Genomic DNA, 72,089 nt, shown 5'->3' with positions numbered 1-72,089 from the left:
CTGTGTGCGATCCAAAGCAGGGCGAGACATTCCCTCACTCAGGAAGTGCATGGGGTCAGGGAGTTCCCTTTCCTAGTCAAAGAAAGGGGTGACAGATGGCAACTGGAAAATAGGCTCACTCCCACCCTAATACTGCACTTTTCCAATGGGCTTAAAAAATGGCACACCAGGAGATTATATCCCACACCTGGCTTGGAGAGTCCTACACCCATGGAGTCTCACTGATTGCTAGCACAGCAGTCTGAGATCAAACTGCAAGGAGGCAGCGAGGCTGGGAGAGGGGCGCCCACTATTGCCCAGGCTTGCTTAGGTAAACAAAGCAGCCAGGAAGCTTGAACTAGGTGGAGCCCACAACAGCTCAAGGAGGCCTGCCTGCCTCTGCAGGCTCCACCTCTGAGGGCAGGGCACAGACAAACAAAAAGACAGCAGTAACTCCTGCAGACTTAAATGTCCCTGTCTGACAGCTTTGAAGAGAGCAGTGGTTCTCCCAGCATGCAGCTGGAGGTCTGAGAATGGGCAGACTGCCTCCTCAAGTAGGTCTCTGAACCCTGAGCAGCCTAACTGGGAGGCACCCCCCAGTAAGGGCAGACTGACACCTCACACGGCCGGGTACTCCTCTGAGACAAAATGTTCCGAGGAATGATCAGGCAGCAGCATTTGTGGTTCACCAATATCTGCAGTTCTACAGCCACCACTGTTCTGCAGCCACCTCTGCTGATACCCAGGCAAACAGAGTCTGGAGTGGACCTCTAGCAAACTCCAACAGACCTGCAGCTGAGGGTCCTGTCTGTTAGAAGGAAAATGAACAAACAGAAAGGACATCCACACCAAAAACCCATCTGTATGTCACCATGATCAAAGACCAAAAGTAGATAAAACCACAAAGATGGGGAAAAAGCAGAGCAGAAAAACTGGAAACTAAAAAGCAGAGCACCTCTCTTCCTCCAAAGGAACATAGCTCCTGACCAGCAATGGAACAAAGCTGGACAGAGAATGACTTTGACGAGTTGAGAGAAGAAGGCTTCAGACGATCAAACTACTAGAGCTACAGGAGGAAATTCAAACCAAAGGCAAAGAAGTTAAAAACTGTGAAAAAAAAAAAAAATAGACGAATGGATAACTAGAATACCCAAAGCAGGGAAGTCCTTAAAGGAGCTGATGAAGCTGAAAGCCAAGGCTCACAAATTATCTGAAGAATGCAGAAGCCTCAGCAGCCAATGCAATCAACTGGAAGAAAGGGTATCAGTGATGGAAGATGAAATGAATGAAGTGAAGCAAGAAGGGAAGTTTAGAGATAAAAGAATAAAAAGAAATGAACAAAACCTCCAAGAAATATGGGACTATGTGAAAAGACCAAAACTACATCTGATTGGTGTACTTGAAAGTGACAGGGAGAATGGAACTAAGTTGGAAAGCACTCTGCAGAATATTTTCCAGGAGAACTTCCCCAATCTAGCAAGGCAGGTCAACATTCAGAGTCATGAAATACAGAGAACGCCACAAAGATACTCCTCAAGAAGAGCAATTCCAACACACATAATTGTCAGATTCACCAAAGTTGAAATAAAGAAAAAATGTTAAGGGCAGCCAGAGAGAAAGGTCGGGTTACCCACAAAGGGAAGCCGATCAGACTAACAGCGGATCTCTCAGCAGAAACTCTACAAGCCAGAAGAGATTGGGAGCCAATATTCAACGTTCTTAAAAGAATTCTCAACTCAGAATTTCATATCCAGTCAAACTAAGTTTCATAAGTGAAGGAGAAATGAAATACTTTTCAGAAAAGCAAATGCTGAGAGATTTTGTCACCACCAGGCCTGCCCTAAAAGAGCTCCTGAAGGAAGCACTGAACATGGAAAAGAAAAACAGTTACCAGCCACTGCAAAATCATGCCAAATTGTAAAGACCGTCGAGGCTAGGAAGAAACTGCATCAACTAATGAGCAAAATAAGCAGCTAACACCATAAGGACAGGATCGAGTTCACACATAACAATATCAACTTTAAATGTAAATGGACTAAAAGCTCCAATTAAAAGACACAGACTGGCAAATTGGATAAAGACTCAAGACCCATCAGTGTGCTGTATTTAGGAAACCCATCTCACGTGCACAGACACACATAGACTCAAAATAAAGGGATGGAGGAAGATCTACCAAGTGAATGGAAAACAAAAAAAGGCAGGGGTTGCAATCCTAGTCTCTGATAAAACAGACATTAAACCAACAAAGATCAAAAGAGACAAAGAAGGCCATTACATATGGTAAAAGGATCAACTCAACAAGAAGAGCTAACTGTCCTAAATATATATGCACCCAATAGAGGAGCACCCAGATTCATAAAGCAAGCCCTTAGGGACCTATAAAGAGACTTAGACTCCCACACAATAACAATGGGAGAATTTAACACCCCACTGTCAACATTAGACAGATCAACGAGACAGAAAGTTAACAAGGATACCCAGGAATTGAACTCAGCTCTGCACCAAGTGGACCTAATAGACACCTACAGAACTCTCCACCCCAAATCAATAGAATGTACATTTTTTTCAGCACCACACCACACCTATTCCAAAATTGACCACATAGTTGGAAGTAAAGCACTCCTCAGCAAATGTAAAAGAACAGAAATTATCAAAAACTGTCTCTCAGACCACAGTGCAATCAAACTAGATCTCAGGATTAAGAAACTCACTTAAAACTGCTCAAGTACATGGAAACTGAACAATTTGCTCCTGAATGACTACTGGGTACATAATGAAATGAAGGCAGAAATAGAGATGTTCTTTGAAACCAGTGATGACAAAGACACAACATACCAGATTCTCTGGGACACATTCAAAGCAGTGTGTAGAGGGAAATTTATAGCAGTAAATGCCCACAAGAGAAAGAAGGAAAGATAAAAAAAGACATCCTAACATCACAATTAAAAGAACTAGAAAAGCAAGAGCAAACATATTCAAAAGTTAGCAGAAGGCAAGAGATAACTGAAATCTGAGCAGAACTTAAGGAAATAAAGACAGAAAAAAACCTTCAAAAAAATCAATGAATTCAGGAGCTGGTTTTTTGAAAAGATCAACAAAATCAACAAACTGCTAGCGAGACTAATAAAGAAAAAAAGAGGAAAGAATCAAATAGATGCAATAAAAAATGATAGAGGGAATATCACCATTGATCCCATAGAAATACAAACTACCATCAGAGAATACTACAAACACCTCTACACAGATAAACTAGAAAATCTAGAAGAAATGGGTAAATTCCTAGACACACACACCCTCTCAAGACTAAATCAGGAATAAGTTGAATCTCTGAATAGACCAATAACAGGATCTGAAATTGTGGCAATAATCAGTAGCTTACCTACCAAAAAAAGTCCAGGACCAGATGGATTCACAGCCAAATCCTACTGGAGGTACAAGGAGGAGCTGCTACCATTCCTTCTGAAACTACTCCAATCAACAGAAAAAGAGGGAATCCTCCCTAACTCATTTTATGAGACCAGCATCATCCTGATACCAAAGCCTGGCAGAGACACAACAAAAAACAGCATTTTAGACCAATCTCCTTGATGAACATTGATGCAAAAATACTCAATAAAATATTAGCAAGCCCAATCCAGCAGCACATCAAAAAGCTTGTACACCATGATCAAGTGGGCTCCAACCCTGGGATGCAAGGCTGATTCAACATATGCAAATCAATAAATGTAACCCAGCATATAAACAGAATCAAAGACAAAAACCACATGATTATCTCAATAGATTGAGAAAAGGCCTTTGACAAAATTCAACAACCTTCATGCTAAAAACTCTCAATAAATTAGGTATTGATGGGACGTATCTCAAAATAATAAGAGCTATCTATGACAAACCCACAGCCAATATCATACTGAATGGGCAAAAACTGGAAACATTCCCTTTGAAAACTTGCACAAGGCAGGGATGCCCTCTCTCACCACTCCTATTCAACATAGTGTTGGAAGTTCTGGCCAGGGCAATCAGGCAGGAGAAGGAAATAAAGGGCATTCAATTAGGAAAAGAGGAAGTCAAATTGTCTCTGTTTGCTGATGACATGATTGTATATCTAGAAAACCCCATCATCTCAGCTCCAAATCTCCTTAAGCTGATAGGCAACTTCAGGAAAGTCTTAGGGTACAAAACGAATGTGCAAAAGTCACAAGCATTCTTATACACCAATAACAGACAGAGAGACAAATAATGAGTGAATTCCCATTCACAATAGCTTCAAAGGCAATAAAATACCTAGGAATCCAACTTATGAGGGATGTGAAGGACTTCTTCAAGGAAAACTACAAACCACTGCTCAATGAAATAAAAGAGAATATGAACAAATGGAAGAACATTCCATGCTCATGGGTAGGAAGAATCAATATAGTGAAAATTGCCATACTGCCCAAGGTAATTTATAGATTTAATGCAATCCCCATCAAGCTACCAATGACTTTCTTCACAGAATTGGAAAAACACTACTTTAAAGTTCATATGGAATCAAAAAAGAGCCTGCATTGCCCAGTCAATCCTAAGCCAAAAGAACAAAGCTGCAGGCATCATACTACCTCACTTCAAACTACACTACAAGGCTACAGTAACCAAAACAGCATGATACTGGTACCAAAACAGAGATATAGACCAATGGAACAGAACAGAGCCCTCAGAAATAATGCCGCATAACTACAACCATCTGATCTTTGACAAACCTGACAGAAACAACCAATGGGGAAGGGATTCCCTGTTTAATAAATGGTGCTGGGAAAACTGGCTAGCCATATGTAGAAAGCTGAAACTGGATCCCTCCCCTACAACTTATGCAAAAATTAATTCAAGATGGATTAAAGACTTACATGTTAGATCTAAAACCATAAAAAGCCTAGATGATAACCTAAGCAATACCATTCAGGACATAGGCATGGGCAAGGACTACATGTCTAAAACACCAAAAGCAATGGCAACAAAAGCCAGAATTTACAAATGGGATCTAATTAAACTAAAGAGCTTCTGAACAGCAAAAGAAACTACCATCAGAGTGAACAGGAAACCTAGAAAATCGGAGAAAATTTTCACAAGCTACTCATCTGACAAAGGGCTAATATCCAGAATCTACAGTGAACTCAAGCAAATTTACAAGAAAGAAACAAACAACCCCATCAACAAGTGGGCAAAGGACATGAACAGACACTTCTCAAAAGAAGACATTTATGCAGCCAAAAAACACATGAAAAAATGCTCATCATCACTGGCCATCAGAGAAACGCAAATCAAAACCACAACGTGATACCATCTCACACCAGTTAGAATGGCGATCTTTAAAAGTTCAGGAAACAACAGGTGCTGGAGAGGATGTGGAGAAATAGGAACACTTTTACACTGTTGTTGGGACTGGAAACTAGTTCAACCATTGTGGAAGTCAGTGCGGCAATTCTTCAGGGATCTAGAACTAGAAATACCGTTTGACCCAGCCATCCCTTTACTGTGTATATACCCCAGGAATTATAAATCATGCTGCTATAAGACATATGCACACGTATGTTTATTGTGGCACTATTCACAATAGCAAAGACTTGGAACCAACCCAAATGTGCAACAACACTAGAATGGATTAAGAAAATGTGGCACATATACACCATGGAATACTATGCAGCCATAAAAAATGATGAGTTCATGTCCTTTGAAGGGACATGGATGAAACTGGAAACCATCATTCTCAGCAAACTATCGCAAGGACAAAAAACCAAATACCTCATGTTCTCACTCATAGGTCAGAATTGAACAATGAGAACACATGGACACAGGAAGGTGAACATCACTCACCAGGGCCTGTTGTGGGATGGGGGAGGGGGAAGGGATAGCATTAGAAGATACAGCTAATGTTAAATGACTAGTGCAGCACACCAACATGGCACATATGTACATATGTCACAAACCTGCAGGTTGTGCATATGTACCCTAAAACTTAAAGTATAATAATAATAAAAAAAAGAAGAAGGGTACATATAAAAGGCTGTGGAGCCTCCGGCCAGGGAGAAGTGCCCCCTGACTGACAATCCCAGTGAGGCTTCATGGGGCAGAGAAAGAAAGACATCACATTTTGCAAAGATAGTTTGCTAGGGCTCAGAGACACAAGAGGTATGGGTCAGAAAGTGAGCCTTGAGGGTCTTGAATAATGGCCAGGAACCCACGTTTTATCATACAACCCTGCAAGTATGTCAGGAGCTACTCCATGAAATTTTTTTTTAAATAAATGTATTGGATATGTTAGAAGAAATGTTTTGCTTGCATGTTGGAGATACCATCAATGTCTGACACTATTAATGTCTCAGTCACTGGTCCACCACTGCTCTATTACAAAATATTATCCTTTCATCAAACATAGTTCAAATTAAGTTTACAGTGAAAGATTGTTAAAATACAATGCCCTAAAAAGAAGGTGGGGTTTCCTTCTAGTTATAGGAAGTAGGCTTCTGGGTGTCAAGACATCTTGTTCTCTAAAGCTGCAAACTCAAACACACACCTATGATTTATGCAGACAGAGAGAAATCATGGGACTTAACACCTGTTCAAAAGAGCATCCTTTTCTGAGTAATCACAACTTCTACTCTCCATCAAAACCCCTCAAAATTTCTTTTCTATATGAACTTTTTTTTCCTTTTGAGAAACTCTTGCTCTGTTGCCCAGGCTGGAGTGCAGTGGAGTGACCTCCACATTTGAACCTACTGATTCCACAGCATTCCTAACTCAAATCTGTTTCCCTACTGAAATCTATGGGATTCATCAAATGACAGATTGGATAAAGAAAATGTGGTGGCTGGGCACGGTGGCTGGGCACAGTGGCTCACGCCTGTAATCCCAACACTTTGGGAGGCTGAGGCAGGTGGATAGGGAGGTCAGGAGATGGAGATCATCCTGGCCAACACTGTGAAACCCCATCTCTACTAAAAAAAAATGGAAAAAAAAATAGCCTGGCATGGTGGTGGGTGCCTGTAGTCCCAGCTACTCAAGAGGCTGAGGCAGGAGACTGGCGTGAACCTGAGAGGCAGTGCTTGTAATGAGCCAAGATCAGGCCACTGCACTCCAGCCTGTGTGACAGAGGGATACTATGTCTCAAAAAAAAAAAAAAAAAAAAAAGAAAATGTGGTATATATACACCATGGAATACTATGCAGCCATAAAAAGAATGACATAATGTCTTTTGTAACTTGGATGGAGCTGGAGGATATTATCCTTAGCAAACTATTGCATGAACAGAAAACCAAATACCACATGTTCTCACTTATAATGGGAGCTAAATGATGAGAACTTATGAACATGTAAAAGGAAACAACAGAGACTGGGATCTGTTTGAGTGGGGAGGGTGGGAGGAGGGAAAGGAGCAGAAAAGATCACTGTTGGGGACTAGGCTTAATACCTGGGTGATTAAATAATTTGTACATCAAATCCCCATAACACGAGTTTACCTATGTAACAAACCAACCTTCACATGAATCCCCAAACCTAAAATAAAAGTTAAACATAAATAAAATTAAATATACCAGACTTCCTGTTAAAAGAAAATCTATGGGCTAATTTGATAGAATAGCTAGGATTAAATCATCCTTCTATTAAATTCAACATGTTATTCCTTTTAATAGGAGCATTACATGTCTGCTGCAGTCTACGTTTAAAAACAATTATTTAATATTACAGGGGTGACTGAGTAATAACAGGACAGTTTCATTTTTATTAAGGAAATGAATTTGCAGTATGATTATTCTGTTTAGATTTGGGTATTGGTAAATTTTGTCTTTGCCAAAGTGTTCTAGCATAAAGGGAAATTGGGAAATAGGAGTAGGGTCAAATATGTATTTTGGATATAATTCTGGTCAAAGTTTAGAAATCTTGACAGTAAATCCTTTATAGAGTAGTTCCCAAAATATTTCCCTCTGAGACCTTTTTAAAATAAATTTTCTTCTATTGTCCACATGCTTTGAATGATTGTATCAACCTAATAAAATCAATTTTCTAAGGAATAATTTATCTTCCCATTTAATAATTAAGAAATCATTGTCTCCATTAGGGCTTCCAGTTAATTTGACTGTGTTCCATACCATACAATTATGATTTTCATAGACAGCAAGATAAATAAGTAAACCACAGAACAACTCAGAGCCTGTGACCCTTTGTAGCTGTTAAATGTAAAATTTTCCATCAGGGCTGTAGACATTTGAAAATGTTCACATTGCTTCTTTAGGATCTCAGGAGTAGAAACCATCACTTTAAACTCACAGAGGATTTAAGATTTTGATGCAATTCTGAACTCTTTCTAGGAAACTTGCATTATGCCTCAAGTATGTTCTCACACCCTGGATAGGTACTGGATGTATCTGGATCAACCTGGTGGGTGAGTCTTGAGAGGATATTTCATTTTGCACTTGTATCTGTGTCAAGGCAGTGGAACAGAAAGGAGTTCAAGTCAAACATCCTGTGAATTACAGTTGTCTTAGTGAAGGAACAAGTTTTCCCATACCTAGCTTCATTTGTTTAAATCACAGTTATAAGCCTTTGAGACTCTCTTTGCATACAGAAGTGGAAACAAATTCATGGAATTTCCTTCTCAACCTTCACAGCAGATGCTTCTCACCTGATCCACCTCTCAATATCAATGTTGGAGATCTCTGGGGCTCTGTCCTGGGGCCCCTGTCCTCCCTTATCTTTGCACTTGCCCTATCTGATGTCATCTAAATCCAGGACCTCATATGACATCCAACTGCAGGTCATCCCACATACTGAGCTGGGAACTTGCTGGGAAGGCCCATATTGCCATGTCCAGCTGCCCACTTGCCACAGAGCATGGAAGCTCAGTAAATATGTCATCTCAAACAGATACAAGCTAGACACCAGATGCAAGCTAGCCAAAGCTCACACATCCCCAGATTTGCATGATCTTACTGAATGCTTTACCCAATGACTGAACCTCAGTGCTGTGATGTTTGCTGGTTGATTGTCTTATTTTGCCTTTCTTTAAATCCTGTGTATCCCATACTTTGGAATCACATTTATTTCCTAAGTTTATCTGACATTTACTTTCTAAGTTTATCTGACATTTGGTCCTCTTTTGCCAGCTGTATCAATTTTCCATCTTGTCCAGGCCACTGTGGTCTGCCCTATGGACTTCTCCAATGTGCTTCTTGGTGGTCTCCCTAATTCTTTGTTCTCACACTCCATTCTCTACCCAGACACTGGAGTGAGCTTTATTTTATTTTATTTTATTATTATTATAATTTAAGTTTTAGGGTACATATGCACAATGTGCAGATTAGTTACATATGTATACAAGTGCAATGCTGGTGTGCTGCACCCATTAACTTGTAATTTAGCATTAGGTATATCTCCTAATGCTATCCAACCCCCCTCCCCCTACCCCACAACAGTCTCCAGAGTGTGATATTCCCCTTCCTGTGTCCATGTGTTCTCATTGTTCAATTCCCACCTATGAGTGAGAACATGCCATGTTTAGTTTTTTGTCCTTGTGATAGTTTACTGAGAATGATGATTTCCAATTTCATTCATGTCCCTACAAAGGACATGAACTCATCATTTTTTATGGCTGTATACTATTCCATGGTGTATATGTGCCACATTTTCTTAATCAAGTCTATCATTGTTGGACATTTGGGTTGATTCCAAGTCTTTGCTATTGTGAATAGTGCTGCAATACACATACCTGTGCATGTGTCTTTACAGCAGCATGATTTATAGTCCTTTGAGTATATAACCAGTAATGGGATAGCTGGGTCAAATGGTATTTCTAGTTCTAGATCCCTGAGGAATTGCCACACTGACTTCCACAAGGTTTGAACTAGTTTACAGTCCCACCAACAGTGTAAAAGTGTTTGTCTTTCTCCACATCCTCTCCAGCAACTGTTGTTTCCTGACTTTTTAATGATTGCCATTCTAAATTGTGTGAGATGGTATCTCATTGTGCTTTTGATTTGCATTTCTCTGATGGCCAGTGATGGTGAGCATTTTTTCATGTGTTTTTTTGCTGCATAAATGTCTTCTTTTGAGAAGTGTCTGTTCATGTCCTTTGCCCACTTTTTGATGGGGTTGTTTGTTTTTTTCTTGTAAATTTGTTGGAGTTCATTGTACATTCTGGATATTAGCCCTTTGTCAGATGAGTAGGTTGTGAAAATTTTCTCCCATTTTGTAGGTTGTCTGTTCACTCTGATGGTAGTCTCTTTTGCTGTGCAGAAGCTCTTTAGTTTAATTAGATCCCATTTGTCAATTTTGGCTTTTCTTGCCATTGCTTTTGGTGTTTTAGATATGAAATCCTTGCCCATGCCTATGTCCTGAATGGTAATGCCTAGGTTTTCTTCTAGGGTTTTTATGGTTTTTGGTCTAATGTTTAAGTCTTTAATCCATCTTGAATTATTTTTTGTATAAGGTGTAAGGAAGGGATCCAGTTTCAGCTTTCTACATATGGCTAGCCAGTTTTCCCAGCACCATTTATTAAATAGGGAATCCTTTCCCCATTGCTTGTTTTTCTCAGCTTTGTCAAAGATCAGATGGTTGTAGATATGCAGCGTTATTTCTGAGGGCTCTGTTCTGTTCCATTGATCTATATCTCTGTTTTAGTAACAGTACCATGATGTTTTTGTTACTGTAGCTTTGTAGTATAGTTTGAAGTCAGGTAGTGTGATGCCTCCAGCTTTTTTTTTTTTGGTGATGCAGGCTCTTTTTTGGTTACATATGAACTTTAAAGTGTTTTTTTCCAATTCTGTGAAGAAAGTCATTGGTAGCTTGATGGGGATTGCATTGAATCTATAAATTACCTTGGGCAGTATGGCCATTTTCATGATATTGATTCTTCCTACCCGTGAGCATGGAATGTTCTTCCATTTGTTTGTATCCTCCTTTATTTCATTGAGCAGTGGTTTGCAGTTCTTGAAGAGGTCCTTCAGGTCTCTTGTAAGTTGGATTCCTAGGTATTTTATTCTCTTTGAAGCAATTGTGAATGGGAGTTCACTCATGATTTGACTCTCTGTTTTTCTGTTATTGGTGTATAAGAATTCTTGTGATTTTTGTACATTGGTTTTGTATCCTGAGACTTTGCTGAAGTTGCTTATCAGCTTAAGGAGATTTTGGGCTGAGACAATGGGGTTTTCTAGATATACAGTCATGTCATCTGCAAACAGGGACAATTTGACTTCCTCTTTTCCTAATTGAATACCCTTTATTTCCTTCTTCTGCCTAATTGCCCTGGCCAGAACTTCCAACACTATGTTGAATAGGAGTGGTGAGAGAGCGCATCCCTGTCTTGTGACAGTTTTCAAAGGGAATGCTTCCAGTTTTTGCCCATTCAGTATGACATTGGCTGTGGGTTTGTCATAGATATCTCTTATTATTTTGAGATACGTCTCATCAATACCTAATTTATTCAGAGTTTTTAGCATGAAGCGTTGTTGAATTTTGTCAAAGGCCTTTTCTGCATCTATTGAGATAATCATGTCGTTTTTGTCTTTGGTTCTGTTTATATGCTGGATTATATTTATTGATTTGCATATATTGAACCAGCCTTGCATTCCAGGGATGAAGCCCATTTGATCATGGTGTATAAGCTTTTTGATGTGCTGCTGGATTTGGTTTGCCAGTATTTTATTGACGATTTTTCCATCAATATTCATCAAGGACCTTGGTCTAAAATTCTCTTTTTTTGTTGTGTCTCTGCCAGGCTTTGGTATCTGGATGATGCTGGTCTCATAAAATGAGTTAGGGAGGATTCCCTCTTTTTCTATTGATTGGAATAGTTTCAGAAGGAATGGTACCAGTTACTCCTTGTACCTCTGGTACAATTCAGCTGTGAGTCCATCTAGTCCTGGACTCTGTTTGGTTAGTAAGGTATTGATTATTGCCACAATTTTAGATCCTGTTATTGGTCTATTCAGAGATTCAACTTCTTCCTCGTTTAGTCTTGGGAGGGTGTATGTGTTGAGGAATTTATCCATTTCTTCTAGATTTTCTAGTTTATGTGCATAGAGGTGTCTGTAGTATTCTCTGTGGTAGTTTGTATTTCTGTGGGATTGGTGGTGATATCCCCTTTATCATTTTTTATTGCGTCTATTTGATTCCTCTCTCTTTTCTTCTTTATTAATGTTGCTAGCGGTCTATCAATTTTGTTGATCCTTTCAAAAAACCAGCTTCTGGGTTCATTAATCTTTTGAAGGGTTTTTTGTGTCTCTATTTCCTTCAGTTCTGCTATGATTTCAGTTATTTCTTGCCTTCTGCTAGCTTTTAAATGTGTTTGCTCTTGCTTCTCTGATTCTTTTAATTGTGATGTTAGGGTGTCAATATTGGATATTTCCTGCTTTCTCTTGTGGGCATTTAGTGCTACAAATTTTGCTCTACACACTGCTTTGAATGTGTCCCAGATATTCTGGTATGTTGTGTCTTTGTTCTCGTTGGTTTCAGAGAACATCTTTATTTCTGCCTTCATTTCATTATATACCCAGTAGTTATTCTGGAGCAGGTTGTTCAGTTTCCATGTAGTTGAGTGGTTTTGAGTGACTTTCTTAATCCTGAGTTCTACTTTGATTGCACTGTGGTCTGAGAGACAGTTTGTTATAATTTCTGTTCTTTTATATTTGCTGAGGAGAGCTTTACTTCCAACTATGTGGTCAATTTTGGAATAGGTGTGGTGTGGTGCTGAAAAAAATGTATATTCTGTTCATTTGGGGTGGAGAGTTCTGTAGATGTCTATTAGGTCCACTTGGTGCAGAGCTGAGTTCAATTCCTGGGTATCCTTGTTAACTTTCTGTGTCATTGATCTGTCTAATGTTAACAGTGGGGTGTTAACATCTCCGATTAATATTGTGTCGGAGTCTAATTCTCTTTGTAGGTCCCTAAGGACTTGCTTTATGAATCTGGGTGCTCCTGTATTGGGTGCATATATATTTAGGATAATTAGCTCTTCTTGTTGAATTGATCCCTTTACCATTATGTAACGGCCTTCTTTGTCTCTTTTGATCTTTGTTGGTTTAAAGTCTGTTTTATCAGAGACTAGGATTGCAACCCCTGCCTTTTTTTGTTTTCCATTTGCTTGGTAGATCTTGCTGCATCCTTTCATTTTGAGCCTATGTGTATCTCTGCACGTGAGACGGGTTTCCTGAATACAGCACACTGATGGGTCTTGAGTCTTTATCCAATTTGCCAGTCTGTGTCTTTTAATTGGAGCTTTTAGTCCATTTACATTTAAAGTTATTATTGTTATGTGTGAATTCGATCCTGTCCTTATGATGTTAGCTGGTTATTTTGCTCATTAGTTGATGCAGTTTCTTCCTAGCCTCGATGATCTTTACAATTTGGCATGATTTTGCAGTGACTGGTACCAGTTTTTCTTTTCCATGTTTAGTGCTTCCTTCAGCAGCTCTTTTAGGGCAGGCCTGGTGGTGACAAAATCTCTCAGCATTTGCTTTTTGTAAAGTATTTTATTTCTCCTTCACTTATGAAACTTAGTTTTGCTGGATATGAAATTCTACGTTGAAAATTCTTTTCTTTAAGAATGTTGAATATTGGCCCCCAATCTCTTCTGGCTTGTAGAGTTTCTGCTGAGAGATCAGCTGTTAGTCTGATGGGCTTCCCTTTGTGGGTAACCTGACCTATCTCTCTGGCTGCCCTTAACATTTTTTCTTCATTTCAACTTTAGTGAATCTGACAATTATGTGTCTTGGAATTGCTCTTCCGGAGGAGTATCTCTGTGGCTTTCTCTGTATTTCATGAATCTGAATGTTGCTCTGCCCTGTTAGATTGGGGAAGTTCTCCTGGATATCCTGCAAAGTGTTTTCCGACTGGGTTCCATTCTCCCTGTCACTTTCACATACACCAATCAGACATAGATTTGGTCTTTTCACATAGTCCCATATTTCTTGGAGGTTTTGTTCATTTCTTTTTATTCTTTTATCTCTAAACTTCCCTTCTCACTTTATTTCATTCCTTTCATCTTCCATCACTGATACCCTTTCTTCCAGTTGATCGCATCAGCTGCTGAGGCTTCTGCATTTTTCACATAGTTTGCAAGACTTGTCTTTCAGTTCCATCAGCTCCTTTAAGCACTTCTCTGTATTGGTTATTCTAGGTATATATTCATCTAAATTTTTTTCAAAGTGTTCAACTTCTTTGTCTTTGGTTTGAATTTCCTCCTGTAGCTTGGAGTAGTTTGATTGTCTGAAGTCTTCTTCTCTCAACTCATGAAACTCATTCTCTGTCCAGCTTTGTTCTGTTGCTGGAACTTTGTTCCTTTGGAGGAGGAGGGGCACTCTGTTTTTTAGAGTTTCCAGTTTTTCTGCTCTTTTTCCCCATCTTTGTGGTTTTATCTACTTTTGGTCTCTGATGATGGTGATGTACAGATGGGTTTTTGGTGTGGATGTCCTTTCTGTTTGTTCATTTTCTTTCTAACAGACAGGACCCTCAGCTGCAGGTCTGTTGGAGTTTGCTAGAGGTCCACTCCAGACCCTGTTTGCCTGGGTATCAGCAGCGGTGGCTGTGGGACAGTGGATTTTCATGAACTGCTAATGCTTCTGTCTGATCATTCCTCTTTAAGTTTTGTCTCAGAGGAGTACTTGGCTGTGTGAGGTGTCAGTCTGCCCCTACTGGGTGGTGCCTCCCAGTTAGGCTGCACAGGTGTCAGGTGTCAGGGACCCACTTGAAGATGCAGTCTGCCCATTCTGAGATCTCCAGCTGCGTGCTGGGATAAACACTGCTCTCTTCAAAGCTGTGAGACAGGGACATTTAAGTCTTCATGAGTTACTGCTGTCTTTTTGTTTGTCTGTGCCCTGCCCCCAGAGGTGGAGCCTGAAGAAGCAGGCAGGCCTCCTTGAGCTGCTGTGGGCTCCACACAGTTAGAGCTTCTCGGCTGCTTTGTTTATCTAAGCAAGCCTGGACAATGGTGGACACCCCACCCCCAGCCTCGCTGACAACTTGCAGTTTGATTTCAGACTGCTGTGCTAGCAATCAGTGAGACTCCCTGGGTGTAGGAACCTCTGAGCCAGGTGCAGGATATAATCTCCTTGTGCACCATTTTTTAAGCCCATTGGAAAAGCACAGTATTAGGGTTGGAGTGACCTGATTTTCTAGGTGCCATCTGTCACCCCTTTCTTTGACTAGGAAATGCAACTCCTTGACCCCTTGAGCTTGTCAAGTGAGGCAATGCCTCACCCTGCTTCAGCTGGCGCATGGTGTGCTGCACCCACTGTCCTGCACCCACTGTCTGGCACTCCCTAGTGAGATGAACCGGGTACCTCAGATGGAAATGCAGAAATCACCCATCTTCTGCATCGCTCATGCTGGGAGCTGTAGATGGGAATTCTTACTACTCTGCCATCTTGGCTGCCCCCTCCTGGAGTGAGCTTTCTTAAACATATTGTAGCCTGTTGAATTTCTAAGGACTGACATAACTGTTAGTACCACAAACTGGGTGGCTTAAAAGCAGCAGGAAGTTGTTTTCTCTCAGTTCAGGAGGCCAGCAGTCTGAAAGTAAGTTGCTGGAAGTGCTGGGCTCCCTATGAAATCTCTAGGGGAGAATGCTTTGTTGTTTTGCCATTAATTCCTAACCTTCCTTGACTTGCAGATATATCACTCCAACCTCTGCCTCTGTTTTCACATGGCTTTCTTCCTTTCTTCAAACACTCTAATATCTACCAAACATGGTGGCTCAGACCTGTAATCCCAGCACTTTGAGAGGCTGAGGTGGATGGATCACTTGAGCTCAGGAGTTGGAGATTAACCTGGGCAACATAGTAAGTCCTTGTATCTACAAAAAATATGTAAAAATTAGCTGGCTGTCGTGTTGCACACCTGTAGTCCCAGCTACTGGAGAGGCTGAGGTAGGAAGACCACCTAATCCCAGGAGTTCAATTTACAGTGAGCTATGATCACTCCACTGCACTCCAGGCTGGTCAGCAGAGTGAGAATCCTCTTTCTACAGGAAAAAATAATAATAATAATAATACATTTACCAGATGTGGTGATACACATCGGTAGTTCTAGCTAGTTGGGAGGCTTAGGCAGGAGAATTGCAGTTCTGCAGTGAGCTATGATTTCATCACTGCACTGAAAAATATAGCAAGATCCTGTCCCCAACAAACAAGAAAGAGACAGACAAAAAGAAAAAAAAAAAACTCACTGCAATTTCTTCCCATACACTGAAAATATAATGTGAAGTCTGCTACCCCAACTGTACAGTTTTCTCCTCCTCTCTTCATGTTTTTTATCTGGGCCCCCCAACTCATTAATCTTGTTCTCACCTTAGAGTCTTTGTGTTGACAGTTTCTTCTGTTGATAACTCATCTCTCGTCTCATCTCTGGATGGATTTTCTCTTTCACTCATATGTTGTCTTTGTAAGGTCTCCCTGGACCACCAAATCAAAAGTCCTTGGCCTCTCCCACCACTCTATTCTAATTGCTTGCATATCTGATATCTTACTTGTTTATTATTTTATTTGCTCATAGTTCTTCTCCTGTGGAAGTTGAGATCTGGGCTGCCTCATTCATCACTGTGTCCTAGTGCCTTGAATAACAATGGAGTAAGCATTCAATAAGAACCTGCTGAATGGATAGGGTTATGGTTTGACTGTGTCCCCACCAAAATCTCACCTTGAATTATATATCCCATAATCCCCACATGTTGTGGGAGGGATCTGATGGGACATAATTGAATCCTGGGGGCAGGTCTTTCCAGCGTTGTTCTCGTGACAGGAAATAAGTCTCATGAGAGCTATTGGTTTTATAAAAGGCTGTTCCCCTGCATGTGCTGTCTTTCTTGCTGCCATGTAACATGTGTGTTTGCTCCCCCTTCAAGTTCCACCATGATCATTAGCCCCTCTGCTATGTGGAACTGTGAACCATTAAAACACTTTTTCTTTATAAATTACCCATTCTTGGGTATTTATCCACAACAGTATGAAAATGGACTGATATAAACAGTGAACCCTTCTCAGATTTCTCTTTCTCTGTCTCCTTCTCTCCTTGAGTATTTCCTCCCTTTTTCCTAAAATACTATCCATTAGATGGGATCAGAATAACTTCCTTAAGATTTTCTTTTTGCTGAGATTAGAGTTGTTTGCCTTTGCCTTATTGTAAAATATTTCCTGTATTCTCAGAACAGAACAGTTAAAATTCTATGTCTGGCCTCATTTCCATCTCTCTCCCAAATCAAGGTCACTCTGAAGAAGGCTTTTCCGCCTTCTCTTTTTCTCTGCCTATAGACAAGTAATAAATGTCAGTGGAATGGAGAGATGAACTCTATAGATGGTTTTTGCAGAAGTGTGGCATGGGGGATCACATTTTCCAGAATGTTCAAGAATACAGACTTTTTTTCCATGTGCAGAGAAATGCTTTTAAAATTCCCTGATGGCTGCGTGGAAGAAACTGCTCTTCGTGCATGTTTTTACCTTAAAGGAAAATTCCAAACACATGGCTTGGGTCCATGTTGCTTATGAGTTGCTTCTTACAGTCACCGCTTTTGGCATCTCTTTCCCTCATGCAATAATGCAGCTTTCAGAGAGCAATTTATATTTTCATTGTGAAAAAAAATAGTAGTGACTGGCTCTAGTAGATTGTTACAACGTAGCTATGTTCAAATGATGTTGGCAAATATTGTCATTGGCTTCCCAAGAGTAGGCAAAGCTGCTGCTTCATGATAGTGTCAGTATTTAGTCCTCCAGCAGGTATCCACAGCCTCTTCACCTTTGAAAGAAGATCACATCAGTCTTATTTATCTGTGCATGCATTCAGATGAATTTGACAGACATGAAATTATATATTGATTCTATAGAACATGCCAGGCATAGGCCTAGCTGCCGGGTTATATAGGCAAAGAAAACAGGGTCTGTAACTGCTACTAACTTATATTCTACTAGAAACTAGTAGCTTAAATTCTACTAGAAGAGAGAATTCTAAATTCTAAATTCTCTAAATTCTACTAGTTTTTCAGATAGAGATATAAGAGACCACTTCAGTATAATGTACCAGTAAGGGAACTGTTAAAGAATGGTAGAGGCAATTAGCCCAACTTGGGAATTTGGAGAATCTTCCAGTTGGAGCTGACATTTTGCAAGCTGATGTTTAGCCATGTTGTCTAGGAGAGGACAGGTGGGATGTACACACCGTAGACAGGCATGAAATACTTATAGAGAGCAAAAAAGCAGCTCAGGATTTTTAGGGATGAACATGTAGCTTGGTGCAGTGGCTCACACATGTAATTCCAGCACTTTGAGATGCCAAGGCAGGAGGATCGCTGGAGCCCAGGAGTTTGAAACCAGCCTGTGCAACATAGTGAGATCCCATCTTTAAAAAATGAAAAAGTTTGGTAGGTGTGATGGGATGTGCTTGTAGCTCCAGATACTCCAGAGTCTGAGATGGGAGAATCAGTGGAGCCTGGGAGGTGGAAGCTGCGGTGAGACTTGATTGCACCACTGCACTACAGTCTGGGTGAGAGAGTGAGATCCTGTCTCAAAAAAAAAGTGTAAGCAGGGACTGACAGTGTAACATAATGGAGACTTGGTATAATATCCAGGCATTGAACTATGCTTTGCGGATTATCTGAGCTGACAGTAGGGACCAGACAGATGAGTTAACATTAGTGAACACCCTGAAAATGGAAGTGTGATTTGTAATGATTGGGACTGTCCACTTTAGCAGAGAAGCCAAATGCTAGATGACCACTGTCTCCAGGCATTGCCATAGGAAGAGTGATTTGATTGCATTGGCTTCAGTTGACAAAGCATGCCACACAGTTAAATGTGGCAAAATTTGGACCTATTGTTGAAAAAGCCACATGGTCAGGCAGGAGGTTGTGATCTGGTGAAGGGAGGCTTGAATTTCTCACTTTTGAGATGGGCAAGATTGAAGTTTTGTGGTTAAGCACAGTCAGCAAGAGAGAAAGGTTGGGATTCTGGGACAGAAAAGTGGTGGAAAAAGGAGAAGGACATGGCCATGATGGGTAAATTGGGCTCTGCGGGGGCAGGGAGTGAGCATAGCTCATGCTTATGGACCACTTTCTGTGATGACATGGAGGGGGAGTTTCTCTTCTGTAGTCAAAGGACAAGCTGCTTAGTATACGACTGGTGGAGAAAACTTTGGAATGCAATATATTAGGCAAATGAAACATTTAGCAAAGTAGAGAGACCAGAAGAGGTTAGAAATAGGTATTTATAATCACATTCATGCTGTAGGCTTTTTTCCCCACGGCAACACTCTTCCTTGATTAATTCACTTTTTTCATTTATTCTACAAAATACATTGAGTACAATCTATTTGGAAGGGATTACATGGTTACTTCAGTTGATTTAATTGTGTATTGGACCATTCTGAAATACTATTGATTCTGTTGGAATGAGACATGCATAGACATTGTCATATGTCCCATGAACTTGACCTTGAAAAATGCTGTGGAAATTGAGAACAGGAGAATATTACCTGCGGTGGTTACCATAAAAGGCTTGATGAAATTGGATAGTCATGTTACCCAGGCTTTTAAGGAGTTTTGTAAATGATTTTGGTGTGGCAGCTGTATTAGTGAAGGTTCTGTAAAGGGACAGAACTAATAGGATAGATGCATACATGAAGGGGAGTTTATTATGGATTATTGACTCCCACGATCACAAGGTGAGATCCCAAAGTAGGCCATCTGCAAGCTGAGGAGCCAGGAAGCCAGTTCAAGTCCCAAAACCTTAAAAGCAGGGAAGCCGACAGTGCAGCCTTCAGTCTGTGGCCAAAGGCTGGAGAGCTCCTGGCAAGCCACTGGTGCAAATCCAAGAGTCCAAAAGCTGAAGAACTTAGAGTCTGATGTTCAAGGACAGGAAGCATCCAGCATGGGAGAAAGATGGAGACCAGAAGACCCAGGTTCTCTCATGCTTCCATGTTTCTCTGCTTGCCTGTTTTCTAGCCATAATAGCAGCTGATTAGATGGTGCCCACCCAGATGGAAGGTGGGTCTGCCTATCCCAGTCCACTGACTCAAATGTTAACCTCCTTCGGGAACACCCTCACAGACACACCCAGAGACAATATTTTGCATTCTTCAATCCAATCACCTTGACATAATATTAACCATCACAAGGGCACTAAATATTAACTGTCACCTGTGGCCACAGTGGGCCACATGGTTAGCTTCATATTCCAAGCTAAAATATATTTTTTACTTTTTCATTCTTGCAGATAATATTAAGCAGGAGTTCAATTAACTGACAAGAAAAATGTTAGTAGATGTTGCTGTCACATTTCCCCTGCAGTATTGAAGGATTTAATATTATAGAGTAAGGTCCAAGATGGTGCCCTTACCTCACCACCAAAATCAAAATTTACTAAATTAGAACAGTACTGATGGTGTGATAGCATGTGACCCTAAAGCAAATTGGCCCCTGAGTTTCTAAATAAAGTTTTATTGAAACTTAGACCTGCTCATTTGTGGATATCTTGTTCCTGTCTGCTTCTTGGCTACAAACAACAGAGTTGAGTAGTTGAGAAAGCCACCTAGAGAGCCTAAAAATATTTACTATCTGACTCTTTCAAGAAAAAGTTTGCCAACTCCTGACTCAGATTCCTTAGCAATTGGACGCATTGTGTAAGCAGTCATTCTTAATCGTTTGAGCTGTGTCAATTAATTTTAAGGTTATCCTTCAATTCTTTAAGAACTGATACTAACAGGTCATTGTTCCTTATTTTTGCCTTCATAATAGGTGAGTAATATGTGGTACGACCTAAAAAATCTCATTACGTTACTCATCTGCAATTCATAGGTTTTAGTCTTTGGCATGAATAAATCAAGGAGAGTGTAAAATGTAGCATCTTGGGTGAAAACACATTTCGCATTAAATATCACATGCTTCAATGTGGTTTGCCTCAATTCAGAGAATCAGTGTTATTCCAGGGGATGAGATTCAAGGAGAAAAAAATGAAAAACAGAATATTACATGAACCTCTGCCTAGATCAAGCATAATAATGACTAGCATATGCTCTTGCCATTAAGAGTGATTTGACCTGCTGTGTGATAGCATTCAGAAGGACAAAAATAGAAGGCTTGTTTGCAAACAGCTGTTTCTATCAAGTCTTGGAGTACATTGTAAGAGAATCCTCTCTATGCTTGCCTGGAGAGATTGAGTAACTCAGCCATCATCCTTCTATGATGGGAACACAACCACAACATGCCATCAAGATATTTAAAGTGTGAATTGGACAATTACTGTACGAAATTTTAAACTTAGACCAGACCAAGACTTTTTCTCGCTCATAAATTTTCAGAAAAAATAATTCATACTCCTTCACCTGTTTTTCTTTTTCTTTCCCCCATATTCCATTCTCCCACTTTCCTGAGTTTATTTCTACTTTGAAACCCAAATCAAAATCTATTGGCACAGGGGCAGGTTTTCCCAGGTAAAAGACAATTTCTGTTGGCACTCAATCAGTTACCTGTGGATGTATCATTTTGGGTTTTCTTTTTTTGTGTGTGTGTGACAAGGTCTCACTTTTTCACTATATATAGATATAGATATATAGATATAGGGGGAACATCTCTCCTTATGTATTGCCCCCAAGTGGGCAATTTGTGTATATCAAACCATTAATGAAACTGCTCCTTTTTTGTTACATAGGAATCACTTGTTTTGTTGTTAAATTTAAAATGAAAATGGTGTGAGTTTGATCAAGTAGGATAAGCAGGTGAAAATTCTACGAGTTTGATGGGTCAGAGGAAAAGAAGACTATAATTCACACATTATGATTCTTCCCAAAGCTCTGCTTTCAACTGCCTGAATGAACGATGGCAAAATAATGAAACTTCTTATTTGTTGGCTGTGATCTCTGTGAAGCAGGAATCACAGTGTCTGTCACAGATGATATTGAAAAGATAAAATAGGGGAAGAGTTTTAGCTTTCACAGGAGGCCATTACAGTATCTAGAATGCACGATGTGAACTTCCATGATAATCTTCTCTAAGTGTCTGTGCATATGGAACATATGAATGTCTGCAAAAGGCAGAGCCTGCCAAGGAGAGGAATCCAGTCTACAGTCTTCAGCTGTAAGAAACAATCTTTTAACTATTCACAATAGCAAAGACATGGAGTTAACCAAAATACCCATTGACAGTGGACTGGATAAAAAAAATGTGATACATACACACCAAGCAGTCATACAAAAGAATGAGATCCTCTCCTTTGCAGCAACATGGATGGAGCTGGAGGCCATTATATTAAAATAATTAATGCAAGAACCAAAAACCAAATACTGCATGCTGTCACTTATAAGGTGAAGCTAAATTTTAAGTACACATGGACACAAGGAAGGAAACAACAGACCTTGGGGCCTACTTGAGAGTGGAGGGTGGGAGGAGGGAGAGGATTGAAGAACTACATATCAGGTACTACGCTGATTACCTGTGTGATGAAATAATCTGTACACCAAACTCCCAAGGCATGCAGATTACCTATATAACAAACATGCACATGTACCCCTGAACCTAAAATAAATAAAAACAAATACATAAACAAATACATACATAGATAAATAATGTAACATCTGAAAAACACACTAGGGCAGAATGCAATAAAAGGAGGCATTTCTGTAAAGGTTAAAAAAAGAGGAGAGAGAGAGATGAGCTTTTAACAATGGAGATTTGCTTCAGGATCCCTGAAACCTCTGTCTCTAGTAATTTGCCTCCTAAATTGAAGTGGCATTTACTTCCACTGTGACTCACACATGACACCCCTGTGAGGAATGAGTGTTTTTCCATTGGCTCCATTCTCACTTATTTCACACCAATTGTTGAAAACAGTCTCTTTCTTAGAGTAGCTGAACTTCCATTCTCTTTGTCCCCAGCCTAACTTCCTGATGGCTACTTCTATGCCACTTAGCCCTATGCTCTGTTTGTTATAAAAGGTGAGGAAGCAGTGTTTATTCCCCAGCCATGGGTCACCTGCCCAGCTGGAGCGACTTCAGCCCTGGCCTGACTGAGCCCTATACTGGAGCACTTGGTCTCCTTCCCTCAACGGGAGGTGTTGGTCATATAAGGGCCACAGGAAAACTGCCTATCTTGCAGGTAGTAGGCTCAGTTCTTGCAATAATCATTCCACATAATACTCACATGGAAACACTGTGAGAATGTCAGACACAGAAAGCTGAAGCTATTTTCTCAAGGGAACAGGGCTGATGTGCCTGTTTCCTATGTCTGTTGTAATAGTTCACCATAAATTTAGGGGCTCAAAAAATGATTTTTTTAAAAAATTTTAGATTCAGAGAGCACGTGTGCAGTTGTGTTACATGAGTATATTAAGTAATGCTGAGGTCTAGAGTTCTAATGATCCTGTCATCCAAGTAGTGAACATAGCACCTGATAGTTTTTCACTCCTTGACCTCCTCCCACTCTCCCTCGAGTAGTTCCCAGTGTCTATTGTTGTCATCCTTATGTTTATGAGTACTGAATGTTTAGCTCCCACTTATAAGAAAGAACATGCAGTGTTTGATTTTCTGCTCCTCTTTGGGGGCTATTTTGAAATATGTCAATGAAATATATTTTGGAGTAAAGTACTTCAATTTCTATCAGGACTTGCTATCTGTCACATTGGTGTCTTACTGCTACAAAGAGTCTGTTTAGACCCAGAGATCCCTAAGAATCTCTGGATCACACTTTGAGACTAGCCAGTGCTATGCTAAGAGTAGAGATTCCAGACCCCCAATTGTAGAATATACATATATATATATATATATATATATATATATTTTTTTTTTTTTTTTTTTTTTGGATGGGCATCTCATTCTGTCACCTAGGCTGGAATGCAATGGTGCAATCTCGGCTCACTGAAACCTCCAATGCCCAAGCTCAGGCAATCCTCCCACCCCAACCTCTTGATTAGTTGGGACCATATGCATGGGTCACCACACCCAGCTAATTTTTTTTAGGAGGTTTTCTTGTCTTTCTTTTTTCTTTTTTTTTTTTTTGATTATACTTTAAGTTCTGGGACACATGTGCAGAACATGCAGGTTTGTTATATAGGTACACAAAAGCCATGGTGGTTTGTTGCACCCATCAACAAATCATCAGGACATAGGCATGGCCAAAGACTTCATGACTAAAACACCAAAGCAATGGCAACAAACACTAATTTTTTGTGTTTTGGGTAGAGACTGAGTTTCTGAGACCAAGCATTTCTCCTGACTCAGCCTCCCAAAGTGCTGGGATTATAGGCATGAACCACCACACCCAGAGAGTTCATATTCTTGTATTCACTGCAGGATAAGTGTTGAACTCCCTGGGCCTTCACTCCTTCTCTGGAAAATGAATTCAATAATAGCACTGACTTTACAGGATTGATAGGATGATTAAAAACCTACTTGTCTGTAACGTGCAGTACAAAAAAGTCATGGATATTTGCCATTTTTCATTTTGCCTGACATATTGAGACAGTAGTTACTTATGCATTAGTATAGTTCTTTCCTCTTCTACATTTAATACTCATCCAAGGTAATAAAATCATAAAATTTGAGAGCAAAAGTGGAATTTTAAGATCTTCTACTCTAGTCAAATTATTCTTTTTTTCCACTCTAATTATGGAAAACATGGCAGCAATAACTCACAGAAAGTTTTTTCTTATATAAAGACAAAAATCCCATTCTCTATTTCACCTTCTCATTGGCTGTAGTTCTTACCTTTGAAATGAAGCTTTATACTTCCTGAAGTAGCTAAAATAGAGTGTTCAGGCAAACTTGTTCATTTCATTTCTTTCTCATGACCCTCAATATTGAAACCATAGACACTCTTCAGTTTCATAATATCTTGGAATGGTTTTCCACCCAGTGGGGGGAAAGCAAGGTAAGGAAAAATTTCAGAGGCAAGAAAAAAAAAAAAGAAAATATTGTTATAACGGAAAATCCCATCAAAGCTTTTCAGTAAAAGCATCTGGACAGTACCCTCACATCTGTATCCATCTTTAAATGTGATACACAGATGTCTGCCCTTTAGAAAATAGCCTTAACTCTTTCTTTCTTAGAGATGTGCTAATAAGCTTTGTCACCTTCCTGATAGTGTGTCCGGAATTGGTGGGTTCTTGGTCTCACTGACTTCAAGAATGAAGACGCGGACCCTCGCAGTGAGTGTTAACAGCTCTTAAGGTGGCGCATCTGCAGTTTGTTCCTTCTGATGTTCGGATATGTTCAGAGTTTCTTCCTTCTGATGGGTTCGTAGTCTCGCTGGCTCAGGAGTGAAGCTGCAGACCTTCACGGTGAGTGTTACAGCTCTTAAGGCAGTGCGTCTGGAGTTGTTCCTTCCTCCCAGTGGGCGCATGATCTTGCTGGGTTCAGGAGTGAAGGCTGCAGATCTTCACGGTGAGTGTTACAGCTCATAAAAGCAGCATGGACCCAAAGAGTGAGCAGTAGTAAGATTTATTGCTAAGAGTGAAAGAACAAAGCTTCCACAGTGTGGAAGGGGACCAGAGCGGGTTGCCACTGCTGGCTCCGGCAGTCTGCTTTTATTCTCTTATCTGGCCCCACCCACATCCTGCTGATTGGTAGAGCTGAGTGGCCTGATTTGACAGGGCGCTGATTGGTGTGTTTACAATCCCTGAGCTAGATACAAAGGTTCTCTATGTCCCCATCAGATTAGTTACATACAGAGTTTCCACACACAGGTTCTCCAAGGCCCCACCAGAGCAGCTAGATACAGAGTGTCGATTGGTGCACTCACTAACCTTGAGCTAAACACTGGGTGCTGATTGGTGTGTTTACAAACCCTGAGCTAGATACACAGTGCCGACTGGTGTATTTAGAATCCCTGAGCTAGACATAAAGGTTCTCCAAGGCCCCACCAGAGCAGCTAGCTACAGAGTGTCGATTGGTGCAGTCACAAACCTTGAGCTAAACACAGGGTGCTGATTGGTGTGTTTACAAACCTTGAGCTAGATACACAGTGCCAATTGGTGTGTTTACAATCCCTGAGCTAGATATAAAGACTCTCCACATCCTCACCAGACTCAGGAGCCCAGCTGGCTTCACCTAGTGGATCCCGCACCAGAGCTGCAGGTGGAGCTGCCTGCCAGTCCCCCGCCGTGCGCTCGCACTCCTCAGCCCTTGGGTGGTCAATGGGACTGGGCACCATGGAGCAGGGGGCAGTGCTCGTCGGGGAGGCTCGGGTGCATAGGAACCCACGGAGGTTGGGGAAGGCTCAGGCATGGTGGGCTGCAGTCCCGAGGCCTGCCCTGTGGGAAGGCAGCTAAGGCCCCGCGAGAAATTGAGCACAGAGCTGGTGGGCTGGTACTGCTGGGGGACCCAGTACACCCTCTGCAGCCACTGGCCGGGGTGCTAAATCCCTCACTGCCTGGGGCCGGCAGGGCTGGCTGGCTGCTCCGAGTGTGGGGTCCGCCAAGCTCACACCCACCCAGAACTCCAGCTGGCCCGCAAGCACCGCACACAACCCCGGTTCCCGCTCGCGCCTCTCCCTCCACACCTCCCTGCAAGCTGAGGGAGTGGGCTCAGGCCTTGGCCAGCCCAGAAAGGGGCTCCCACAGTGCAGCGGTGGGCTGAAGGCCTCTCCAGTGCCGCCAAAATGGTAGCCCAGGCAGAGAAGGTGCCGAAAGCGAGTGAGGGCTGTGAGGACTGCCAGCACGGTGTCACTTCTCAATAGAACAATATTAAATTTGCATTTCTCAGAAGAGACTCATGCAGAGGGTTGGATCCAACCTGTTTGATGAGCACTTAACAAAGTGCCTTCACTTCTTTATTCATTTTGTTTGAAGAAGAGAATTTCTGTTTAGCAGACCCCTATTCTTCAAGAACTGTCCTGTAATTCTCAAGAAGGATTTTGGAAGAAGTGGGAGTCCTTCCTGGCCAATCAAAATATGGTGGGAGATCAGAAGCCCTTGGATCCAGGGTTTCTACTTAAGTGAAAAGAAAGGTAGTCTGGAGGAACAAAGGAAAGATTTATTTTATTTTTGGTTTGCAGCATCTTAACACTGCAGTGAGAATAGTTCTCTAATTCAACCCCACGGTGTGCTTATGTAAGACTTCTCTCTAGTAGTGAAATGTTTATTCAGACGCACGTTAGTGATTCATTTTCATTCACTGGCATGACTTATCAGAAGAACTTTCAGTGCCATCTCCCTGGGCATATTCAGAAAAATTATTTCCCCCAGGTCTCGGAATAAGCTGATATTGGAAATAAATGGCAGCCTTTTGTGTTATAAAAGGCAGGCAACACGGGCTTATGAAAAAGAAGAATCAAATACCTAAATGTATTAATTCATTAACATGAAAATTCTTTCTGTGGGTCTCATCTTTGCAAGCAGATACAATATTGTCATAGTATGAGTATGACCATGCCCCTTCCTAACAAGGTATTAACATCATTAATAAAGAATGGTAACAAGCCATAGTTGGTTATACCTTTTGTAAAATATCAACATTTTAACAATAGACCCTTCAGATGGGACAGAGTGCTGGCAACCTCAATAATCAAATTTTAGAAGTGAAATATTTAGATCTTATGGTCCATAATTAAAATAAAAATTGACATCAGTTTTTTAAGTTACAAAAATAAATTAATGTTTTTAATGCTCAACATACGTTTGTCTAACAGAGACAAGGAACGGACTTAGCTGACTTCTCCCAGTAACTTTTGCTGATTTATAGCTGAGCCGCTAGAGAAGACCTTTTCAATAGAGTAATACAGATGAAAAAGTCAGTGAGCTATTTGATCTGGTTCACATCAGTTTTGCAGAATTAAAGGTAACTGTCTTCATGGGAACAACCCCAAGTTTGTGTGTGCAACCACTTATAACTGATCTTACTTTCTGTTCAACAATGGGCAGAAGGTTTTATGTTTACAAATGGAAACATATTTTTTCTAAACTGTGAAAATAACTTTCTTATACTTAAGATTCCCTATAGTTTATTACATATGTATGTACCTTCTCCTAAAACCTTTCCTTAACTATGACTGTCTACATTGAAATCACTGTCATTTGTATATCAAACAAGTTGCTCACAAACATTGTGCCCCAAATAAGCGTTTCTATTAGTCTCCAAGACCTCCCTTTCTGTATTACCCCCAAACCTTTTCCTTATGATCCTTCAGTCCTTCCAGAGTTGGCCAGGCAAACGGTGTGTGGGAAGGATATTTCATGTGGAGGGATGAGGATGCTGAAAGCCTAAGAGCTGAGAGAGAGCACAGCACATTCTTGGAGGAGTGATGTGAATAGGGTTCAGGAAAGGTTTCCAGAACACGTCCTTTTTAATTGTATAAAAATTGTCTCTATGGTATTTAACTTGACCTGAAATTTTGACACAAGGGTCCCTTGTGAATAACCTGTTAATAATGCTACCATTATTGTCAGTCAGGAACCAAAGGAAAATTATTTCATCTTCCAAATTAACAACATTCCCAAACACCCCCTTTTCCACCAAGAGCCATGTGGACAGTAGGACAGAAAACACATCCTGTTTTTTAGTATTGGCTGCTATTTCAAACATGCCACAAAAACTTGAATTAGTTTGCAAGAAAAAACCCTTTAGACTGTTTACAGAGAAAACAGCAATGCTTGGGGTCACTTTGAAAGTGGATTGGCCCATCTCCCCCAGAACCCGACATTGTAAAAGCATTTTTGTACTAGCAGCGTTAAGGGAAATGTGCTGTTCTCTGGGTTATTGCCATGGTTAACTGCAAATCCCATAAATGGTTTAAAAGAATCCCAAATATTTCAAAAGCTTAGACACCACTTAAAAGTTTAGCTCAATAGAGTCACTATGTATTTTTTATGGCAGAAATGAGGCTTCCTTTGACACACCTTATTTCTGCAGCGTTGTTAAAGGTGGCTTTCTATACCAGCATAATTTATGGACTACCTCTAGGAAGGACCCACGTTAGGTGTAGGTTATTAAAAAAAAATAGTCTGTCTTAACATTGGAGGAAAAGGAAGTTTGCAGAATAAATTTGTTCCCCTCTTTAAATAAAAAACAACTCAAATATCTTATTTTTAAGTAAGAAAAAACAATTATGAGACTTGGAATCTTATTTTATTTTAATTAAATCCCCCTTTCCTGTAACCGTGATCAATTTCAGTTACCCAATACTGATCTTGGCCAAGACTGGAGGAGAGCTTGAGGCCAGAAGTTCACGACTAGTCTGGGCAACATAGCAAGACCTCACCTCTACAAAAAAAAAAAAAAAAAAAAAAAAAAAAAAAAAGAAAGAAAGAAAGACAGAAAAATAGCTGGGCATAGTGGCATGTACCTCTAGTCCCATGTACTTGGGAGGATGAGGCAGGAGGATCACTTGAGCCCAGGAGGTCGAGGCTGCAGTGACCTATGGTTGCGCCACTGCACTCTAGCTTTGATGTCAGAGCAGGACCTTGTCTCTAAAAAAATTTTTTTAAAAATACTGATCTTAAGACAGTAATTCCATCTCCCATGTTCTTATATCACATAGTGAATTTTGTTGGCAAATGAGAAAAAAAAAAAAGCCAGATTCAAAAAGTGAAAATCTAGCTTGTGTCTCAGAAAATGGGTATTCCATCTTGCTTCTGGGGAGTCATTGAAAGACATTCTCCCTGCTTGGGGAAGGAAGGACATCCTCTGTCCCTTATCTCCCCTTCAGATCACTTTTCACCACTGGGGGCTTTTCCTGGTCTAATTCTCATGCCTGCCCACTTCCTCTCTTACTTCTTCCTTCCTTTCAACTTTATTTGGGATCTCATAAAGGACTGAGTCTTTCTTGAAAGGAATTTGAAAAGAACCAAGCACTATGACTGCCATTTCAGGATTGAAACAGTATTTCAGGGCACACGTTGCATCTCAATAGAACTCTGTCTACCATGTTTCTTTCTCTTCCGCTCGTGGTTCCTGGGAACCTTGTTTTGGGAAGCGAGCCAAGCCAGTCTTTTGTTCTTATTTTTAACTTATAATAACAGAATATTTTCAGTCTACAGACTTCTGCAGAGTGTGTGATTAATAATAAGGGTTAAGGCCAAAGAAGTGCTAACAACAAGGCTATAATTACATTATGGGTTTTTAGTGACAACAAAATAAACCATAGGAGAAAGCTCAAGGGACATAGGACAACTTAAGCACACTTACCCAAATTATACAGCCATGTCAAACTTCCAGTTTTTAAATGCCTTGTAACAAGAGATGATAAGGATGTAGTGTTTTTAATCAGAGAAAGAAAATCCTCAAGTTAAACCCTGACCCTTACAAAATAATTATATGCCCTTCATTTTGATGGCAACAACCTAATGGTATCCATGGCTTCAATTTCTCATGTAGCTGTTAACTGATGTTTAATGCAAAACACAATTTTACACTTTATTCATTTCTTTAAACTTCAAGCAATATTATTTTGCTCATCACCAATTCCATGTGTTTTATTGTTTGCAATCTTGAAAGCTCCCTTTTTTAGCCTAGTTAGATACCTAGCAGTAGAGCAAATATATTTTCATTTGGGAATTATTTATTCCTGGTTATTTAATGGTATTATTATTATTACATATGAATTAATTCATTCTGATGAGAAATTTGCTTTCATTGAAGTCTATGAGATCCCAGTTGCTTCATGTAATATAGTATTTTTTTTAAAATCCAAATTGCTAAATGCCCTTCTTTTCAGCAGACCTGTATTTCATGAATAAATCATTCTCTATGGTAAGGCAAAGGAAAAGAAAAGTGTGTTTCGGAGAAGCAATAGGAAGAATAAGAGTGTGAATGCCAGATCAGCCAGATTTCAATCCCTTCAGTTCTTAGTCCCATGACCTTAGGCAAATTACTTAACCTTTGTGTGCCTACATTTTCTCATCTGGGCAATGGGGACAACAGTAGTTCCAGCTCATGATGCTCTTTGCAGATGTAATAAGATAATGCATGGACACAGGCATTATTGCACAAGGGATCCAGTTGGAGTTAGTCTTCTTTGTATTAATTACAGCTGGAGCCCTCTCATGCTCTTGTTGGTTCAGAAGGACGTTTGAGAACACAGGACTGATTCACCAGTTGATGCCTGGCTGTTTATCCCTCAGGATCATTGATGGACGTGATCTGATGCCCCTGCTTGAAGGAAAAAACCAATGCTCTGATCATAAGTTTCTCTTCCATTACTGCAATGCCTACTTAAACATCGTACACTGTTGCCCTTGGAACAGTGAGTAAACAGACCTTTCTATGCTTCTCATGCTTCATGCAACCTATGCCATGGGAATACATGAAAATAAAAGGTAGCTCTGCTTGGTAGAGGCCAACAGGTGCCTCAGTGTGTGACCACAATTTGCTTTGTCCTGTTCTCCCTCTTCCTCCTCTCTTCTCCTTCTTGTTCAGGTATGATGATGTCAGGTGTGCTGTGTCATTCATCCACCTGAACACCACCCACAGCTCCTCTTTCCCAGCAGAGGAAGTCCCAAGTTCTCAACAGGGCGCTGTGGCTTGTCCTTTATTGCATGCACAGCTGCCCAGCTTCACTACCTGGCAGTCCTCTCACACTGAGGCCAGCAGCCCTTGTGCTCTGTGCATTTCTGTGCTTATACTTGCAGGTTCTTCTCCTAGAAGGTCTTCTTACCGCTTCCTTCTTGGAGGGTCCTACTCAATGCTCCCCAGTCCCCGCTGAAATGCCTCCTCTGCCTGCCCTCAAAGTATTTCCCTCACTCTTTTAGCACGGCACTAAAAGCTTGAGAATGAATGTGTATATGGCATTTAAATGTTTACCTGACTTACATTCTCAGCCTAAAGATGATGGGTCATGACTCACTGAATCTGTATTTTGTGCATCATGCATATTTTCTGTATTTAGATATTTAAAACAAAGTTAAAATGTTCTTCAGTGCTGTCACAGTTCTTGAACTGGGAGTTTCTTTAACCGTGCAATTAAACAGGATCTCATGTTGCTTTTCTAATACTCATTTTATAGCGGCTTTTGCAATTAGCAAACAGGAACAAATGGTTTATAATCTTAGGTGTGGTTATTCATTTCAGTCCTTTCTTTCATATTTTTAAAACTTAGAATTCCAGTAATATTCCTATCACTAAGATACCTGACAGTCAATGGAAAGTGGTGAGCAATTTACACAACTATTGTATGTTCTAGAGGTACCCGTTGAGGTTGGTCTTTCAGTTCCTTCTTTGGAGGTAAAATAAAATTCCCCTTTTCTCTAAGGGGCTTTGGAGCGCTGCTTCTCGAACCTAGGACTGCCACCCGATGGGGAGGGAATGTAATAACATCTTAGCAGCTAACTTCTTAAACTCAGGGTGATTCCATTCCATTTTCCAACAAACCTTTGTCTCTTCCTCAATCACTTAACCAATTTACCCAAGACTAATTTAAAAAACAACCTCTCTTTTATTTATACAACCTTTTTATGAAGTTACACCCCTTCTATTAGGCAGAGAAATCACACCAGTTTTATGCTTCAGAGTTTCTCTTTTAAGTCTGGGCAGTTTCCTCATGATATGTTCTAGAAGACGAAAAACAACAGAAACATGGGCTTGCGATTTTACTTCTGGAAGCATTTTATTCACATATCTCATCCATGTGGACAGAATTCCTAGTTTCCATAAGCACACTGCTTCTTTTTTTAGATCAGTTTATAGCATCGACTTCTGAGCTTTGTAATAAATGAGAGCTCAAGGACTCTTAATTTCTTTTTATATGGAGCCTGCAAGGAATGTGAAGAGCAAAGTTTCTGTGACTACTGCATGTTCAAATAAGTCTGTATCATGTCCTGAACCTTGCAAAATTGTATTTTAATAGAGCCAAATCCCCAGTTAGAAAAGCCGGAAGGAACATATTGGATCAGAGGCTGGAGAAACACATTATGTGGAGGAGTAAAGAGAAAGGGGACAGGAAGAGACAGAAAATAGGAGTGAGAAAAACAAGACCCAGTTTCTGACACGCAACTGGCCCCAGGATAAAATTTGCTTCTTACACACAAGTAACATTTCTTCTGAATGCCATTCCTTCAACTCTACTGCCTTGAACCGGTAACAAAAGAAAAAAAAAAAGGAGAAATAAAAATATCTCTGCTGGGCACGGTGGCTCACGCCTGTAATCCCAGCACTTTGCGAGGCCCGAGGCGGGCGGACCACGAGGTCAGGAGAGTTTGAGACCATCCTGGCTAACACGGTGAAACCCCGTCTCTGCTAAAAATACAAAAAATTAGCTGGGCATGGTGGCCTGCACCTGTACTCCCAGCTACTCGGGAGGCTGAGGCAGGAGAATGCGGTGAAACCGGGAGGCGGAGCTTGCAGTGAGGCGAGATAGAGCCACTGCACTCCAGCCTGGGCGACAGAGCGACACTCCGTCTCAAAAAAAAACAAACAAACAAACAAAAAACTGTCTCAAGGCTAGAATCAATCATCAAGATAAAGAACCTCAAGAAAACCTGTTTATGAGGTTTTCTTGATGTTTATGAATCTTTTATGATGTATTTTTTTTCAGATGCTATTTGAAACTTGTAAACATGTTTGCTGCCTTGGGTTTCACGTATGGCTTCATGTTTAGTCATTTTGTATTTTATCTATTCATTTTTCTCTAGAAATATGTATTGAGCCCCTACTGTGTGGAATGTACTGTGTTTGTGCTGGCATCTGTCAGGAAGCAAAACAGACAAAGTTCTCTACTGAGGAGTAGCTTACATTTTAGGGAATGAGGCACTGCTAGTTGTGCAATGTGCTGGGAATACAGGGATGCGTAAGGAAAATGTGACTCTCATTCATATGGAGCTTTCTGTCACCTGGGGAAGACAGATGTTAAACTAGTACTAGTTGAGTGAGTCTCCACAGGTCATCTCAGAAAGACTTTGGTAAGAGCTTGTCAATAATCACTAGCCTGTGGAACATATTTCATAAATCTTAGGGATAAGAGGGGTTGTCACCTGACCTCAGAATACTTTATTAGAAAAGAAAAAGAAATGTAGGATTAGGGTTTAGTAGCAAGCAGTGGTATGTTGGAGTCAGCTTTTGATTTTTCAGGAATCTTGCCAGCTGCTTGTTAAACCATTGCCTCATTTTCATTTGGCTCTGTTGAGGGTGTTTACAATATGGCCATTGGCAAACACAACAAATCCAGGCTGGCTTCCTCTCTCAGAGCCTTAGATTAACAACAGTTTGTTGGTATCAGTAGAACTGACTGCAAATATTTTTAAGATGCAGTTACTATTTATCTTGATTACTTGGAAGACTAAATGTTATTCCAAACTCACGAAATACTGATTTTTAAAAATTCTAGAGCTAGGAAGTAATTTCCATCCTTTAAAAACATGAATCTCTTTTAAGTTTTATATATAATATCTTCTCTATAATTCAGTTTTCTCAGCAAATTAAATGACAATTTAATTATGATCTGATATCATTATTCCTATTACATTTTAAAAGCTCTCATGGAAAGCATGATTATAACATGGATAACTTTTCTCACACCAAATGGGAATTTTGAGTTAAAATTTACAATTCAATGGGTATGAAAAATTTTGACTTTAACATTTGATATTATGCATTAATGTTATTAAAATTAAACACAATGTCAACTTGATTTTATAGATGGAATTTATCTTAGAGGGTAGATGGATACTTGGCTCGAGGATTTTCAAGCTGGTGACTGCAGTCTGTGAGATAAATACTCACATTAATGGAGAGTCCCCAAACCAGCTGGTCATACTAAAATCCATGGGAAAGCTGTAGGTATATTCTATAATGCAGTGCAACATAGTACACAATTAATAGCTTAAAGCATTTTGTACAGACATATATGAAACCTTAGTATCATGTAGAAATCATTTAATCAGTATCATGTAGAAATCATTTAGTCAGGAAATGGGATCTCTATGAAGCTATCAAAATTAATGCAAAGGAACAAGGCACTGATACCATCCTTTCTCTGGGAAAAGGATGTAGACATCCTCACACTGAACGAGCAGAGTCTCATAAATCTTGCTCCATTTTCAATTCAAGTTTGTTGGCACCTTTTGTTTCCCTTTGATAAAAAAAAGTTTTATTTTAAAAATGACAACATGAGGAACATTTGAATGATTCTTTTTTAGCTATTGTGAAATATATAATCAATTAATGTTAACTGGCGATAGATTATTTCAATTTCCCTGATTTGATTATATGAGTGTTTCAAATGATCACAGGTACCTTGAAAATATATACATCAAATATACATCAATAAAAAATAAGTAAATAAAATTATTACAAACAGCAATATGATAATGAAATTTATTCTGAAGGAATGTGTTGTTATCCAACTTTCTGAAGAACACCTTTCTTTCAAAATAGGAGCTCAGTAATGGTTTAAAATGAAAACCAATGTTTCTATGGTAATGCAAAAAAATGCTTTCATTACTCACTATCCAACATTTTCATTTAGCTAAAAATTAATTTTGCCTCTAAAATATACCTAATAAAATAGAGGAGATTTTCATAACAGCCACATATGAGTTAACAGCATCAGAATGCCAGCACTTGGCTTTTGCTTTCATTAGTAATTTTGGTGAGTACTTGCCAGATGTCCTTCCTCATCTGATCCTCAGAATTAGGATCTAAAGTGTCAGAAATAAAATATTGACAGCTGAAACCGACCTAATGTGAAATGGAGCATTGCCAAATTTAAGTTCACCAAATACTATCCAGTGTTTCAGCTTACCTTATAAAAGGACATATTCTCATCCTACTCTGTAACTGCAGCAATTAAGAAAAAGCATATATATGTAAATCATTTCAAGGTTATCTTTCAAGTCTTAGGGTTTACCCCTCAAATGCTGCATTGCCACAAGGTTTTAATAGTTCAGGCATGTAGCCATTATTTCACTCATGTGCCTATGAAGCCCAGTAACAAGGTGCAACATTTGTACTTATAATTGTAGCAGCACAGGATTATGATGTCCTGGGATGAACAGAATTTTCTTTGGAGACCTAGGAGAAGTAGTAGCTTAAGAAGTTAGAAGAGTTTCCTTAGACTTCTAATATTTTTATTGAATTTATTGCATATTGTTATTATCCAGACACATCAGTAACAGGCTTAACTTCCCCAAACATTCATTTACTTTAGTGGTAAAAGAACACACAGGAATAGATTTTGTGTTTTTCAACATAGTCTATTAAACTTATATTCTTTTATGGAACTTCGTATTACCTGATAGTATGAGACAGTATATGACATACACTCACTTTTCCTCCAAAGTTGTAATCTGTTTAATCGAACATTACACTAATACTGTGGAAGAAAAAGTCCTGGTCATTGCTTTTGATAATTTGCTACACTGCAAACTTACCTCCTTATAGAGACAAAGTAAATCAAAATTGAATTTCTTTCTTGAATTCCAATGAATAATTAAATAAATAAATAAGTAAATCCCACCAAAAAACATTGTGTGTCTGAAAGCTCAAACGCCCTTTTCCGTCTAAGCTCGGCACCCAGCTAATTCTGATTTTTTTTGCAAGAGGTCACTTCTGATCTTTTCCCCTTGCATTCTCTTTTCTGCTGTTTCATTGACTTTCTGCAGTATTTTTCATATCTCTTTTCTCTGACTTCAACATAGGGAATCTCTCAGTTATCCCAGAATGTCTGTTTATGTTTCTAACCCACTGCCAGATTTGCTTTTATATGCTGTCAGACCTGGTGTTTTCTACATAGACATTTTAGTTCTAACCACGACATGGAATATTCAGCAGCTTTTTGCATCTTCCTTACTTTTGTATCTTCTATACAAAAATGTTTTGTAGGTAGTTATAGACATTTCCCTTTGTTAACTTCATACTCTCGAAATTTCTCATCTCTTTTATTGATCATTGTGCATCTCTTGGAGACATGCTTGACAAGTACGTTGATGTTTGTTGCATATTTACTGTCTGCCGGGCACTTTGTCAATGACTTTGCGTTTGATATCTCATTTAATCCCCTGAATTAAAAGAGATAATGATTGTGTTAGTTTCACATTTGGTTTTAATAGAAAACAAACAAAAAATAATAGTTTACATTAGAGAGAAGTTCATGTCTCCATCTCACAGGAGAAGTCTAGGGGTGAATGGTCCACAAAGTCTCTTAGAATCACCTAAGTAGCTTCTCCACCTCCTGTAGAATGTGGCAGTTTCATCTTCATGGTGAATGATGGTTGTCTCTACGCTAAGTGCATACAGTGGTGGGGTGGATGGGAAAGATGGGAAGAAAAAAGGCCACGGGTACTACTTTCCAAGGAAGATAGTCAGACTCTTCTCAGAGGCCAGAAGTTGGTCACCTGTTCACATCTAGCTTCACAGGTTGCTGCAAAGGACAGTTTTGTTATGGGTGTCTATGTACCCAGAGGAACACTCAATGACTGTGGGAGGCTGGGGGAATAGCTAGCTGTCTGTCCCCCCAGTGTAAAACCCTGTCTCTAGAAAAAATACCAAAACTAGCCAGGTGTGATGGCAGGTGCCTGTAATCCTAGCTTCTCAGGAAGCTGTAACAGGACAATTGCTTGAACTCGGGAGGCAGAGGTTGTAGTGAGCCAAGATTGCACCACTGCACTCCAGCCTGAGTGACAGAGCAAAACTCCATCTCAAGAAAAAAAAATCATTATTATATTTCTACCATTACATACATGGTAAAAGTTAAGCAAATTGATTAGTGAGGTATACATACGCATCACTTTACGAGGTCAGCATCCTTGCAGGAAAAGCAAAATTGCAATCTACATATCAATGTTACTAAGCAGGACTTTTTTTTCCAAAAAAGAAGCTCAGTTCTCAGATTTTTCTGAAGGCACACAATGAAGAATGGAGGGGAAAAAGCACACACAAAACAAGTATTTGGCTTATTGAAGGAATCTGATTGCATCCAGGGAAATGTTTACTTAGAATATGTTAATGCAAAGTTAAAATAAAATTTTCCTTGGGAATTAAAAATGCTGTGCACTAATACATGCTTTCTAATGTGATTCAATACAACAATGTGGGGAATGTTTACTATGTTTCCAGCTTGATGTCAAGCAATGGGGAATACAAGTTCCAGTTCTGCAAAGATTCATCAACTTTCTTAGCTCAAGAGAGAGGCTGAGAAATGCAGAGAGGAATAGGACATAAAATAGCTCTGACCTCCGTGATCTGAGAGTGGAAAAGGCCTGATTATTAACCATCAGGCACACTTCCTAATGCCTTTTTAGGGCCTACAAAAATATTTTAGTTTCTTTTATAATCAGAAGAAAAGAAAATGAACATTGGGGATTGGAGATCATGTTGGCATTTGCAGCAACATTGTCATAAAATGTTATGTTAATATGTTTTATGTTTTTATATAATATATTTTGATATTAAAATATATTAATATATTTTGCCTTCGTGACCCACGAATGTCTTACTGGGCCTGGGGATAGGACCCTATCTTGGTGAAGGAGCTGATTTGCTCTACAGACACCTGGGGCAGAAATTTGGTTTAAGAAATATTGTTCTGTCTTCAGTTTTCTTTCAATCAGATTCCTTAGGAAGACCAAGCCAGTGTCAGAACAAACCCCTGAAGCAGTAAGAAGCTGGAGTGACAAGAGCATACTATGGGTACTAGGATCAGCTCTTGATTGACTGAACAAATTTAATAAAATGTCAAAACATGTCCATAAAGATGCTTCTGGTGAGTGCATTTCCATAGGGAGCTAATATGCTCAGGAAGAAAGGTGTTGATTCTACGGAGACTTTTAAAAGCTAAAGCCTTGTTGCCTTCTCTTTAGTGCCCAGAGAATGTGGTGTGTGATGCGAATGCTCAAAACCTCTTAAATCATAGCTGTCTAACCTCTATGGAACTCATCTCTATCCCAGGCTTCATGGACAAAGATTCTCCACTTGGCCAAATGTTAGCCAAGCTCCTGAACCTTTTCCCAGGCCCATCTGTGCATTTCCTTGTAAAATCCAATTTTAGCAAGAAGCCTGTTAGAAAAACATGATCATCTCTCTGTATAAATAATTTAATTTGAAACCTTGTATTCTCAAATACTCAGTGAAGCAAATTTTATATTCCAAACCTCGATATAAAAGTGATTGTGTTTGCTTACAAACACGTTCCTCAGCCTCCTCCACCCTCCAGGGGATGTGTGGTCACCTGGTCAGCCTTCTTCTAGAATCCTGTTAGGTCAATTTAGCTGGAATCCTGCTGGACTTTGGTGTTTCCTCTTAGCAGTTTTCCATCCACTGATGGGCATCCTGCTCCCTGGCTATGAATCCCCGCTTTCCCATGATGTATTAAGAGCTGAGGCCAATCTCTCTTGCCCCACTGCAAGTCCCCATTGCTGCAGCTGTCATGATGGTCCTGAATGAAGTCTTCCTTACTGTGTTTTAATAACTAGCACTGAATATTTTTTTTCTTTAACATCATCCATGAGAACTTGAAACCTGCTGGGACAGCATAACTCTGTGGGGTCTTTAGAGATCAGCTTTGTGAGGCCCTGAGCATTCTTGGTTTTCTGACACCGTGAACCTGTTTAATGTTGCGAGATCACTTGAGCCAATGTTACTTAATATCATCTCTTTGTGACTTTGACTAAGGTAATTGTAATGTACCAATATTTTACTTTGTCAAGTATTATTTTAATGGAAGCCTTCCCAATGAAGGAAACAACAGCTTTCCTGGTTAGAATGCAAGCAGCTTAAAAACTACCCAAGTCTTTCTGGAAAGGAAACATTCCCATGTAACTATTTTTCAGTTTTCTAAGAACTTCAAGGACCTTTCATATAGAAGACAATCAAATTCAGGGGTTCATTAGAAAATGGTTCTACTTATTAAGTTCAAATGGTCTAAATGATTTTTCAGTAAGTTTATCTTTTTTTTTTTTTTTTTTTTTTTGACAGAGTCTCACTCTGTTACCCAGGCTGCAGTGCTATGGTGTGATCTCGGTTCACTACAACCTCCACCTCTCTGATTCAAGAGATTCTCCCATCTCCACCTCCTGAGTAGCTGGGACTACAGGTGTGCACCACGACACCATGCACACTTTTGTATTTTCAGTAGAGATAGGGTTTCATCATGTTGGCCAGGCTGGTCTCAAACTCCTGACCTCAGGTGATCTGCATGACTCAGTCACCCAAAGTGCTGGGATTACAGACATGAGCCATGGAACCTGGCCATGATAAGTTTATCTCACCTGGCAAATGCATCACGTCTTCAAAGTAGCAAATTGTACAAATTCTTATATATACTTTACATAGTAAGCAAACACAATCACTTTTATAGCGAGGTTTGGGATATAAAATTTGCTTCACTGAGTATATGAAAATCCAATTCATACTTCACTGAGTATATGAAAATCCAAAAATCTATGTATAAATTAAATTATTTATACATAGAGATGATCATGTTTTTCTAAAGAAAAAATTGTAAATGAACATGTTTTTATAAATATGTACTTTGAATCGCTGAAATTTATACAAATTTAACAATGTATACAAAAATAAATACATCAAAGTATCGTATTTACAAAGATACATGTATTCTCCAGTGGCAAGGCGCCAGTGATGATTACATTTTGGAATAGAAGCTATCTCATGAATCAAATGTACAGATTTATCCCAGTGAGTTCTGAGCAAGACGATATTTTCCTATTTCTCTTACAGTAATGTTGGCATCATATGAACCACTTGGGCCTGGCCATAACTTTCCTTGATAATCCACTATGGTGGGGCTCCCCAGCCCCTACACCATAGACTACTGCCAGTCTGTGGCCTGTTAGGAACCGGGCTACTAAGTGGGAAGTGAGCAGAGGGCAAGTGAGCAAAACTTCACCTGTATTTACAGCTGTTCCCAATCATTCACATTACCACCTGCACTCAGCCTCCTGTCAGATGAACAACTGCATTAGATTCTCATAGGAACATGAAACCTATTGTGACCTGCAAACATGAGGGATCTAGGTTGTGCACTCCTTATGAGAATCCAATGCCTAATGATCTGTCACGGTCTCCTATTACCCCCAGATGGGACTGACTAGATGCAGGAAAACTAGCTCAGGGCTGCCACCGATTCTACATTATGGTAAGTTCTATATTTATTTTATTATATATTAGAATATAGTTACAAATGTAACTTGCTGGAATTAACCTCAAACCATCCCTCATCCCCACCACCCCTGGTTCACGGAAAAATTGTCTTCCATGAAACCAGTCCCTGTTGTCAAAAAGTGTGGGGACTGCTAGTCTATGGGTACTCTCTGCTTGTTGCCACTGAAAATCCAGATAAGAGATCAGAGGAAGAGGCCCTAATGAATAAATTGTGATATATTACTCCATTCTCATTCTGCTAATAAAGACATACTTGAGACTGGGAAATGTATAAGGAAAGAGGTTTAATTGATCAGTTTAGCATGGCTGCAGAGGAAACTTACAATTATGGCAGAAGGAGAAGCAAACACATCCATCTTCACATGGCAGCAGGAAGGAGAAGTGCAGTGCAAAGGTGGGGAAAAGTCCATTATAAAACCATCAGAGCTCATGAAAACTCACTCACTGTCATGAGAACAGTATGGGGGTATCTGCCCCCATGATTCAATTACCTCCCACCAGGCCCCTCCCACAACATGGGGATTATGGGAACTACAATTCAAGATGAGATTTGGGTGGGAACACATCATTCTGCCCCTGGCCCCTGCCAAGTGTCATGTCCTTTCATTTCAAAACACAATCATGCCTTCCCAAAAGTCCTCCAAAGTCTTAACTAATTCCAGCATTAATTCAGAACTCCAAGTCCAAAGCCTCATATCAAACAAGACAAGGTCCTTCTGCCTATGAGCCTGTAATATCAAAAGCAACTTAGTTACTTTCTACATAAAATGGGGATACAGGCATTGGATAAATACACCCATTTCAAATGGGAGAAATTAGCCAAAATAAAGAGGCTACAGACTCCATGCAAGTCCAAAATTCAGTAGGGCAGTAATTAAATCTTAAAATTCCAAAATAATCTCCTTTGACTCCATGTCTCATGTGTAGGTCACACCAATGCAACATACGGGCTCCCATAATATTAAGCAGCTCCACCCTTGTGACTTTGCAGGGTACAGCCTCTCTCTTGGCTGCTTTCATACACTGGTGTGGAATGTCTGTGGCTTTTCCAGGTGCATGGTGCAAGCTGCTAGTGGATGTACCATTCTGAGGTCTGGAGGGTGGTTGCCTCTTTTCTCAGCTCTACTAGACAGTGTTCCAATGGGGACTCTGTTTTGGGGCTCCCACCCCACATTTCCCTTATGCACTGCCCTAGCAGAGGTTCTCCATGAGGGCTCTACTGCTGCATCACACCTATGCCTGGATATCCAGGGCTTTTCATACATCTTCTGAAATCTAGGTGGAGGTTCTAAAACCTCAATTCTTGTATTTTATTCACCTGCAGGACTGACACCACATGGAAGCTGCCAAGGTTTGAGACTCACACCCTCTGAAGCCATGGCCCAAGCTGTACTTTTGCTCTCTTTTACCACAGTTGGAATAGCTGGGAAACAGAGCACCAAGTCCAGAGGCAGCACAAAGCAGTGGGAAAAGCATTTTTTTCCTCCTATGCCTCCAGACCTGTGATGGGAAGACTAACATCAAGGTTGCTGAGATGCCCTGGAGACATTTTCACCATTGGCTCCTTTATTCTCCATTGGCTCCATTAATTTTGCAAATTTCATCAGTGAGTTTGAATTTCTTCCCAGAAAATTGTTTTCTTTCTTTTCTACTGCATCATCAACCTTCAAATTTTCTAAACTTTTATGCTCTGTTACTTCTCAAATACGTTGCTGCTTAGAAATTTCTTTGCCAGATACCCTTAAATTTTCTCTCTTAATTTCAAAGTTCCAAAGTTTTCTAGGGCAGGGGCAGAAAGCTACCAGTCTCCTTGATGAAGTACAGCAAGAGTCACCATTGGTCAAGTTCCCAACAAGTTCTTTATCTCCATCAGAGACCACCTCAGCCTGAACATTATTGTCCATATTACTATCTGCATTTTGGTCAAAGCCATTCAGCAAGTCTCTAGGAGACTCTAAACTTTCTCACATCTTCCTGTATTCTGAAACCTCCAAGTCTCTAGGCAGTTCCAAAGTTTTCCACATCTTGTTTTCTTAGCCCTCCAAGTCTCTAGGAAGTTCCAAACTATTCCACATTTTTCTGACTTCTTCTGAGCCCTGCAAACTGTTCCAACCTCTGCTTGTTACTCAGTTCCAAAGTCACTTCCATATTTTTGGGTACCTTTAGAGCAGCACCCCACTACCAGCTACGAATTTATTGTATTAGTCTGTTCTCATGCTGGTAACAAAGACGTACCCAAGACAGGGTAATTTATAAAGGAAAGAAATTTAATAGACTCACAGTTCCTTAAGGATGGGGAGGCTTCAGGAATCTTACAATCATGGCAGAATGGGAAATAAACATGTCCTTCACATGGCAGCAACAAGGAGAAGTACAGAGCAAAGATGGGGCAAAGCACCTTATAAAAACATCAGATCTTGTGAGAACTCACTGTGATTTGAACAATGTGGAGATAAACACTCTCATAATTCAATTATTCCCACTGGGACCCTTTCATGACATGTGGGAATTATGGGGACTACAATTCAAGATGAGATTTGGATGAGGACACAGCAAAAACATATCACCATAAGAGGGCATAAGACAGCCTGGATCCCTGTGTCACCACCGGGAGCAGCTCCAGAGAGTTGCCTGTTCAACAGGTGACTGTAACCTGAACAAGAACTAAACAGTTTTTAAATATGAGGCACTGAGATTTGGAGGTTGTTAAGTATAACATCAGCAGGAGATAATTACCTTGACTAATACAAGAGGTCAGCCATACTAGATAAACCTAACATTTTATGACAGTTCTTTGGATTTCCAAAAGATGCTTTGATTTACTGGTACTGCTTTAAATGGAAGTCATGTGCATTAATTCTTTAAAGGCTATCAGCTATGTAAAACTGAGAATCGAATAAAATTAAAGATAAAAATATACTGGAGTCTACCATCAATTGACCATGGCCCAGAATTGATTATAAGTGATTCTGCTATTCTAGTATAAATGAGTGGAAAGGCAGAGTTGATTAATTTCCACAACAAATGTAATTATTACTTAAATGTTGAGGTTCTTTTTGAAACATTGCATTTTGCTTCACTGGATTCTATGAGAATAATAGATTTCAAAATATATTACACTTATTGAGGAATGATGTTATTTTTAGTGGCAGTTGAAACTTTAGAATTTTTCAATGAATATATATATTACATATTTTATTGTATTATAAATACATACTTTTTTTAAGATGGAGTTTCACTCTTGACACCCAGGCTGGAGTCCTATGGCACAATCTTGGCTCACCGCAACCTCCTCCTCTTGAGTTCAAGTGATTCTCTTGCCTCAGCCTCCCGAGTAGCTGGGTTTACAGGCACCTGCCACCATGCCCAGCTATTTTTTTTTTTTTTTTGTATTTTTAGTACAGACAGGGTTTCACCATGTCGGCCAGGCTGGTCTTGAACTTCTGACCTCAGGTGATCTCCCCACCTCGGCCTCCCAAAGTGCTGCGATTACAGGCATGAGGCACTGCACCCAGCCGCAGTGGATATATTTTTTATAATGTATTCTTGAATTCCCTATAAACTTTGTCACTTTGAAATACTTTTTAAAATACTGCCCATGCCTACATAGTACTTCAGTAAATGCGATAGTTTAGTTTTGTTAATGAGATCTTGGTCTTAGGAAAAGATTAAACAATGACATAATATTGTAAGCCAAGCTATTTCTGCAATCTTTGAAATAATACCATTGAACTCGTGTTTAATATTTCCAATTAATTTATGTGATTCTTGCATTTCCTCTCAAAGTCAGATGGTTAACTATGTCATCAATGCAAAGTGTAGGCTCTGTGTTAAAATCTGAAGGCATTCTGCAGCAAGGTTTGAACATACTCTTGTCTAGTGCCTGAGGCTAATATGTGTGAAAGTCACAAGTACTGTAGGAAGAAGCTGGAAAAAGTCAAAGCTTGAAATAATTCAGGAAAGGGCACTGGTGGCATTTTATTAGACAAGGGCAATGCATCTGGTCTGTAACTGCTAAGAGACAGCCAGATCAGACAGTCCATCCATTAGAGCTTGCATCAGGGAGAGCTGTTCACATTGTTGCATCAGGGGCAGAGACAAAGCAAGCTCTGTAGCACATCCCATTGCACTGAAGGGGAGTAGAGGGCAGGGTCTTGGGGCCACATGCAGGTGTTACAGGTGGGGATGTGGGATGGTGTTACATGGATCCCAGACATGATTCTAAGTGCTTTAATATATACATCTATTTAATCTTCACTGCACATCTGTCAGATGGCTGTTATTATTGTCCTGTTACATATGAGGACCCAGGCAAAAAAGTACATAAATTGCTTTATGCTTTGATTTATGGAATGATCTTTTGGTTAATATCAAAGGAAAGGGATAGATTCATGACCTTCATATATGACTGTGAATGCTGTGTATTGCACAACTCCAGAGACAGCATTAACATAATCCACAGTGGGAAGAACATTTTCTAAATCTGTGCAGTGCACAACCTGTGCCACCATATGTATCAATATCCATTAGATAATCATGTTACAAAAATAGATGCGTATGTAAGTTGGACACAACTGACTACCATGATTTGTATAGCAAATGACACAGGAGTATGGTGTGTAAAACCCATGGATGAGTCTGTGAGCTAGTATATCAACATAAGACACTCTGAGTGGAAAAAGCAATCCAAGCATACTGCTCATTAAAATAGAGCTCATATTAACAAAGAGTTGATATATTGCATTGAGAAAAAATGCACAAAATTTTGTTGATTTACTTTTCTCTGGGCATTACTATGCTGTCTGCTAAAGATTTCTAGCTCACTCTGCTTCTCAGGTACATGATAGGGCTGAACTCTGGCCTTTAGTGAACAGTAAGGAGAGATGTCACACTCTATTTCAGAGCTACGTCATCTGTTGCCAGCACTTTCTTAACATCCCACACAGAAGCTTGTCTCTCAGGGTAGTCTCTGAATTAAGACGACACCAAACAGAGTTCCAGATAACTCAAGAGGAATACACAGTGTGAGCAAGAAAGAAAGCTTTGCTGCTGAAGCCACTGAAATTTGGATATTGTTCATGTAGTCTAGATACATTCATCCTGAGCAACTTAGGTTACCATCCTGCTTCTGCAAAGGAATGAGTTACGTTTTGCAAAATATTTCATTTCCCATTTTTATCCCTTAGGGAGTTTATAGCTAAGGAATGCTGGGATATTTTGGACCGTGGAATATCTGAGGCTTAAACAGACTTAGAAAGATAATTTAGACAGTGGAAAGGAAAAATGAAGATGGCTTCCAGCCAGGTAAAAACAAAACAAAGTGAAACTAATGTTGAGATTCACTGTATCTTCAAAAGTATACACATCTACTAACTTTTACAGAGTGACTATTAGGGAAGTTGATGGCACTTCCTCTGGTAACATATTAAGCCACATGAAAATTTAATGATTGTACAACTTCAAATCCCTTTGTTTTAACAAATATAGCAAGACCTGCATTTTAATGTCACTTATGTGCTTAAAATGTTTAATCCTACTTAATTGTACATTAATTGTTTGACAGTTCTTTTAAAGTAAAAAGAATACCTAGTAGGAACAATAATATTCATGTGCATGCTACTTGTTAGTGCTTTGAATACAACTAAATGGTCTTTTGACCCTTTCTTGTTTAAATGGTTTGCCTTTTTTAATCTCAATCATGCTAAGTGAATTCTGTGGTTTAAAAAATTATATAGTGCTATTATTTTTCTTTTTTTATTATACTTTAAATTTTAGTGTACATGTGCACAACATGCAGGTTAGTTATGTATGTATACACGTGCCATGTTGGTGTACTGCACCCATTAAATCATCATTTAACATTAGGTATATCTCCTAATGCTATCCCTCCCTCCCCCCACCCCACAACAGGCCATGGTGTGTGATGCTCCCCTTCCTGTGTCCATGTGTTCTCATTGTTCAAGTCCCACCTATGAGTGAGAACATACAGTGTTTGTTTTTTTTGTAGTGCTATTATTTTTCAAGACAATACTTTAAAGGGTAATTTATGTGAGGAAAAATATTTAAAATTGTATTGTATTATTCCATCACAGCAAGACAATGTTAAAGCTTTTCCAGGGCTATAATGGTTCCTTTCATGTAGAGTTCATTAAATTCAACAGTGATGACCCTTAGAAGAGAGCTACTGAGCTTAAATGAGACAAGGACTTCTGTGCCAAAATGGGAGAAGGGAATGGCAAGGCAAGAGAAAGGTGAGTAGGAGACATGGAGGCAAACCTTAGTTATCCCATGTCTGTTTATGGTGCAGTTTTCTTAAAGGTGATAAAATAGAGGGTGAGAGAACCAACATCCTATCAGTCTCAGGGTGACAATTACCCTGTAATAGTCTATCTTCAATTACCCTAGATAATGCTTGATGAATGATTCCATTCTAATGACTATTTAATCTCCAGGGCAGAGAAAAGAATCAGAATTTCATATCCTCACCCCTCACTGAATTGTATGTCTAAAATGTGCAGGGGTCTAATGTCACCTAATTACTACTTACCATGACATAAAAATACATATTTATCTGCAGAAGATCATTTTGGTGCTTCCCTGCTTCACAGAAGCTTTCTAAGAATAGGAGAAATCCCTTTTGGAGATGCAGAGATTTATTCTAGGAAATGACAATGCTCTTGAACTATCTTTCAATGGAATCTGCAATGAGTAGTGTCCCTAAAAGCTAGATGGCTTGATGTCTTTTCTAGAATTTAATTGCAATGACAAATCTAATTTTTGCTTCAGCCCAGGCAGCTATGTTAATGGGTACTCTGTGAGTGACAAAGACATTTAGCACTGCCCAACCATTTTCAAACTTTTAATAAGCAGCCTGGAGTTAGATCTGTCCACTTTCCTTCTGTTGTACATCAAGACTAACCTCAATGGCTAAGCTTCCAATCTCACTTTTTGCACTATAACCGTAGAAGTATGCATACAATGGAAGAAAAAGGATTACACTCTGTGAATTCACATTGCCCTACATCACCAACTTTGAGGATTAAGTTTCAACACAAAATAATTCAGTTTTGGGGGATCTGGCAAGATGGCCAAATAGGAACAGTTCCAGTCTGCAGCTCCCATTGAGATCAGTGCAGAACTTGGGTGATTTCTGCATTTCCAACTGAGGTACTTCGTTCATCTCACTGGGACTGGTTACACAGTGGATGCAGCCCATGGAGTGTGAGTGGAAGCAGGACGGGGTGTCACCTCTCCCAGGAAGTGCAAGGAGTTTGGGGGAAACTCCCTTTCCCAGCAACAGGAAGCCATGAGGGACTATGCTATCCAGCCCAGATTCTAAGATTTTCCCATGGTTTTTACAACCAGAAGAACATGAGAGTCCCTCATGTGCCTACATCACCAGGGCCCTTGGTTTAAAGAACAAAACTGGGTGGCTGTTTGGACACACACCAAGCTAGCTACAGGAGTTTTTTTCCATACACCAGTGGCATCTGCAACCCCAGCAAGACAGAACCATTCACTCCACTGGAAAGAGAGCTGAAACCACAGAACCAAGTGGTCTTGTTCAGCAGATCCCACTCCCACAGAGCCCAGCAAGCTAAGAACCACTGGCTTGAAATTCTTGCTACTGGGGGTGGAGTCAAGATCGCCAAATAGGAACAACTCCAGTCTACAGCTCCCAGTGTGAGTGACATAGAAGAGAGGCAATTTCTGCATTTCCCACTGAAGTACTGGGCTCATCTCACTTGGAAGTGTTGGACACAGTGGGTGCAGTGCACTGAGTGTGAGCTGAAGCACGGTAAGGCATTGCCTCCCTGGGAAGTGAAAGGGGTCAGAGAATTCCCTTTCCTAGCCAAAGAAAGCGGTGACAGAAGGCACCTGGAAAATTGGGTCACTACCACCCTAATACTGAGCATTTCCAACAGTCTTAGCACATGGCACACCAGGAGATTATATCCCACACCTGGCTTGGAGCATCCTACACCCATGGAGCCTCATTCATTGCTACCATAGCAGTCTGAGATCAAACTGCAAGGCTGCAGTGAGGCTGGGGGAAGGGGGCCCACCATTACCAATGCTTGAGTAGGTAAACAAAGCAGCTAGGAAGCTCGAACTAGGTGGAGCCCACTGCAGCTCAAGGAGACCTGCCTGCCTGTGTAAACTCCACCTCTAGGGGCAGGGCATAGCCAAACAAAAGGCAGCAGAAAACTCTGCAGACTTAAATGTCCTTGTCTGACAGCTTTGAAGAGAGTAGTGTTTCTCCCAGCACGCCGCTGGAGACCTGAGAATGGACAGACTGCCTCCTCAAGTGGGTCCCTGAACCCCAAGTAGCCTGACTGGGAGGCACCCCCCAGTAGGGGCAGACTGACACCTCACATGGCCAGGTACTCCTCGGAGACAAAACTTCCAGAGGGATGATAAGGCAGCAACACTTGCTGTTCACCAATATCTGCTGTTCTGCAGTCTCCACTGCTGATACCCAGGCAAACGGGGTCTGGAGTGAACCTCCATCAAACTCCAACAGACCTGCAGCTGAGGGTCCTGACTGTTAGAAGGAAAACTAACAAACAGAAAGAACATCCACACCAAAATCCCATCTGTACATCACCATCATCAAAGAACAAATGTAGATAAAACCACAAAGATGGGGAAAAAACAGAGCAGAAAAACTGGAAACTAAAAATCAGAGCACCTCTCCCCCTCCAAAGGAATGCAGCTCCTTACCAGCAATGGAACAAAGCTGGATGAAGAATGACTTTGATGAGTTGAGAGAAGAAGCCTTCATACAAATAACTACTCCGAGCTAAAAGAGGAAGTTTGAATCCATGGCAAAAAAGTTAAAAACATTGAAAACAAATTTGATGAACGGCTAACTAAAATAAACAATGCAGAGAAGTCCTTAAAGTATCTGATGGAGCTGAAAATCAGGGTACAAGAACTACATGATGAATGCACAAGCCTCAGTAGCCAATGTGATCAAATGGAAGAAAGGATATCAGTGATGGAAGACCAAATGAATGAAATGAACCAAGAAGAGAAGTTTAGAGAAAAAAGAATAAAAAGAAACAAAGCCTCCAAGAAATATCGGACTATGTGAAAAGACCAAATCTACATCTGATTGGTGTACTTAAAAGTGATGGGGAGAATGGAACCAAGTCGGAAAACACTCTGCAGGATATTGTCAAGGAGAATTTCCCCAACCTAGCAAGGCAGGCCAACATTCAAATTCAGGAAATACGTAGAATGCCACAAAGATACTCCTCAAGAAGAGCAACTCCAAGACACATAATTATCAGATTCACCAAAGTTGAAATGAAGGAAAAAATGTTAAGGGCAGCCAGAGAGAAAGGTCGGGTTACCCACAAAGGGAAGCCCATCAGACTAACAGCCGATCTCTCGGCAGAAACTCTACAAGCCAGAAGAGAGTGGGGGCTAATATTCAACATTTTTAAAGAAAAGAATTTTCAACCTGGAATTTCATATCCATCCAAACTAGTCTTCATAAATGAAGGACAAATAAAATCCTTTATAGACAAGCAAATGCAGAGAGATTTTGTCACCACCAGGCCTGCCCTAAAAGCGCTCCTGAAGGAAACACTAAACATGGAAAGGAACAGCTGGTACCAGCCACTGCAAAAACATGCCAAATTGTAAAGACCATCGAGGCTAGGAAGAACTGCATCAACTAATGAGCAAAATAACCAGCTAACATCATAATGACAGGACCAAATTCATACATAACCATATTAAACTTAAATGTAAATGGGCTAAATGCTCCAATTAAAAGACTCAGACTAGCAAATTGGATAAAGAGTCAAGACTCATCCGTGTGCTGTATTCAGGAAAACCATCTCACATGCAGATACACATATAGGCTCAAAATAAAGGGATGGAGGAAGATCTACCAAGCAAATGGAAAACAAAAAAAAGGCAGGGTTGCAATCCTAGTCTCTGATAAAACAGACTTTAAAACAACAAAGATCAAAAGAGACAAAGAAGGCCATTACATAATGGTAAAGTCATCATTTCAAAAAGAAGAGCTAACTATCCTAAATATATGTGCACACAACACTGGAGCACCCAGATTCATAAAACAAGTCCTTAGAGACCTACAAATAGACTTAGACTCCCACACAATAATAATGGGAGTCTTTAACACCCACAGTCAACATTAGACAGATCAGCAAGACAGAAAGTTAACAAGGATATCCAGGTACTGAACTCAGCTCTGCACCAAATGGACCTAGTAGACATCTACAGAACTCTCCACCCCAAATCAACAGAATATACATTTTTTTCAGCACCACACCACACTTATTCCAAAGTTCACCACATAGTTGGAAGTAAAGCTGTCCTCAGCAAATGTAAAAGAACAGAATTTATAAAAAACTGTCTCTCAGACCATAGCGCAAACAAACTAGAACTCAGGATACAGAAACTCACTCAAAACCACTCAACTACATGGAAACTGAACAACTTGCTCCTGAATGACTACTGGGTACATAATGAAATGAAGGCAGAAATAAAGATGTTCTTTGAAACCAGTGAGAACAAAGACACAACATACCAGAATATCTGGGACACATTCAAAGCAGTGTGTAAAGGGAAATTTATAGCAAGAAACGCCCACAAGAGAAAGCAGGAAAGATCTAAAATTGACACCCTAACATCACAATTAAAAGTACCAGAGAAGCAAGAGCAAACACATTCAAAAGCTAGCAGAAGGCAAGAAATAACTAAGATCAGAGCAGAACTGAAGGAAATAGAGACAAAAAAAAACCCTCAAAAAATCAATGAATCCAGGAAATGGTTTTTTGAAAAGATCAACAAAATTGATAGACAGCTAGCAAGACTAATAAGGAAGAAAAGATATAAGAATCAAATAGATGCAATAAAAAATTATGAAGGGGATATCGCCACCAGTCCAACAGAAATACAAACTACCATCAGAGAATACTGTAAACACCTCTATGGAAATACACTAGAAAATCTAGAAGAAATAGATAAATTCTTGGACACATACACCCTCCCAAAACTCAACCAGGAAGAAGTTGAATCTCTGAATAGACAAATAACAGGCCCTGAAATTGAGGCAATAATTAATAGCTTACCAACCAAAAAAACTCCAGGACCAGGTGGATTCACAGCCGAATTCTACCAGAGGTACAAGGAGGAGCTTGTACCAAACCTTCTGAAGCTATTCCAATCAACAGAAAAAGAGGAAATCCTCCCTAACTCATTTTATGAGGCCAGCATCATCCTGATACTGAAGCCTGGCAGAGACACAACAAAAAAAGAGAATTTTAGACAAATATCCTTGATGAACATTGATGCAAAAATCCTCAATAAAATACTGGCAAACAGAATCCAGCAGCACATCAAAAAGCTTATCCACCATGATCAAGTGGGCTTCATCGCTGGGATGCAAGGCTGGTTCAATGTACACAAATCAATAAACATATTCCAGCATATAAACAGAACCAACTACAAAAACCACATGATTATCTCAATATATGCAGAAAAGGCCTTTGACAAAATTCAACAATGCTTCATGCTAAGAACTCTCAATAAATTAGGTATTGATGGGATGTATTTCAAAATAATAAGAGATAACCTATGACAAACCCACAGCCAATATCATACTGAATGGGCAAAAACTGGAAACATTCCCTTTGGAAACTGGCACAAGACAGGGATGTCCTCTCTCACCACTCCTATTCAACATAATGTTGGAAGTTCTGACCAGGGCAATCAGGCAGGAGAAGGAAATAAATGGTATTCAATTAAGAAAACATGAAGTCAAATAGTCCTTATATGCAGATGACATGATTGTATATCTAGAAAACCCCATCATCTCAGCCCAAAATCTGCTTAAGCTGATAGGCAACTTCAGTGAAGTCCCAGGATACAAAATCAATGTGCAAAAATCACAAGCATTCTTATACACTAATAACAGACAAACAGAGAGCCAAATCATGAGTAAACACCCATTCACAACTGCTTCAAAGAGAATAAAATACCTAGGAATCCAACTTACAAAGGACGTGAAGGACCTCTTCAAGGAGAACTACAAATCACTGCTCAATGAAATAAAAGAGGATACAAACAAATGAAGAACATTCCATGCTCATGAGTAGGAAGAATCAATATCATGAAAATGGCCATACTTCCCAAGGTAACTTACAGATTCAGTGCCATCTTCATCAAGCTACCAATGACTTTCTTCACAGAATTTGAAAAAACTACTTTAAAGTTCATATGGAACCAAAAAAGAGCCTGGATTGCCCAGTCAATCCTAAGCCAAAAGAACAAAGGTGGAGGCATCACGCTACCTGACTTCAAACTATACTACAAGGCCACAGTAAAAAAAAATCATGGTATTTGTACCAAAACAGGATATAGACCAATGGAACAGAACAGAGCCCTCAGAAATAGTGCCACATATCTAAAACTATCTGATCTTTGACAAACCTGACAAAAACCAGCAATGGGGAAAGGATTCCCTATTTAATAAATGGTGCTGGGAAAACTGGCTAGCCATATGTAGAAAGCTGAAATTGGATCCCTTCCTTACACCTTATACAAAAATTAATTCAAGATGGATTAAAGACTTACATGTTAGACCTAAAACCATAAAAACCCTAGAAGAAAACCTAGGCATTACCATTCAGGACATAGGCATGGACAAGGACTTCATGTCTAAAACTCCAAAAGCAATGGCAATAAAAGCCAAAATTGACAAATGGGATCTAATTAAACTAAAGAGCTTCTGCACAGCAGAAGAAACTACCATTCAAGTGAACAGACAACCTACAGAATGGGAGAAAATTTTTGCAATCTACTCATCTCACAAAGGGCTAATATCCAGAATCAACAGTGAACCCAAACAAATTTACAAGAAGAAAACAAACAACCCCATCAACAAGTGGGTGAAGGATATGAACAGACACTTCTCAAAAGAAGACATTTATGCAGCCAAAAAACACATGAAAGAATGTTCATCATCACTGGCCATCAGAGAAATGCAAATCAAAACTACAATGAGATACCATCTCACACCAGTTAGGATAGTGATCATTAAAAAGTCAGGAAACAACAGGTGCTGGAGAGGATCTGGAGAAATAGAAACACTTTTACACTATTGGTGGACTGTAAACTAGTTCAACCGTTATGGAAGTCAGTGTGGTAATTCCTCAGGGATCTAGAACTAGACATCCCATTTGACTCAGCCATCCCATTACTGGGTATACCCAAAGGATCAAAAATCATGCTGCTATAAAGATACATGTACATGTATGTTTATTGTGGCACTATTCACAATAGCAAAGACTTGGAACCAAGCCAAATGTCTAACAATGATAGACTGGATTAAGAAAATGTGGCACATATACACCATGGAATGCTATGCAGCCATAAAAAATGATGAGTTCATGCCCTTTGTAGGGACATGGGTGAAGCTGGAAACCATCATTCTCAGCAAACTATCGCAATTACAAAAAACCAAACATTGCATATTCTTACTCCTAGGTGGGAATTGAACAATGAGAACACATGGACACAGGAAGGGCAACATCACACACTAGGGCCTGTTGTGGGGTGCGAGAATTGGGGAAGGATAGCATTAGAAGATATACCTAATGCTAAATGACAAGTTAATGAGTGTATCACACCAACATTACACATGTATACATACAACAAACCTGCATGTTTTGCACATGTACCCTAAAACTTAAAGTATAGTAAAAAAAAAAAAAAAAAAAAAAGCATATTATTGCAACCAGCACAACAGTCTGAAGTCCAGTTGAGATGATCAAGCTTGGTGGAGGGAGGGGTGTCCACCACTACTCGGACTTCAGTAGGTGGTTTTTCCCTCACAGTGTTAAGGAAGACACCAGAAAGGTCAGCCTGGGTGGAACTCACTACAGCACAGCAAAGTGGCTATGGCCAGAGTGCCTCTCTAGATTTCTCCTCACTGGGTGGGACATCTCTGGAAAAAATGCAGCAGCCCCAGTCAGGGGATTGTAGATAAAACTCCTATCTCCTTGGGACAGAGAACCTGGAGGAAGGTGTGTCTATGGGTGCAGCTTCAGCAAACTTAAAACGTTGATGTCAGCTGGCTTTGAAGAGAGCAGCAGATCTACCTACACAGCACTCAAGTTCTGCTGAGGGACAAACTGCCTCTTCAAATTGGTCCCTGATCCCAATGCCTCCTGACTGGGAGACACCTCACAGGGGGAGTCAACAGACACCTCGTACAGGACAGCTGTGGCTGGCATCTGATGGGTGCCTCTTCAGGGTGAAGAGTCCAGAGGAAGGAGCAGGCAACAATCTTCGCTGTTCTACAGCCTCTGCTGGTGATGCCCAGGCAAACAGGGTCTGGAGCGCACCTCCAGCAGACTTGCAGAAGAGGGACCTGACTGTTATAAAGAAAACTAACTATCAAAGCAATAAACAACATCAAGAAAGAGGACATCCACATGAAAAACACATCCAAAGATCATCAGCATCAAATATCAGAGGTGGCTAAATCCATGAAGATGAGGAAAAACCAGTGCAAAAGTGCTGAAAATTCCGCAAGAATTCCACAAGAATTCTCCTTCTCCAAATGATCACAACACTTCTTCAGCAATGGCACAAAACTGGATGGAGAATGAGCTTCATGCATTGACAGAAGCTGGCTTCAGATGTTGGATAATGACAAACTCTGCTGTACTAAAGGAGCATGTTCTAACCCAATGAAAGGAAGCTAAGAACCTTGATAAAAGGTTAAAGGAACTGCTAACTAAAATAGCCAGTTTAGAGAAGAACATAAATTACCTGATGAAGCTGAAAAACACAATGAGAACTTCATGAACCATACACAAGTATCAATAACTGAATCAATCAAGTGGAAGCAAGGATATCAGAGACTGAAGATCAACTTAATGAAACAAAGGGTGACGATAAAATTAGAGAGAAAACAAAGAAATATGAGACTATGTGAAAAGACCAAACCTACAATTGATTGGTGTACCTGAAAGTGACTGGGAGATTTCCCAAGTTGGAAAACACACTTCAGGATATTATCCAGGAGAACTTCCAAAACCTAGCAGGGACAACCCAACACTCAAATTCAGGAAATACAGAGAACACTCCTAAGATAATTCATGAGAAGAGCAACCCCAAGGCATGTTATTGTCAGATTCTCCAAGAATGAAATGAAGGAAAAAAATATTAAAGGCAGCTAGAGAGAAAGGTCAGGTTACCATAAAGAGAAGCCCATCAGAATAATAGTGAATTTCTCTGCAGAAACCCTACAAGCCAGAAAAGAGTAGGGGCCAATATTCAGCATTCTTAAAGAAAACAATTTTCAACCCAAAATTTCATATCCAGCCAAATTAAGCCTCATAAGTGAAGGATAAACAAAATCCTTGCTAGACAAGCAAATGCTGAGGGATTTTTTCATCACCAGGCCTACCTTACAAGAGCTCCTGAAGGAAGCACCAAATATGAAAAGGAAAAACCAGTACCAGCCACTGCAAAAGCACACCAAAATATAAACAGCAAAGACACTATGAAGAAACTGAAACAACTAATTTCTGAAATAATCAGTCTGCATCATGTTGACAGGATCAAATTCACACATAAAAATATTAACCTTAAATGTCAATGGGCTAAGTGCCCCAATTAAAAGACATACTGGCAAATTTTTTAAAAAGTCGAGATGAATTGGTGTCCTGTCATCAGGAGGCCCATCTCATCTGGAAAGATGCAGATAGGCTCAAAATAAAGGGATGTAGGAGTATTTACCAAGAAAATGGGAAGCCAAAAAAAAAAAAAAAAAATTAGAGGTTGGAATCCTCATCTCTGATAAAACAGACTTTAAAGTAAAAAGATCAAAAAAGACAAAGAAGGGCATTACATAACGGGGAAGAGATCAATCCACCAAGAAGAGCTAACTATTCTAAATATATATGCACCCAATACAGGAGCATCCAAATTCATAAAACAAGTTTTTAGAGACCTACCAAGAGACTTAGACTCCCGTATAATAATAGTGGAAGACTTTAACACTCCATTGTCAATGTTAGACAGATCAACGAGACAGAAAATTAACAAGGATATTCAGGACTTGCACTCAGTTCTGACCTAGTGGACCTCATAGACATTTACAGAACTCTCCACCCCAAATGTACAGAATATACATTCTTCTTAGTGCCACATCACACTTATTCTAAAATCAACCACATAATAGGAAGTAAAACATTCCTCGGCAAATGCAAAATAATGTAAATCATAACAAGTAGTCACTCAAACCACAGAAATGAAGCAGATAGAGACCAAAAATCCCTTAAAAGGATTGATGAATCCAAAAGCTGATTTTTTGAAAAGATTAACTAAATTGATAGATTGCTAGCTAGACTAATAAAAAAGAAAAGAGGGAAGAATCAAATAGACACACTAAAAAGTGTTGAAGGGAATATCACTACTGATCTCACAGAAATACAAACTACCATCAGATTATACTATAGACACCTCCATGCAAATAAACTAGAAAATCTACAAGAAATGGATGAATTTCTGTACACATACACCCTCCCAGAACTAAACAAGGAAGAAGTTGAATCCCTGAATAGACCCATAACAAGTTCTGAAATTGAGACAGTAATTCATAGCCTACCAACCAAATAAAGACCAGGTCCAGAAGAATTCACAGTCAAATTCTACCAGAAGTAAAGAGGAATAGCTACCTTTCCTTCTGAAACTATTCCAAGTGATAGAAAAAAAGGGAATATTCCCTAACTCATGTTATGAGACCAGCATCATCCTGTTGCCAAAATCTGGCAGAGATACAATAAAAAAAGAAAATTTCTGGCCAATGTCCCTGATGAACATTGACGCAAAATCTTCAATAAAACACTGGCAAACTGAATCCAGCAGCACATCAAAAAGTTTATCCACCACAATCAAGTGGGCTTCATCCCTGGGATGCAAGGCTGCTTCAACATCTACAAATCAAAAAACGTAATCAATCACATAAATTGAACCAATGACAAAAACCACACTACTATTTCAATAGGTGCAGAAAAGGCCTTTGATAAAATTCAACAGCTTCTCATGCTAAAAACACTCAATAAACTAGGAATTGAGGGAACATATCTCAATATAATGGGAGGTATTTATGACAAACTCATATCCAATAGCACACAGAATAGACAAAAGCTGGAAGCATTCCTTTTGAAAACAGGTACATATAAAACCATAAAAACACTAGAAGAAAACCTAGGCAATACCATTCAGGACATAGGCATGGGCAAGGACTTCATGTCTAAAACACCAAAAGCAATGGCAACACAAGCCAAAATTGACAAATGGGATCTAATTAAACTAAAGAGCTTCTGCACAGCACAAGAAACTACCATCAGAGTGAACAGGCAACCTACAGAATGGGAGAAAATTTTTGCAATCTACTCTTCCGACAAAGGGCTAATATCCAGAATCTACAATGAACTCAAATAAATTTACAAGAAAAAAAAAAAAAACCTATCAACAAGTGGGTGAAGGATATGAACAGACACTTCTCAAAAGAAGACATTTATGCAGCCAACAGACATGAAGAAATGCTCATCATCACTGGCCATCAGAGAAATTCGAATGAAAACTACAATGAGATACCATCTCACACTCTTTAGAATGGCGATCATTAGAAGTCAGGAAACATCAGGTGCTGGAGAGGATGTGGAGAAGTAGGAACACTTTTACATTGCTGGTAGGACTAGGTAAACTAGTTCAACCATTGTGGAAGACAGTGTGATGATTCCTCAGGGATCTAGAACTAGGAATACCATTTGACCCAGCCATCCCATTACTGGGTATATACCCAAAGGACTATAAATCATGCTGCTATAAAGGCACATGCACAAGTATGTTTATTGTGGCACTATTCAAAATAGTAAAGACTTGGAACCAACCCAAATGTCCAACAATGATAGACTGGATTAAGAAAATGTGGCACATATACACCATGGAATACTATGCAGCCATAAAAAAGGATGAATTCATGTCCATTGTAGGGACATGGATGAAGCTGGAAACCATCATTCTCAGCAAACTATCACAAGAACAAAAAACCAAACACCACATGTTCTCACTCATAAGTGGGAATTGAACAATGAGAACACTTGGACACAGGAAGGGGAACCTCACACACTGGGGCCTTTTGTGAGGTGGGGGAAGCGGGAGGGAAAGCATTAGGAGATATACCTAATGTAAATGACGAGTTAATGGGTGCAGCACACCAACATGGCACATGTATACATATGGAACAAACCTGCACACTGTGCACATGTACCCTAGAACTTAAAGTATAATAAATAAGTAAATAAATAAGTAAATAAATAAAATTGACAAATCAAGAATTAAAAAAAAAGAAAACAGGTACATCACAAGGATGCCCACTCTCAACACTCCTATTCAACATAGAATTGGAAGTTCTGGTCAGAACAATCAGGCAAGAGAAAGAAAGGTATTCAAATAGGAAGACAGGAAGTTAAATTGTCTTTGTTTGCAGACAACATGATTTTGTATTTAGAAAACCCCACCATCTCAGCCACCAAACTCTTTAGCTGATAAACAACTTCAGCAAAGTCTCAGGATACAAAATCAATGTGCAAAAATCACAAGCATTCCTATACACCAACAATAAACAAACAGAGAGTCAAATCATGAGTGAACTCCCATTTACAATTGCTACAAAGACAATAAAATACCTTAGAATACAACTTATGAAGGAGGTGAAGGACCTCTTCAAGTATGGCAAACCACTGCTTGAGGAAATAAGGGAGGACACAAAAAAGTGAAAAAAAAAAAATTCATGCTCACGGATAAGAAGAATCAATATCATGAAAATGGCCACAGTTCCCAAAGTATTCATAGATTTAATGCTATCCCCATCAAACTACTACTGACTTTCTTCACTGAATTAGAAAAAACTACTTTAAATTTCATATGGAACCAAAAAAGACCCCATATAGCCAAGACAATCCTAAGCAAAAAGGACAAAGCTGGAGGTATCATGCTACCTGACTTCAAACTATATTACAAGGCTACAGTAACTGAAACAGCACAGTACTGGTACCAAAACAGATATATAGACCAATGGAGCAGAACAGAGGCCTCAGAAACAACACCACACAACTATACCCATCTGATCTTCAATAAACCTTTGACAAAAACAAGAAATGGGGAAAGAATTCTCTATTTAATAAATGGTGCTGATAAAACTGGCTAGCCATATGCAGAAAACACAAACTAGACCCCTCCCTTGCACTTTATTAAAAAATTAACTCAAGAGACTTAAACATAAAATGTAAAACCATAAAAACTCTAGAAGAAAACCTAGACAATACCATTCAGCAAATAGGCGTGGGCAAAGACTTCATGACTGAAACACCAAAAGCAATGACAACAAAGGCCAAATTGACCAATAGGATCTTATTAAACTAAAGAGCTTCTGCACAGCAAAAGAAACTATTATCAGAGTTAAAGGCAGCCTCTAGAATTTGAGAAATTTTTTTGCAATCTACTTATCTAACAAAAGTGTAATTTCTAGAATCTACAAGGAACTTAAACAAATTTACAAGAAAAAGTCAAAAAACCCCATAAAAAATGGATGAAAGATATGAACAAACACTTCTCCATAGAAGACATTTATGTGGCCAACAAACATATGAAAAAAAGCTCATCATCACTGGTTATTACAGGAATGCAAATCAAAACCACAATGAGATACCATCTCTCACCAGTTAGAATGGTGATCATTAAAAAGTCAGGAAACAACAGATGCTGGAGAGGATTTGGAGAAATAGGAACACTTCTACACTGTTGGTGAGAGTGGAAATTATTTCAGCCATTGTGGAAGACAGTGTGGCAATTCCTCAAGGATATAGAACCAGAAATACGATTTGACCCAGCAATCTCTTCACTGATTATATACCCAAATGACTATAAATCATTCTACTATAAAGACTTATGCATATGTATGTTTATTGCAGCACTATTCACAATAGCAAAGACTTGGAACCAACCCAAATATCCAACAATGATAGACTGGTTAAAAAAATATGACACATGTACACCATGGACTACTATGCAGCCATAAAATAGAATAAGTTAATGACTTTTGTAGGGACATGGATGAAGCTGGAAACCATTATTCTCAGCAAACTATCACAAGAACAGAAAACCAAACACCACATGTTCTCACTCATAAGCAGGAGTTGAACAATGAGAACACAAGGACACAGGGAGAGGAACATCACACACTGGGGCCTGTCAGGGGTTGGGGGGCAAGGGGAGGGAGAGCATTAGGACAAATATCTAATGCATATGGGGCTTAAAACCTAGATGACAGGTTGATAGTTGCAGCAAACCACCATGGCACATGCATCCCTATGTAACAAACCTGCAGATTCTGTACATGTATCCTAGAATTTAAAGTATAATGAATAAAAAAATAAATAATTCACTTTCATAACAAAACAGCAAAAGTTACTCTAGTGTCTGAAGTGTGTTGTGATTAAATGCAATTTTTTACATAACACATTTTAATTATGCCAATAAGAGAGGATTACCCAATTAGAAAATGTCATCAGCAAGACCATATTAACACCAATATGATGAATCTTTCCTCCTGTTTTAATTGTAGTGTGTAAGAATAAATGCAAATTTAAGTAGCACTCTACTTAAGTACTCTGATTACAAAGTAATCAGAGAACTGAGTTACATGCTGAAAATAACTCTGTTCCTCTACCAAGATAAAAGAAAATCTAGGGCAATGTATCACATTGCTATGACAATGTGTTTCTTCCGATTGTATATGTTTTCATAAAGGTAAATAATAAAGGATGTACATTTGGTAAAGACAGAAACCATATTAGTGTCTTCTGCGTGTCATACCACCTCAAAACTTAGCAGCATAATGCTATACCCATATATTTAAGTGCTGATCTTTTGGTCTGACATTTTGGCTCAGATGAGTGTTTTTTCTTAGATGATTTTGGCTGAGCTTGCTTCAACATCTGCCATTGGTTGCTGAACAACTGAGGTACCTGGTTTATGGTGACCTTGTCTGAGAAGGCAGGAACACCTGGGGACTCTCTGCATGTGGTTTTCTTATTCACCAGCCTGTCCTCAAGGCTATAATTCTAGTGGTTCCAAGATCAGCAGGAGAGGACAAAACCAATGTGCAGAGACCTTGCAAGTCTATGCTTGTGTCTACTTGCTCTACAGCCCAAAGAAGGCACCTGGCTAAGCCCAGAGGCAAGGGTAGATATAAAGACAATGCTTAAAGGAAATAGCCACAACAGGACATTGCAAAATAAAATAAATACAATGAAATAAAATAAAATAAACACATATAAAAGGGAGGGAAATTTCTGTGGCCAGTTTTACAATCTACTTTATAAAGGTGAAAGTCTTATCAAAAGGAGATGAAGTTGACATAGCAAATAATGACTTCCAAAAACTCTCTTCTCTATGCAATCAGTAATAAAGTGATAGAGAAAGTTGCCAGAAATAACTTTTACAGAACTCTAGAAATTAGCCAAAGTCTTCTTGCAATCCCTGTGGAAATTTATTCAAGGAAAGCAGTGGGATCTCAGTAAGAAGTGTGCCAGTTATCTTTTGAGCTTACCCCAGTGCTAGCCTGCATTCTCTGCTGAATGGTGGCTACAAAAACTACAGGTCACAGGTTGTCTACCAGGCAGCAGAGGGAGCAGCATGTGGCTGGAGCTCTAGGAAATCTTCATTCCTAATGTTGGTGTATTTATCTGTGTTTGACCTGACATGGAGTTGCCTAGTACGAAGAAATATTTTCTCAGAGGGAATGAAGCCCTGATACTTACAGTATATGGATGAACATGGAAAACAATACTTAGTAAAAGAAGCTTGATATGAGGAAACACAACATCTAGGATCCATTTATATGAAATGTCCAGAAGAGGAAAACCCATGGAAACAGAAAGGAGAGAGAGCTGTTGCCAGGGGCTGAAGGGAGGAAGGACAAGGAGCTACCTCTCATGGGTAAAGGATTCCTTCTCCAGGGATGAAAATATTATGAAATTAGGTGTTGGTGCTGGTTGCACAATTTTGTGATAGAAAATCACTGAATTGTCCAGGTTAAGATGATAAATATTATGGGATGGGAATTCTATCTCATTGTTTAAAAAATGAAATCCACTATTTCAATAAATTTTTGAAAAAATATAAAGAAGCCTGGGCATGGTGGTTCATACCTGTAATCCTAACACTTGGGAGACTGAGGCAGGCAGAATGCTTGAGCCTAGAATTTCCAGACCAGCCTAGGCAATAAGGAGAATCCTTGTTTCGATTAAAAAAAAAAATAGAAAAATTAGGCTGGGCACGTGGGTCTTACCTGTAATCCAAGCATTTTGGGAGGCCGAGTTGAGTGGATCATGTGAGGTCAGGAGTTCAAGATCAGCCTGGTTAACATGGCATAAAAATACAAAAATGTGGCAGGTGCTCCTAATTCCAGATACTCAGGAGGTGGAGGTTGCAGTGAGCCAAGATGGTGCCACTGTACTCCAGCCTGGATGACAGAGCAAGACTTCATCTCAAAAAAAAAAAAGAAAAAAAAAGGAAAAGAAAAATTTGGCAGGTGTGATGACATGCACCTATAGTTCCAGCTACTCAGGAGGCTGAAGAAGGAGGATCACTTGATCCTGGAAGTTTGACCCTGCAGGAAGCTGAGATTGTGCCACTGCACTCCAGCCTGGGCAACAAAGTGAGACCCTGTCTCTAAAAAAAAAAAAAATTAATTTTAGAAAGTAAATTTATTTTGCTGTCAGTTATTCAAAATGGACTCTCTAGAGTGACATTATTGCAAAATTGTTCAACTTCCATGCTATCTTTAGGTTGGATTCCTGGGGTATTGACAGCACTTTCTTTAGTTTGCCTTGTTGGATGAGTTCCCATGTCTATATTCCAGCTACTCTTCCTGCTTTGAATGCTCCATTCTCTATCTGCCTAGTCACATGTCCAAAATTATGCACCACAATTTATCTTAGAGGTCTCAACTCCATCATTTCCTCTCTATAAAACTTGTTTCCTCTTGGAACTCATTACTGCTGCTGTTCTATCTTTTGTAACAGATGATTTCAACTAGATTTGTTTTAGACTGCCAACTCACTTAGAAAGGGACCAATTTCTATTCATTTTTGTATCCTAAGTGCATAGCATAGTGCCTGGCACCTTAGCAGGAATCTTTAATCTTCTCTGGGTACAGTGAAGGTTTTGTCCCCATGACCTCTGCAGCATTCAGTTCAGACCAGCACTCACTTCATTTTTCCTTCTCTGCCCAGGTTGTAAAAGATAGTTTAAAATGTAGTTGTCTACATTGGAAACCTTATTTCCACACAAAAACCTCACCATGGACATTTATAGCAATCTTATTCACAATTATTAATGCTTGGAAGGAACAAAGATGTCCTTCGGTGGATGAATGGATAAACAAACTAGTACATCCAGACAAATGAGTATTATTCAGCGCCAAAAAGAAATAAACCATCAGGCTATGAGAAGGCATGGAGGAAACATAAATGCATATCGACAAGTGAAGAAAGCCTATCTGAAAATGCTCATACTGTAGCATTAAAGTACAGGACATTCTGGAAAATGGAAAACTATGAGAACAGTAAAAAACATCAGTGGGTGCCAGGGGGAAGAAGGAGGGATGAATAGGTGGAGCACAGAAAATTTTTAGGGTGAAACACAATAAACCTACCCTGTGTGACATTATATAATGGTGGGTCCATGCCATTATACCTTTGTCCAAACCCATAGAATGCACAACACCCAGAGTGAACCCTAATGTAGATGGTGGGGATGATGATGTGTCAATGTAGGTTCATCAGTTGTAACAAATGTACTGCTCTTGTACATGAAGTTGATAATGGAGGAGACTTTCCATGAGTTGGGGAAGGGATATAGAGGTAATGTCTATACTTTTCACACAGTTTCACTATGAATGTGAAATTGATCTAAAATACACACATAAAAATAAGGTTTTAACTCATAATACACATACACACCAAGAAGCGACACTTGAGCTGTAAGCTGGTCACCTAGGTGGACTCATTCAGTTTTTCCTGGGTTCTATGATATAGAGTATATTCTATCCAGAATGTGCTTTTTGTATCTGACTTGACCCTAAACCCCAATAGAGAGCCACCTCAAGTCCAGTGGGCCTATTTCACTTTGCTCATGTGAGCAATACTCTACTATGGAGCCCACCATTTAAGCAATATGAGCGATGCTCCCAGGACTTGTGTACTATAGCCATCCCCTTATCCAAACAATTCCTTTGCTTGGAATTTCTTCCCAAGTCTATCCTATCCAGCTGATATGGATTGACTGTGTCCCCACTCAAATCTCATCTTGAATTGTAACTCCCATGAGTCCCACATGCTCTAGGAGGAAACTGGTAGGAGGTAATTGAATCATGGCGACAGATCTTTCCTATGCTGTTCCCATGATAGTGAATAAGTCTCATGAGATCTGATGGTTTTAAAAATGGGAGTTTCCTTCTACAAACTCTCTCTTTATGCCTGCCACCATCCATGTAAGATGTGACTTTCTTTTCCTTGCCTTTCATCTTCCTCCATGGTTGTGAAGTCTCCCCAGCCACATGGAACTGCAAGTCCAATAAACCTCTTTCACTTGTAAATTGCCCAGTCTTGGGTATGTCTTTATCAACAACATGAAAACAAGCTAATACAATAAATTGGTGCCAGTAAGGTAGGTGCTGCTGAAAAGATATCCAAAAATGTGAAAGTGACTTTGGAACTGGGCTACAGGCAGAGATTGGAACAGTTTGGAAGGCTCAAAAGAAGACAGAAAAATGTGGGAGAGTGTAGAACTCCCTAAAGAGTTGTTGAATGGCTTTGACCAAAATGCTGATAATGACATGGACAATGAAATTCAGGCTGAGGTGGTCCCAGATGCAGATGATGAACTTGTTGTGAACTGGAGCAAAGTTGACCCTTGTGATGTTTTAGTGAAAGACTGGCAGCATTTTTTCCCTGCCCCAGAGATTTGAGGAACTTAGAACTTGAGAGAGATGATTTAGGATATCTGGCAGGAGAAATTTCTAAGCAGCAAAGCATTCAAGAGCTGACTTGGGTGCTGTTAAAGGCATTCAGTTTTATAAGGGAAGCAGAGCATAAAAGCTCCTAAAATTTGCAGCCTGACAATATAATAGAAAAGAAAATCTCATTTTCTGAGGAGAAATTCAAGCCAGCTACAGAAATTTTCATAGCTAGAGAGGACTTGAATGTTCATCCTCAAGAAAATGGGAAAAGTATCTCCAGGGCATGTCAGAGGTCTTCATGGCAGCCACTCCCATCACAGGCCCAAAGGCCTAGGAGAAGTAGTGGATCTGTGGGCTGAGCCCAGGGCCCTTATGCTGTGTGTAGCCTTGGGACTTAGAGCTCTGTTTCCCAGCTGCTCCAGTCATGCCTGAAAGGGGACAACAGAGTTCCAGCCATAGCTTCAGAGGGTGGAAGCCCCAAGCCTTAGCAGATTCCACATGGTATTGAGCTTTTGAGTGCACAGAAGTCAAGAACTGAGGTTTGAGAATCTCTGCCTAGATTTCAGAAGATGTATGGAAACACCAGGATGGTCAGGCAGAAGTTTTCTGTAGGACTGGGACCCTCATGGAGAATATCTGCTAGGAGAGTGCAGAAGGCAAAAGTGAGGTCAGAGCCTTCACACAGAGTCCCTCCTGGGGCACTGACTACTGGAGCTGTGAGAAGAGGGCCACTGTCCTCCAGCCCCAGAGTTGTAGATCTACTGACAGCTTGCACCGTGTTCCTGGAAAAGCCACAGACACTCAGTGCTAGTCTGTGAAAGCAGCCAGGAGAGTGGCTGTACTCTGTAAGCCACAGGGGCAGAGCTTCTCAAGACTATGGGAACCTACCTCTTGCATCAGCAGGACCTGGATGTGAGACATGGAGTCAAGGAAGATCATTTTGGAGCTTTAAGATTTGCCCTGCTGGATTTCAGACTTGTGTGGGGCCTATAGCTTCTTTGTTTTACCAATTTCTCCCATTTGGAATGGCTGTGTTTACCCAATACCTGTATCACCATTGCATCTAGGAAGTAACTTGTGTTTGATTTTACAGACTCATAGGGGGAATGGACTGGCCTTGTCTCAGATGAGACTTTGGACTGTGGACTTTTGAGTTAATATTGAAATGAGTGAGAGTTTAGGGGACTGTTGGGAGGGCATGACTGGTTTTGAAATGTGAGGACATGAGATTTGGAAGTGTCAGGGAGGGAATAATATGCCTTGGCTCTCTCCCCACTCAAAACTCATCTTGAGTTGCAATTCTCACAGCTCCTATGTGTCATGAAAGGAACCTGGTGGGAGGTAATTGAATCATGGAGTCAGGTCCTTCTCATACTATTCTCTTGATAATGAATAAATCTCATGATATTTGTTGGTTTTAAAAATGGGAGTTTCCATGCAAAATCTCTCTCTCTTTGCCTGCTGACAAACATATAAGATGTGACTTGCTCCTCCTTGCCTTCTGCCATGATTGTGAGGCCTCCTCAGTTATGTGGAAGTGGAAGTCCATAAACCTCTTTTTTTCCCCAGTCTTGGATATGTATTTATCAGCAGCATGAAAACAGACTAATATACCAGCTCATCCCATCTCTAACTGACAGTCTCAGGTGTAGAGATTTCTGGTCACTTTCCTTTGGGGGCTTCTACTCAACCAGGCTCTGAATAATTAACCTCATTCTTAAACTTTCAACACAAACTTTACTTATCTCCGCCAGTTTGGCTTAATAGTTTAAACTCATCTGAGAACTTTCCCCACTGCTCATAGTTTTACTTGTCCCTTTGAATGGAAATTAATCCCCTGTATTCATTCTTACTAGCTCCAGTAACTCTGTTTGCCCCCATTTCTACATGGGTATTTATCAGAAACTCCTTATGTCTTTTAACTAAGATGCAATGACTTCTGCAAAACAATCTAGATAACATTATTCAAAAATTGAGTTGCCAACATGATCTTTCAAAGAAGCATTCATTTTGAACTTTCTCTTTTCTGAGGTACAGATCACTCCAGACACCATTACTGAGCTCAGCTACCATTCTGAATTACCTGAATAAAAATGACTACGTTTTAAGAAGTTATTCCATAAGAATCACCATGGTCTAAATGTATCTATCCAATATATTTGTATAATTATTCATTGACCTAAAAATGTCACTTTATAAGTGACTATTTTTATGCCATGAACATTTGTATCCACTTCTCTTTTTAGAGGTCAATGTCTTATCTTTCTTTAGGCTATCCTGAAATAAACAAAATAGCTCATGGAATTTCCTATGTTAGCAGATTGCAAGCTTTCCACATGTTCTAGGCCCCAAGTGATACATTGGTATATTTGGAAAGGTATATTTCTAGTAACAAAAAAAAAAAAAATGAAAATGCAGACATACCTAGTTCTGGGAATAAAAATACTGGAGCCACAAGGGAAACTGTGATTTTTTTTTTTTTTTTTTTTTTGGAGATAGTACAGGCTTAGAATAACTTTAACACATATTGGAAGATAATCATAGGAACAGAGTCTTGGCCTAATTAAAATTATGTATCCTAAAAGATATATAACATAGGTTTCAATTATTGAAGACATCAGATACTTGGTGGTTTGTCAATGATAAATAAACTTTAGCTATATAATTAAATCCTTAAAAAGGACAAAATAATTTATGTGTGTTTGCTCTTATTCCTCATTCAAGTTGATTATTTCCTTGTTATCTGAACTGCTTGACATTTTGCAAACAATTTTCCCAAAGTCTGATGTCTGAAGAAGGTATAGATTTTCCAAGGTGAAGTATAGCATAAATCTGAGCTAATTTATTGGTGCTGGTATCAGGAATTAAATAACTAGTTGTTACTGACTTACTAGACTGCTAGACATGCCACAGAGGATCTCAAATCTATATAATTCTTAAATGAAAGAATGATCATTCTGGTTACTCAAAATACAGTCAAATTTCTTAGTCATGTTATTTACATATGTAAGCATTTACACAAATTAGTATTTAGTTTTAAAATTATTTTTGAATCTACGGAGTTTGATGGATCTGTTTCAGAACCAAACTTTACTTTCATGGGTTTATTTTTATTCTATTGTCATTTCCTCATTTGAACACAGTTTATTGGTGGCCTTTTTAGTCTTCACCTCTTTAATGCTAGTTCTTTCTTCTGTTCAATCCCATGAGCAAGAGGACCACCAGCATCGGCCTTCAGAGGAGCCTATGGACTCTGGCTGAGATCCCACAGGCTTTGGCTTGGAAATGACCATGTATCAGTCAGCTATTTCCATAATAATGCTACATAACAAGCTAGCCTTTAATACAGTGCATACAAACACACATTTATTCTCATGCTCATTTTTCTGGGGGTTATCTGTTGTGGTTTTACTCCATCTGTTATATTTAGGGCCAAACCTGGAGGCAGAGGACAGAGCAGCCAGAGGGAAACAAACTGCTTTACAGAAGTAACACAAGCTGTCTTTCAGATTTAAGCCTGTAAGTGTCATTTCTGTCTGCATTTGTTTTGTCAGACCATGCAGCAGTGAAGTATACTCTCAAGGAGCTTGAGGGAGATTATACTAATTTTTTATTGCTGTGTGATAAATTACCACAAACTTAGCAGTCTAAAACCATACAATTCATTATCTGAACTCCATAGGCCAGAAATGCAAGAGAGCTTAGCTGGTATCTCAGCTCCAGGTCTTACCAGAATGAAATTTATGAATCTTCTGTGACTTCTGATCTCACCTGGAGCTGGAGGTTCTCTGCCAAGATCAATAATTATTCACAGAATTATTTTTCTTTTCACACTACTCACATGGGTTCTTCCATCCTTTTTTTTTTACTTAAGAAAGGATCTCACTCTGTCACCCAGACTGGAGTGCAGTGGTATGATCATGGCACACTGCAGCCTCGGCCTCCATGTGCTCAGGTCATCCTCCCATTTCAACCTCCCAAGTAGCTGGGACTACAGGTGTTCACCACCATGCCAGGCTAATGTATTTTTTTTCACATTTTTTGTAGACATTTTTTTTTCCATCTTGCCCAGGCTGATCTTAGACTCCTGGGATCAAACAATCCTCAGCCCCTCAAAGTAGCCACCACAACAGACCAGTTTCTTCCATCTTTAAAACAGCAATGGCAGGTCAAGTACTTCCCACACTTCAAATCTCTCTGATGTTATCCTCTTTCTTTTTTTACTTCTAAGAGCTCATGTTATTACACTGAATCCATCAGATAATTCAGAATAATCTCCACTTGAGTAGGAATCTTCTTAAGTGAGCTTGAATAATCTTATCCAGTGAGAAGATAAATTCAACTCATTCAGCTGAAGTTATTCCACTTATTATAACTGGGAAGATACATTCAACTGATTACTAATTTTAATTACATCTGCAGAGTCCCTTTTACTAGGTAACCTACTTGTATCCACAGGAGCCTCACCAGGAAGTGAAAAAAAGTCATGATGGTGAAAATTCTGCCTACCCCAGAAACAGAAGCAAATATTTGCGGAACAATCTCCTAGCCCTACTTTGACCTGAAACATCACCATGACCCCATCAGTGTCCTTTTTCCATGCTAGCAACTTTGGGAAATGAGGCTATTTCAACTTTTTAAAATATCTTATTGGAAACATAGTGAGACCCTGTCTCTACAAAAATATTCAAAAGTTAGCCAGGTGTGGAGGCACATGCCTATATTTCTAGCTACTCAGGAGGCTCAGGTGGGAGGATCACTTAAGCGTAGGAGTTTGAGGCTTCAATTACCTATGATCACACAAATGCACTGTATCTTGGGTGACAGAGAGAGACTCTGTCTCTAGAAAATAAAATAAAACATACAAAATAAAATATTTCATTGTCTAGAATATAGTCACATGACCAAGCCATAGCAAAGGCTGGGAAATGTAGTCTTTAGCAGACTAGCTACATGCTCAGATAAAAAAAAAATTATAATTGTGAAAGAAATGCAGAATAGATCTTGGCTTAACACTGCAAGTAGTAAAGGCTGCTGGTGTTAATCTACTATCTGCTGTAATAACTTATTTACATTCTAGTATGTCACCAGCCTTGTTTGCATTAGATCATTTTATCCTTATACTATATCTATGAGGGAGTGACAGTTTTCTCAATTAACAACTGAGAAAAACCTGTGACATTTGAGGGGTGGGTAAAGTAGGGAAGAAATTCCAGGCAGAAGACGGAAGAGGAGACAAGGAAGACAGGGTGAAATATTATTCTACATTTCAGCAATTGCAGTTCCTTTAATGTTCTTGTGCCTATGTCTGTGCATGTGTCTGAATTTGTATGTGTTTATGTATCGGTGTATGTGAGTACGCTTTTGAATATATTAATTATGAGGGCTGAAAATAAGAGTTATGGTTCAAGAGGATAGCAATGTAAGGTTTTAAGAAGTGGCTACAATGTTTCTCAGAATTTAAACTTTGGAGCTGTTTCTTTGTTGCATCTTTGGTGCCTACAGAACCTATATGAAACAACTGGGTGAAAGGTGGTATACATAAAAGTGATGGTAGCTCACCCCTGTAATCACAGCACTTTTGGCAGTCAAGGTGGGAGGATTGCTTGAGCCCAGGAGTCTGAGATCAGCAACCCAGTAGGACCTTGTCTCTACAAGAAACAAAACAAATTATACAGCTGGGCATGATGGTGCATGTCTGTAATTCCAACTACTTGGGAGTCTAAGAAGGAATAATCAGTTGAGCCTATGAACTTGAGGCTTCAGTGAGTCATCATGATGTGACTGCACTCCAGCTTGGGCAAAAAAGTGAAACCCTGTCTCAAAAAATTATGGTTAATTAAAACAAGTCACTGAATATATCACTGCCTAGACAAGGAATACCCAAAACTATCTTATCTGAAAGGAAAAAAATACTTTCTTTTGTATGATGTTACCTAAAACTGCAGAAATGCTTCCTTATGTTTCTGCAATTTATGCT

At 39.6% G+C, this 72,089-nt stretch overlaps 1 long non-coding RNA gene across 1 annotated transcript; it reads left to right on the top strand.

Moving 5' to 3' along the window:
* Positions 1-31,087: 31,087 nt before the first annotated feature.
* On the top strand, positions 31,088-43,917 carry LOC134760966 (uncharacterized). The gene is made up of 3 exons (XR_010139088.1): positions 31,088-31,156; positions 40,939-40,996; positions 42,347-43,917. It is a non-coding gene; the product is annotated as an uncharacterized LOC134760966 (long non-coding RNA).
* The last annotated feature ends 28,172 nt before the right edge of the window (positions 43,918-72,089 follow it).

This window comes from Pongo abelii, chromosome Y (assembly GCF_028885655.2).
Source record: "Pongo abelii isolate AG06213 chromosome Y, NHGRI_mPonAbe1-v2.0_pri, whole genome shotgun sequence".
Taxonomy (NCBI): Eukaryota; Metazoa; Chordata; class Mammalia; order Primates; family Hominidae; genus Pongo; species Pongo abelii.
This window is presented reverse-complemented; position numbering and strand designations above follow the sequence as displayed.